A 60948-nucleotide genomic window follows, 5' to 3' on the forward strand; every position below is an offset into this window, starting at 1 on the left:
TCATAAAAGCAGTTTTATATGAACGACAAAGGCTTTGACAATAAACAACCAGCAGAATAATACAAGTGTTTAAAGGAAGTATTTGAGCCTGAAGAACCTCTACATTGTTCTACTTGGTTTGTTAGATTAAACTTCTGCTCAGGTCTCTGATTGGACAGCTTCCTTCATCGTTTCATGATAGAGAGCAGAGGTCTAAACTGAGAACACCTCAGTAGGACTGTGAACTGTATGTAGTGTCTTTGATAAGAGAACGACAGCTTTAATTTAACTCACGTGATGATTTAAAACAAGAACTGCAGCCTGAAGAAAATGTGAACCCCGTCTGTGACTCCAGTTTCTGTAGGTTGTAATGCAGCTGGACAGCCAGCAGAGGGAGCTACTGACCCAGTAAGCATTGTGAAACTCTGACATGGAGGGGTTTAGTGTGGTGTAGCTTAAATTACAGATAATGTACTTTAATGTGCAGAATGAGTTCTGAAGATGAAGAAAAAATAAACTGAAACTAGTCTGAAAGAAGCCGGAACTAAACTTTGTGCGTCTTGTTTGAGTCTTTCACCAAGGGATCAATAAGGTCTCATCGTTAATAACACAGTACATCATCGTTTATGTGTTGATTATAGTTTGTATCAGTAATCTGAAACTGAAAAGTAGCTAGTAACTAAAGTTGTCAGACAAATGTAAAGTATAAACAATACTACTTTGTTACTTTCCACCACTGAATATCAAAATAGCTGATTAACATTATTTGGATCCATTAATCAATTAGTTATTGTTATTGTTTAGTATTAACTTTGCATTTCTTCCAACCTGATTCATAACGATCGCTCGTTCTGAAGGAAAGTCTAGAATCGTCTGATAGACACCCGATAGTCATAATAACAATATATAGTAATATACTGTACTGTCATCGATTGACTAACGCTACAACAAAGTAATTTGCAGTTTATATAACCGACATTAAAAATCTTACTAAAAATGATATTGGCTTCCAATAGACAGCATAAGATAACGTGAAAACACTAGTTTTTCTTCGACTGTAATATAAAGTGTAGCTCACAATGTTAGTCAGAGTTGTTTCCGTTCATTTATTCTTTATCGGACTGAAAAGCAGCACAAACATCACCGTTTGAGAATTCTGTTTATTTTCCAATATACATTTCATTTGAAAAATATAAATTCTAAAATAAACCATTTCACCTGTTTCTAAAAAGTCACAAAAAAGTTAATCAAAACAAAGGTATGAGTATTTATTCCGTACCCTAAAATGAACATCATTAACACGTGTTTTCATTTCATGTTGTGGATGTTTGTCCCGACATGCTCACACAGTACGACACACTTTAAACTAACAACTCCCACTAAAAACACGTCCCAGACATTAAGTCACACTTGTTCCCACTCGCTGCTGCTGACTAAAAACACTGATGGAGTATAAACGACGTCGCTACATCGGCTGGTGAGCTGGAAGAAGAAAAACCGAACAACAACAAAATTCAAACACAGAGAGCCGAGATGGTACAAAGTAACTCGTTGCACTTTGGTTTGAGCCGACGCGCCTTTTATGTACATGGTTTCCAGAGGAGGAAGGCGGCTCATCCGTCACGCAGTTTAATTTGACTTCTATAGTGGTGACGAAGACAGAGAGGACTGCCACTACAGACTCAGACATTCAAGTGAGACGGTGCTCCGGTGGGCCCTGTAGAGATAGAGTGGGGGTGCTGTGATGACGAACAGTGCTTCAGAAGGTCATACTGGCCAATTACAGTTCTGAGAGGGTTCATTCTTTCTGGATGTGACTGTGGATGCAGTGAAGTGTTTTTACACTAATTGCCTCATTTCGGCAGCTTGAGTCCTAAAAAAAAACCAACTGTGGATGTTTTATTTTAAGGACGAGTTTGGGTTTTTACAAGTCTATTAAAATAGTATAAAGATTTGGGGGCAAAAATTACAATCGCATGCAAAAAAAATGCTCCGTTAGTTAATGCTAAAGAGTCTTCAGACCAATCCAGTGGGTATCCTTTAGAGTTATGATGGGTTTTTTTTCCATGTCAGAGGGACACGTCTATGGGTTTATACACGACACCAGCAATGATCGTAAAAACCCGACCAGACTGCGATACCCGCTTGTTTTGAAGAAGGCCTCTTTAGGGAGTTACTATGAATCCCACTGCTTTTCTTGGCAAGACCTAAACTCAAGTTAGCAATGTTTACTGAGGTAACAAATCAAGTAAGAAGTAGGGTCCTTTTCTCATAGACTTCTATACAGCCAGAGGAGTCGCCCCCTGATGGACAGTAGAGAGAATGCAGGTTTTAGGACACTTCTGCATTGGCTTCAGTTTGCAGAATCGGAGGTTGCCGTCTGGGTACCGGTAACCTAAATGAATGCCTCTTTCACACATACATACTCAAACGCACCAATAGGCTACTTGAGGCGTCCAGGGGAAACTTTGGGAAGTTGAGAAAGGTTTAACTTCATCAAAAACAAAAAAAAATCATCTTATTTATATATTTGAAGGTTCCAATTGAATAAGAAAAAAAGACGCGTGGAAACACGTAGTGTAGCTTGTGAGATAACTACTTCAGCATGCACCGATATACTGGCAACATGAGGAAATAACAGTCCAGTTGGATAAAAGGTTTAATCAACACAAACAAGCAGCAAAAGTCCGGCTCCTAAGGGACTCTTTGCATCTACATGTGTGAATAAACTCTCAACTATCGATGCATTTTCTTCCCGGTAACTTTCAGTTTAGTTGCTCTACAAAGAGACGGCCTGTACAGGAAGAACAACAGCGACCAATAAGTCAGACAGTGCTGCGTGTGAGTACTGTACCGAGATAGACTTTAATTATATTAAAAACGAAAAGAAACATGTGATCCCATCATCAGATAACTCCAAAGCTGAGACAAAAAGAAATAAACCTGCTGCACGGAGCTTCTCCTAACTCTGTCGTCACATCGTCACCACCATCGTTCCCGTCTGGATCGATCTCTTATAAGCCACTTAGGTTAAGTAGTTTGTGCAGCACAAGCGATTATATGATATGCATTCCTAGTTAGAGTAAGTTTGGCTGAGGAAAATCAGATGATCAAGTCTCACTAAACTGTTTTCTACCAGCAAAGGACATAAGAAAAAGTTACCAACATACACACACAAGATAAAATGATTTGATTTAAAAGAGTAACAAAAGCTTTGAAGTGAACACACGTGAAAGAAAGTCAGAAAATTAGAAAGAGACGGTGACGCAATCAAAAACTGCATCAAAAAGTGATAATAAAAATATTTTACCTCATCTGCACATACAAATGTGCGTTGTTAATCAACTGTTAATCAACTTAGAAATAATCTATTTGCACACGTTTCCTTCACAAGCTATGAGACAGTGAATCTCTTGAATCATTCAACAGGACAGAGAGAACATATCAAAACCCTCGCGCTGCGTCACAAATCAACATGTTGCATTTGTTCATAATAAGCCTTTAATCTAAAACAAGAGGTAGAGCTATAAAAAAAAACAAAAAAAAAAAAAACATGATTTTCCTGCTACAGGAAAATGTTATTAGAGTAAATGACTTGATATAAAAATTCCCACAGATATTTGTTTCTATATGTATATATAAAAAAGGAGCAGGGAGGCGTTTCATGCGTGGTCAGAGAGCTGCAGCGTTTACCGTGGAGATGTGGGAGGAGTTGCATAGAAGAAGAGTGAGGAGTCACATTTATCAGTTTACTGCGGAGCTGTGAGGGAAAATACCAAGAGAAGACTGTGAGCAAAGAAATGCTTTTAAAATGGCTTCACTATTAGAAAAATAACGTTTTCTTGTGTCGTGTTAGACTCTTTCCTTTGTTTTGTTTTTCGGTGCGTTTCCCTTCTTTTCTCTGTGACGTATTCAGAACAAAGTCTTTTGGATTTCGGAGTTAAAAAGAATATTTTTTCAATAATGTAAAGTAAGAGTTGTCTTGTGTCGCCTGCCGGTGGTTCGGTGCTCTACAGAGACGTTTCGGATCCTCTGCTCTTCCAGTAGAATGAATTGTCGTCGTCGTCGGGGTCCATGTCTATTCTAATCTGAGGCACAGGCTTCAGCGGACTCATCTCGGGGCTGAAACACAGAGCGGTATGTTGTTAGCACACATGCTGGGATGTCGTGTTGAAACTAAAGGAATTGTTGGACTATAAATATATTGATTTTAAATCTTTTCTAACTCTAGTGGACGGCCTTCCACGCCACACCAATAACATCAGAACATCGGTGAACAACATTGTTGGGATCAGTTTCAGAGACATTTGATGAACAATAAAAACACCGACAGCCAATCAAAATCCATCCGGATTCACAAGCTGTGTGACCAGCTGATCCGTGCTGCGAGGCTCCAACGTGAACAACACGAAAAACATAAAGGTGGTCAGAAACAGCAGATGCAACATTTATAAACCACTTAATTTAGTTTTTTATTATAAGAATATGAATAATAAGGAAACAGTTGAGAAGTAGCCGCTGATGTGCATCTTTCAGCACCACGGAGGCGAGGAGAGCAACGAGAGATGCTTTTGATTTCAATAAGTAAACTTCATTGCTGATAGAAAATAGATATATATACACGCACGCACACAGTATATACACACACACACACACACACACACACACACACACGCACACGCACACAGTATATACACACACACACACACACACACACACGTCTGTAAATTGTAAACAAGTTTCTGTTGTTTTATCAGCACTTCCTGTCATGTGATGACATTGTGCCAGTTTTTTCGTCTGCATGGAGCCAATTAAGGCTTTAATACTAGGCATACAATATTAGGCAAATGTTTGACTCAAAGAAAATGAATCTGTACTCGAGAAAGTTCAGCTCACGTAGACTGCAGTGCTGTCAGTAGTTCTGTTTTTAGTCACCAGCCATGTGAAGAAAAGCCAACCGTCAGTGTGAACTCTACCAATTAGAGTTGCATGTTTGCATCGCAGACGTTCTGCGATGCAAACATGCTTTTTTTTTCCACACATTGTCCCGAAACACTAATCCTCTTTGGTCAGCAGTGGGACAACAATCGTAGAGCAGATGATGTAACACGGGACCAGGACACTGGATCCTGGTCATCATTAAATGTTGTCGGCATGATGGAGGAACATAATCTCTTCTTGAGCATCACAATCATCGCTCTAATAATAAAAAACAACAAGGCTCGTTCTGCCTCTTTAAGACCGATTGTCTCCACTGAAGCTCATGACAGTGAAGCACAATGTGTATTTATCTTATTGGATATCAATTAACAACACAAAATAATGACAAATATTTCCAGAAACCCTCACAAATACTACATACATTCAGCATAAAAAATATGCTCAGATCATAACGTCATAACAAACTCAGCTGTCGGTGAGCTGACTTTGTAGATTGTGCTGTTAGTTACTGCTAGACCGCCCAGGCCAGGTTAAAAGAGAGTGAATATTACATATAATAACAATATAAAATCTTATATCAGATGGACACAAACACGACTCGACAAAATTAATGTTTATCCATAACTTCTGGATGTGTCAAATAAAGCAACTGTTGGCTTAACACATTCTCCGTATCGACTCTTGATGCGTCAGTGTTCACAACTCGCCTCAGCTGCCCCCAAGTGGACAAAGAAACAGTTACAGCCGGTCTAAAGGCACCGAGAGGAGACGTCTGAGCTGGAAAAAGGCAGTTCAGGTAAGTTAATCAGCCCAGCTGACCTTTAAAGTTCAGACTAGCATTATACGTTTGATAGTTGGCTCGCCATCTGACCTTTTGCAACCTTTGATGCCACAGTCATCAAAGAATGAATTCAAAAAGAAACCCAGTTATATTTAGGTTTATTTCCCCCCCCCCCTCTGTACCATTTAATTCGGCCCGTTACGTGAGCTTCACACACTCTCTCGTCTCACCTGGACAAACAGTTGTCTTGGTAGTAGCGAAGCTGCTCAGCACGATGTGTGTCGGTCAAGGAATGAAGGGGACTTCTCTCCTGGGGAGGAAAGGAAAGAAAAAACAGCCGTTATAGTGTGCATGTAGCCACGCTAATGTGTGTTCCATGTATCAGACCAGCGACCTCTAGATTCTACAGGTGTTCAGTCCAACTAAACACGACCGCAGCCGATTTCACTCCAAACAGAAAGAAAGAGGAATCAGACGGTGAAGTCAGCCGCTAAAAGGGTTTTGATGGAAGACAACCTGATCATCTACATATTGATTATATGTTTACTTTTTGGAATTTGTTCAAACAATAACTGTTACTTAAACTACATAGTTAGATATTAAAGGGACAGTTCAACCCAATACCAATAAAAAAATACATATTTTTCCTCTTACTTGTGGTGTAAGTTATCACTTCAGATTGTTTTGGTATCACCACGCAGAAAGTAGCGCGCATCTACACTCGATACTGCTAGCTCATCTAGCATCACTGAGCTAACATTACAGCTCAGCTGAGGATGCCACTAATGTTTACATCTCACACTGTCATGAGTACGAGCCTCTCTAGATTGATAAATAGAGCTACAATTAAGAGGAATAATATCTTTGATTGTGGGGTGAACTTTACCTTTAAGACAATGTTAGATGTCGGCGTGCTACTGTCAGTCAAACGGGCTCTTTTACATGAAGCTAAAATAAATGTATCTTTGATTTAAACAAGCGTCGTCTACAACAAAGTATGAAATTCAACAAAAAGCCTTTCATGAAATCAGCAGTGATACTTAGGTTGAAATCATGAACTGAAGTAGAAAGAGTTCGGTCCAGCAAGCAAGAGTCTCAAAGGGAAAAGACTAATAAAATCATAGCATCACAAACGGAAGAAAAAGTTCAAGAGGAGAAGAAAATGTGTTATTTTTTATGCATGTTTTGAAATAGAAGACAGGGCTGGAGTAAAGGTTAAAGACAAAGACAAAGAAGGAATGTTAACATCATGCAGTTAGTGAAAGAGCAACATCAACTCTTAGTCACAGAAGAAGACGTCAGAGACACTGAAGGAGGAAGCAGAGCAGGAGTCGGTCGGGATCAAGAGGAAGACGCATTTTCCCTCCAGAGCTGCAGCTAGTTTCGGGTCTACTCACCGTCGGAGGCCTTATCACCTAAGAAAGGCTCCTGCTCCATTATGTCCATGGGGATTTTAATGCTGGGAACTTTTTCATTGTAAGGATAGTCAGACTGTTGGAGAAAGGAAACGCACATCCTGAGACGGGACCTCTGGGCGTGTCGGTGAGTTATCATCAACACACGCATTCATACGACTAAGCCTGTGACGACCTGCATTCCCTATTGATTCGCTTTTTCAGGAAAAACTATTGATTACTAAACAGCTGGTGGTGATGCAACTTGATTTACACTTTCCTGGTTTGCAAAAGTCAAAGAGGCAATGCAACAAAGTACGGGTGTCACAATTTTGATTCTAAATTGAAAGTTTCAAGTTTCAATTCAAGTTGTTGTTGTAAAGTGGCTCTTTTTGTGTTAAACAGTTTCTTTATAGTTATTACATTTTAAATACATTTCAAATTTGACCACATGGCCTTAGTGTGGTGCATTCCCCCCAAACTATGGCGGTTATATCGCACTCAATACCATGTAGTCTAATTTAAAAGAAGAATTTAAAAATGTAAATGACAGCGGCATAAAACCAATGACCTGATGTTTTGATCTTTACGACTTGCTTGTCCAACAATGGCAAAGCCATCAGTGCTGAAAGAAAGATGTTTAAATGGAATTGTGAGTCAAATCGAATCATGGAAATGGAGACTCGTGATACTCGTAGTAACGTGGCTCTGAGAGATTTCTGGTGCAGTTGGAAAATCAGAAATGCGATAAACCTTTCTGCCCGTCTGTAAGAATCAAAAGGGCAAGAAGAGCTTTAATCTAATTTTACTCACTGATGTCAAGTCTATGGCATTTTACAAATATATCACTCGCTGGGTCTAAGAACGATTGTTCACTGATCCGTCTGGCTTCAAGATAAAAGTCTTCTTTGGATCTGAAATGAAGCGCTTAAAAAATAAACCCGATCTAATCTGACCAGAGGATAAATATATCTGGTCCGAAGATGCAGTGAACCAAACAGTAAACAGAGAACCCATTTCACAATATCATTTTTACCCGGCCCAACTTGGGTCCGTGGTCGGGTGTTACGCCTGAAAGACTGCTGAAAGACTGTTAAATCTTTGAGCAAAAACAACAACAAAAATCTGCTGGATGTGCATCTTTTACACCGAGAAGACATAAATAATCACTGAACATTGGTAAGTGACTCTTGCACTCTATATCTTTAATATCTCTAAGATTTTTTTCCGAGGCTATAGAAGTCAGTAATTATAGCATCTGCTGTATTATTAAATCTTCACTCATTTACAACAAGTGACACTGAGGGAAAGACCTCCTATCGACCTGGACATTGATTAGCCTGTGGGTGAACACTCAAGTGGTACATGAAGGAGGAGAAAACAGGGAGTTGGGAGCAGGGCTGGAGATCGTTGGTGACAGACTTGGGAATGGGCCGTCATGTAAAACACAAGAAAAAAACAAAAGGTCTGATGTGTTGAAACCGAAAACTCAAAAGCCTTACGTCTTCCGCGTCGCTGTCTATGCTGCCTCGTTTTTTCTTTGTCTTCTTATCGTCCTCTTTCTTCTTCTTGTCCTTCTCTGGGATGACGTCGTCCAGGAAGCCGAGTTCATGCTGCGAGAACATCCAGTCCATCGCTTTTCTGACGGCCACCAGAGCGAGGATCTGAAAGCAGAAGAAGAGGAGGCTCAGAGTGGACTGGGAGGTCATCTCTTACAATTAACAACCAGTGTGGTTTATGCTGTTGTGGTGAGCCTCAGAGCGCCATCTAGTTGGCCAAGGAGGTACTGTCACATGGTGCCATTGCCTCTTTAAAATCGTTTCCAATGAGGAGGCACCGCTCATTATCGCCTCCATTTCTACTATTATCAAAACATTCAACAGCGAGAATAGTTTTATGCTCATAGAAACTGAATACTGGTAACTTTTCACGAGAATCAAGATAATTAAATATATATATATTATTGGTCATTTGCAGCCTACAAATACACGTCTTTAAAATACTAATATTGGCCGAATATCACTACAAATGCCTCTCACCATGACGGGGAACACAATGGCGGCCACAGTGGACTTGAGGATCCAGAGCAGGGCCAAGCAGAGGATCTGGATGAAGGTGAAGAGGTGGACCTTCCGGAGGGGAACGTGTCGCAGGTAAACCAGGTCGGGCTGATGCTTCGCTGGCATCAGAAGCAGCTTGAGACGATCCATGAACTGCAGAAAAGATGAGGTACAAGTACGCGTGACAGGATGCTCTGCACGCATGAACGAATACATCAGAGGAACAGCTGGTCACCGGCTTGGTTCTTGGATACTCAAGAGGTTCCTTTAGATAAAGAAGCTTCAAATACTACCAACATGACGGGTAAGTTATATATATATATATATATATAAAAGAAAATCGGTGTATCATTTACCTGCACTCCATTGAGAGAGGCGACTCCCATGTATAGGAAGACTCCATACAGCACAGGCATCGGGATGAACTGGGTCAAACAGAGGAAAGGAGATTATTTTAGTTCAATGTGGACAAAAGACACCAATCGGCCATTCCAGCCCCGAGTTCAAGCAGAAGCTGCTTCAGGAATAATCATTTATAGCTGAGCCGTCATCGTAAATTAACCTTTACAACACAAACTGGAAGGAGTTAGACTACAATGATGTGATGAAGTGGGATGTAAGGGCTTGATGAGGTTACTATTTTGATCAGCTAAAATCGTTGGTATTATAACATGAATGTTGTTTAAATGTCGATAGAACATTTTGTCATCCAGGTTTTTTCAATTTCTGCAGTTTTACAATAAACATTTTACTTTGAATTCTCACCTAAAAGCCAAACAATCACTCGTAACTTTTCCAAATAACATTTTTACATTTAGGAATCAAACCGTCTGTCTCACTAGAAGTTAATCTATTACTCAGATCATGTTGACCTCTGACCTCAACACACATGGACTGAAGAGTAGCGGCCAACTGGAGAGTTTAGTGTTGACGTTTGAAGAGGAACAGGATTAAAAGTGTATTCATCTTTCTTTTCTCAGACAGTTAGTCAAGAAAAATCCAAATAATAAACCTAGTTGTGAGAATAATAAGAAGCCTATTACTTTATTTTGACACATTTATGTCCTCTTCATAACATAAACATAAGTGCTTTGTTGTGTATTACAACCACAGTAACCTGTTTAAACTGTTTTTGTCCGTCAGTGTTGAGATACTTTAGTTTTTGCATTTCAATTTGAGAAGTGCTTTTGTGGTTTGTATGTTAAAACAAGTGACTTTCTAGTGACTGTAATTGCCTGGTGGGATAAAAGATGAAAAGATTAAACTTGAGACACTAAGTGACCAACAACACGAGACAATCCGATTAATTACCTTTAAAATAGGCGACATAAAGACAGACAGTCCTGTGAGGATGAACACGACGACACCGGTGAGCCTCTGCTCTCTGAAAATACAAAGAGGGAGAACAACACAGTTAATAATACAAAGAGGGGAGAACAACACAGTTAAACACAAGAAGGAAACTAAAATGTCCGCTTGGTTTAAGTTCCCTTTTTGTTTTTGCCTCTTTTACTAGGAAGTCAATCATTTCCCAAATCTCATTCAGTTCAGCCAAAACAAAAAGAACGGCAACATTTTGTAGAGAGTTCAAAGTGTGAAGAAGTTACAAGAGTTTGTTAGTTCAGCTCACAGCTGACGCATCAGGAGGCTCTGGAGGATGACGGACACGAAAACAAACTCTAAAAAACAGGAAGAAAATCACAAAGTGTCTTTACCGTGGTTTAACGAAAACAAAAACATTATGTTTGCAACTTAACTGGAGTACACGGAGTCACTAATGGACAGCAGAGAGGATTCCTCTCTTAGAAAGTCAAGCTTAAAGATATAGTTTGTGTATTTTCCCGACTACTTCTTCTAAAATACAGTTCAAACAAGAGATTAAGGTAATATTTCATGTGTTTGGCACACAGTGTATGTTGTCATGAAGTCATGTGACCGTGGTCTGTATCCTAACATTAGCTTTTTACTTTTTTACGCTTCAGAAAACAAACATAAAAGTGTTCATTTGTGAAGATTATCTTGCTGAACAAGTATCATTAACGTTTGTTCACCACAGAGCTAATTTTCTGCAATTATCCAAAATCCAAAGGAAACACTGTGTTGTTGAGGGAACCAGTGCGATGACAACTTCCTGTCGGCCTACTAAAACATGTACGTCATCCTGCAGCACTCCGTATTGGAACAAAGTTAAACAGCTCCCTGCTCAAGTTTCATATTACTTTCTTACCTGTGTGAGACCTTTTATTAACAGGACAGTGGCTCTGTGTTTTGGAACTGTGACTCAGAAAGGTAGAGCGAGTCGTCCCTCAATCAGAAGATCGGCGGTTCGAGTCCATGTCGACGTGTCCTTGAGCAAGACACTTAACCCCAAATCGCTCCCTAAGACTGTGCCATCAGTGTGTGAATGGGTAAATCACATTTTTTTGAGTAAAAATTGTTCAGTTAAGTTTATTTGACTTTATTGTTTTATCCAAAACTGGGGGAGACCCGTGATAAGCCTTTCAGGCTTTTGTCCTCTCTTGCATATTCTGTTAATGATATTGTTTTTTCCATATTGTTTTTCTCCTGTGCTATTAGATAAACACCCAAATAAAAAAAATAGTCAAAGAACGCACTCTGGAACACATTAAAGAAGTCTCACCTCACACCCAGGAACTTCGGCTGCTCTCCAGGAGCCGAAGTTTCGGTTTCCATCTTCAGACTGTCGATGTGAGCGATGGAGATGACGGTGGCGGCTACGTACCACGGCAGACCCATGAAGGAGCAGATAATGAGCAGAACGGCCACCCAGAACAGATCCAGATGGTAACCTGCCCCTTTCTGGTACAGACAACAAACACAAGGTCAAAAGTCATGTATTACATTATCACATCGCTGAAATCAAAGAAATCGTCGCTCAAACTTCAGCAGTGACTCTCTGAACCGAGCTGTGTTCAGTCACTGCCATGAAACATCTCTCACCCCCACGAGAAGAATGACAACGATATTTAACTACAGTGTGAAGGTAGCCAGTGTCCTGTACAAACTGCAGTATGTTCTGGGAAACACATTAAAATCCCTACTTCACATAAATCACGTTGGACAAACTGAGAGAAAAAGACTCCGTCACTGCAAAGAAACTTGGTTTTGGTGCCGTTACTGAATTTCTTATTTACACACAAAATGCAAGTCTGAGCATTTTACATCACAGGAATTTATTATGCAAGATTTTCTGCAAAGTCATATGCTTCCACAAATGTTGCAGCCAATTGTTGCACAATAATACAAATCCTCCCATCTGTGGTCTAAGAACTCTCCTCTGCCTCCCACATAGTGAATCAACCTTGTGTATTAAAACAGTAACGACATTTAGCATTCCAAACATTTTGTCAATAAGGTTTCATCTTTACCTTCAGCATGTGCTCCTTCCTGTTAACGATCACAGCAGTAATCTGTTGGTCCATGAAGACCAGTATGGTGACCAGCAGGGCGGGGAGAGCCGACGCCAGGTAAACCCACCAGGGGTTTCCTCCGAACGGGGGCACAAACCAGCCCCGGTGAGGACTCGTTGGCTGTGGAGGAGGAAGATAAAATGGCATTTGTGCTCAACATGCAGGCAGAAGTTGTTGCGTTTCTTTACCGTTTCTGTCAGCTAATGAAATGTAAATAACTTTCCAAACCCATTATATTGAATTACATTAATTTGGCAGATGTTTTTGTCCAAAGCAACTTAAAATGTTTCCCTACACAGAGCACTCTTGGAGTCAAGTGTCTTGCTGAAGGTTATTCCGACATGCAGACGGGAGAACAACAGTCTACTGGAATCTTGTTATGTTTCATGAAGCAAAGCACCGAAACAAAATTGCGCTTGAATTGTGCATCGACATGAGCACTTAGGAGGCGGTGAGGGACTCACCTTGAATTCACTTGGCACGATGAGTTTCGGAGTGTCGACTCCAACGAGCATATCGACTCCACAGAAGATGAAGATGGCCAGGATGATGGCAAAGTCACTGACGAGTTTCCTCACCTGGGTGGAAGTTAACACAAACACTTGACAAAGTTGTTCCCTGTAACTTGCTGGACACGTAATTAGTTTCACCTGACAGAGGACCCGTGGGACTGAATAAGCTTAGTGTGGCCGACTCACCGTGGTGGGGAAGAACGGGCTGGTCTTGAACTTCTTCAGACACATGGAGCAGGTGTAAGTGCCGAAGAACAGGATGAAGGACATGAGGGTGATGTCTGGGACGAACTCGCAGGCCTTCCCCACCAGCTCTCCATTGTACTTTAAGCACTCCGTCGTTGAGAGGGACGACCACGTGGCGTTCATCGGCTGCACAGAGGAAACAAAGAGCGTCGCGGTTATAAAGAAATGCAAAGGAGCGCCCCACCGCAGCTGTGACATAAACCGAGGCCGAGAAGATCGGACGGATAACTGTCGCAGACTGCACACTGTTTTGGAGTAAACGGAGATAAAGGATAAGCCGACTTAGTGTCACAATAACCTCAAAGTGGAAACAACGTGCTTATCAGACGCTTTTATTTACGTTGTAACATCGTTCAACAAACACATTGTTCTTAAATGTTCTCTTTATCTTGCTATCTGTGGTTGGTACGGGACTTGTGACCGCATTCTTTGACAATCTTTACGAGATTGAAGTAAATCGGTGAAATACAAACAGTACTCTTCGGTACATAAGAGCTGTGGTTACGTACTGTACTTCAGTAAAGTACAAGGACCTCAAAACTGTACTTTTTGTTTCCATTTTACGCTACAATAATGGTGAGTTTGCAGATTCATATTATTAAAAGTAAATGTAACTCAACTAATAAATGATGATGTATCATTAGGGATATACTGAAGCTACCCAGCAGTATATAAATGAGTTGAAACAAGCTCCATCTTTATCAGCTGCAACATTTAAGTGATGAATAGTTACGCATTACTAATTATAATCCGGTAATATAATGTATTTGATTCTAAAATGGGCCAATCTGTTGATGAGGACTTGTATTATGTTACAATTTTCCACCACTGATGACATGTCACATAAACATCAATTAGAATAATTTTGCGTCGAGGACAAACACCAATAGAAAAGTGTGAAAGAATATTGAAATAATGTAAATCCATCTTGTTTTGTTCTTTCTCAGAGGACGGCGACAAAAACATGAAAGACTTACCAGACCAGTGTTGTTCAAGAACCAGACCGAAGTACCTTCGTCAGAGATGTCTGTACTGTTCTCTGCAAAAACAAAAACTTATTTGTAACATTGCACTTTTCATCCTCAATCAAATAAAATGAGCCTAAAACCATAATAGCTTGATGCGGCTATAACGCTCTGTATACACGTGAAGAACAACCCTGTTGAATGGATCTAAGTTGTATTGGACATGTTCAGCTCAGCTGCATTCAGGCTCAGTCGTGCTGCTTTTAGTTAACTGATGACGTGGTAAACGTAGCATGCGTGTTACTATCCCAACATAAGTGTTGTCATCATGGTGCCATGCTCACACTTAACATGTTAGCTGATCTCAGTCAATCAATGCATGTAGAAAATGTCACAACAGTCCAACTGTGAAGACATATCCCTGTCCCTCGTTTCCTGATGTTTCTCTCGTTCTTCTGCATAAAACGCCCCCAAAGAGAATTTACAGTAAAAGATATTTCCTTCTTGAGCTAAATGACCAACCGCCATGACATAATTGCATGCCCCAGCAACGCTGGAGTACACGCGTTGTTTGGGTGCAAAAGCTCTGACGGACATCGTCTGAGAGCGAGCTATATGCCCCGCATATTTCAAGAGCTTGCACTAGACGCTGCACTTCCTCGGACTCTCAGCAATACACCCGCCAAGTGTGAAGTCAATCGGATGAACCGTTATCAAGACAATCGAAAGACGGACGGAGACTCCTTCCATTTTTAGTTAGATGTGTCAGCTGCTCGTCCAAAGTAAGCATCTGCTGTTGGCCCCTCCAGGGTTTGCACTGTGCTCGACTGTATGTGGAGCAGCATATTTCTGTGAGTGTGTCACAGAGATATTTTTGAAAGCAGCAGGGGATTACCAGTAAATCAGGGCTGCCCCCCTCTTCATGTCCCATCCTCCACCAGAAAACAAAACAAAGATGAAGTGAAGCAGCACTTCACTTCAATTTTTTATGGTCACAACAGCAAGCTTGTTTTTTTTATTCTCTGTAACCATCACATGATAGAAATATCTTTCCATTCGTGCCAAAACAAGACAAAGCAGCCAATAAAGCTGTAATTACTCCGCACAACCAAACGATCCATGGAAACCTGCAAACTTAACCATCCTCCCTTTAACCCTTCTCATTAAATGAAACTCATTGTTTCCCTCTGGCTGATATCCTGTATCCTAAAACAGACAATTGTTTCATCAATATACGCGTCTTATCAGCATCCGTGAGTAAGAACACACTCTGGATGTCTAGATACCAACTTTCACCTTAATGCGTCAAAGATAAACATCCTCTCACCTAGAACAGTAGGGGCCATACAGAGGCAGTCATATTGCGTGACATACTCCGTTTTAAAGTCCGCGTTGATGGGATAGTGGTGAGCTAATTTGAGCATCTTCTTGAAGGCATCGTAGATGAAGATGAAGCTGATGAGACAGGAGAAGCCCTCCTCGGTGAACCGGGTGAAGTACTGAACCAGGAAGCTGGCGTCAGTGGCCACGAGCATCAGGCAGAAGAACGCCGACCACAGGCCGATCCACAGGCGGAACTCCAGGTAGTCAAACTCGTTATCTCTGTGAGGAGAGAAACACAACACACGTTAAAAGAGAGTCAGAAAACCCTATTTGAAGTTGAAGTTGTATTAGAGAATAAAAGAAAACTAGGAAAAAAAGAGAACAAAGTTGTTATATTTCAAGAAAAAAGTTAAAACGTTGTGAGAATTAGGCTGTATTGTTTTAAGAATAAAAGGACAATATTACAAGAATAACTTAATACCATCAGATCCCTTATCTGACACATGAAAGCTGACAGACTGTCTCCCCTGCTCACTGAGCTGGAGAATTGAAATAATGACTATTTTGATTTTAACTTTAAGACCTAAAAAAAAAAAAAAAGAACATGTTGACTTTATTCTAAACTTTTCGGTTTATTTTTCCTAGCAGTGGACCTGATACTTTGAATGAGTTAAGAAAATGGAGACGGGACCTGCTGAAGTTGAAGAGCAGCCGTTCAAACACCAGGACAGGACCGGTGCTGCTGAGGATGATGAGCGGCTGGCCGCCCAGCAGACAGAAGACCCCGCCTGTGATCGCTGTGCCCATAAAACTCTCCAACACCCCCTGCACGTACGGACGGGAACAAGTCAGGGGATGATTCAGAACATAAGTGGTAAACGCTTCACAAACTGCGAAAAGGTTCGAAGGTCAGTCCGACCTGCATGTTTTCTGTAGCGTCCCCCAGCAGACCACCGAAGGTGATGGCGTTCGTCACGGTTCCCAGGTAAATAAACAAAATGGTCGACAAGGCCTGAATGTGAAATGCATCGGTGAAGTCACTGACAAAGAAAGGCGCTTTTCTTTTGATGTCAAGTAGGAGACCCCCACAAAACCTGAAAACAGAGAAACAAAAAGGAATACTAAGCAGCACGGATAGATTACTAAACGGGCCTGCCGGGCACAGGCCCAGGGTGCCCGGCAGACACCTACTAACTGTCTCTCAAAGAGACATTTATTAACCAAGAAAAGACACACAAAGAGACACAGAGGACTACAAAGAGATGCAAAACAGCTGCAAAGAGACAAAAAGCAACTAAAACATGGTCTGTGCAACACTGAATCATGAGCACAGTGAGGCCAAATGTTCCAAGATATGAGGAACAAGACAATATTCTGTGTAATCAGACACAAGGTTTTTGGGCATTTTACATTTTTCTCTGGTATGCAAATTATTATAGCTATACATTCTCAAATAAAAACAACTATTTAAAAATGTTTTTTCTTTTCATAATTTCATACCTTCCAGTCTTCTTTAGCTCGTCCCCACTAGCATGTCCCCCTCCTCCATGCCCTCCATCATGAGGCATATCTCCGTTCATCTGAGAGTCTCCTCCTGCATACATGTTTTTCCTAAAATACACAAAAATACACAGTTTTGTTCAGTCTGGCAGAAACTTTACCTTTTTTCTTAGCATTTAAGCTGCTAAAAAAGGTAAAGTGTGCAGCGTTTATGGGGATCTGTTGGCAGAAATGCAATATAACGGCGTGGGTCCTCTTTTCTACGGTAGCCTAGAATGGACAAACCAATCTATGGCTCTAGATAGGGCTATTGGCGTGTTTGTGTTTCCACGTCGTCTGCAGTAGTTTTCCTACGCGCTTGACACTCAGGAGAAGTTTCAGTTGGTTGCAATCTGCAAACTCGCCGCTAGATGTCACCAAATACTACAAACTGCACCTTTAAGTGTCAGCATGTTGTCATGGCTTCTTTTCTTGAGTTGATCAGACGATGTTGACATGTGCGACGTTATTAAATAGCCTGATTGGTCAGTGCTCGCATACATTAAATAGCTAAAACGTTCCTGCTTTACCGAGTAAAACTGCAGCTTTGAATAAAACCCACAGCTGCTCGTTCATAATTGAACACTGTGCTGTGCATGTGGATGCACTCCAGTGATTTTGCAGTGATTTTGCACACGCAGCATTCAGAACAGACCGTACATGTTTAATGCAAGAACTTGTACTCGCCGAGTTTTCACCGCCACATTGTTTTAAAATGTACCCTTGCATTGATCATTTCTATCCGTTAGAAATGTCTGACTTCATTGCTGAATTCTGTTACAGACAATTTCATTTAAGCTGCTTCTAAGGCTCAACGCTGCACCACCTACCACTGGTAATAACATTACTTTTGTAATACATATCATGAGGTGCTGGAATTACTGTACACCAGAATGTGTGTCAGTTAAAGCATGCATGTCTTTATGCAGTGCTTCCTCTGTGTGGGTGTGTGTGTGTAGGTGTGTGTGTGTGGAAATGGTTTAATAAATGACCAGCAGACTAATACGCAGCCTGAGGACCTTGTAGAACAATTGTGATGTCAGATAAGATAACAAGGGAAATCTCTCGTGGGGTTACTTTTTATAATCCTCCAGTTAGAAGAAGACCATCTCCAGAAAGTGAAATCATTTTTTTTAATTTTTCTTCCCAGGCAGAGAATCCACATGAGGACACTGCTGAGGAGGGAACACAGCGAGGAGACACATTTTAGGTGCTGAATATGCCCCGATCATGTCGTTAAGACCAGATGATGAAGAGACGGCCCCGACCTCATTAAACACCAACTGTGACGATATCAACATAGTTCAAAAAAAGTGAAAAACATATGAAACGATCTTAATTGAGGTAATAATCATAAACCGCAAGGTCCCCGTGCATAAACAAAGGACAACAAATAGCAACATTATGTAAATCTGTTCTATTTTACATAATAATTCCTATATATAGTTTCTAATCTGGCTCTATTTTTACTTTACCATGATTGCGAGCTAGACGGCACATGTTTACAGACCTTTTGTCAGAGGACGGGAGGGATTTCGGGGGCTCTATCCGGATGGCCGGGTCCCACTCTCCCGGAGGAAGCACGATCACCTCATCGAGGAACTCGTCGATACCGGCCAGCAGGTCTTGTCTGTCCTTGGCCTTATACGCAATGTCATGAAAGACCTGAACACAGACAGAGAGGGACGAGGCATTCGGGTGTGAAAGAGACCCGTGAAAGCAGCGAACTGTTGCATCAGATCTGAGGATTAATGAATGGGGAAGGGGAGACGGAATCAAAACAATACAACACTATGCTGGTATGAATACAGCAATTAATATCTGATCGGTGCATTTCATCAATAACATGTGAACGCAATGCAGCATCAGTTCACATTCTGAGGATTCAGAGTAAACAGTTACCGTCTGAATATATTCCAACTTTGGATTTGGTTAAATGTTTTTCTACTGCTCACGTCTGACTTTTCATTTTAATCAACATTTGCATACTTTCGAGTTTGTGTTTCTGGTTAAATACAAAAAAATAAAATAAAGTCACTGTACACTTGTACACATGATGGCAAATACAAACAAAAAATGTTGATTCAATAAATCCTGAAAATTACTGTAATTTTTAAATGACAATGTCTTCCGCACAGGACAACTTGAAGAATATTCCTGATTTGACATTGAAAATTCCTTTTCAGTATCTTGTTATGAAATACAACTTGCGTGCACAAATCCAAGTAGGAAGAAAACGCTGGTCGAACGAGTAGCAGGCAGCTCAAACTTTAACGTACTTCTAAGAACCTGATTGTACGGCTTAAATAACTACCGTAGAGTTGAAACAGTGCCAGCAAAAATCTAACAATGGTTGACTATAGTATGCTGGATTCCTCTTATGTAGTCTACTCTCTGTAAACATTGAGGAATAAATATTGTGAGTGAAAACGACATGAAAGCTCTTTCGCTGTCTGCATTAAGATATGACAGCGATGACGTGTGTTGATGGCAGTCTAACCTCGTCCGACATCAGCGTGGCGATCGCTCGGCCGATCTCATGGTACGACTTGGCTTTGCCTTTGGGTCCGAGCAAGATGAATAAAAATCTGCAAAAGGAACAAAATGTATTTGCGTTAATAATGCTGTTTATCTTTTTACTTCTCTGTAACGGATAAACTTTGGAAATAAAGAAGAGTTTAAATCTACGTTTAAATCAGATGACAGGTGTTCAGGTGTCGGTTTAATGTGCGATTGGATTGAAGATCGACAGCATCTTTACGTCATCTATACACAATCTAAACAGTGCAAACTGTTTGCATGTTTTATTCACAACTTGCCAAGCTGTGGACACATTCCCTCCGAGCACAAAGACATATTGTTGATATGTTTTATCTGCAGGGAAGCTGTTGCATACAGTACACCAGCCGTCCATTCGAACAGCTCACTACATTATGTGCGTTTGCTACGAGTACGGCCATGAAGGTGACGCACTAGATACGCAACCACAGCACAGAAATTCCTCAAGGACATTGACTAGTTCATCAGAAAACTAAATGGCTTCATGGCTCTTTGGTTACAACAACAGCACAGAAACCAGTTCAGTGCGCTCCTGTAGTTTTATGACACTCTCAAACAGCCAGACAGCAAACAGTAGGACACAACTAGATAAACGCCTTTACAAACAGAAGCAATGAATGTCACATTTGTAAAGTTCATAATATTCAGTTTTTAAAGAGTCAGATGTTGAAGTTTCGGAACATTTAAGTCTTTAAATTACAATGGTGTTTTGGATTTCTATATAATTTAAGGTGAACAAAGCGACAACTAAATATTATGTAAATATCATGCAATACATTTTTTGTTGATTAGCGATTTTTTTGTATATTTTCAGATTATTATATTAAGTGTTGTTCCCAGATTTCTGTCGGTGTTATTAAACCTTAAAATATGTGTGTAAAGCAGCCCGAGTTGCTTGACAACTACAACTGTCTCCACGGATATTGTGGACCGACGCGTCCCTCTACATTAAACTTAAGCTCCTATTTATGAATTCCTGGAGGTCGGACATGAATCTCGGCTACCTTGTGGGAACAGGAACCTCAGTTAGGGCTCCCAGCATCACAGCTTGCTGCAGACGAACAAACGCCACGAACGGCGCGTCCAGGAAGTCCACCTCCCCCACCAGCACGTTGGAGGCCTCGGCGTCTCTCGGCAACTTCTTCATGAACTTGTTCCTCAGCTGAAAGTACAAAAGGGGAGAACAGGAGGAGACGTTGGATGTTATGTTCACACCAGCAAGCTCCCCAACACAATTAGGCAACCTACATCAAACCAGACAATCCCATTCAGCTTAAATACCAAACCGGGAGGCTCCCGTGGTATCTAGATACGGAACAAGTGGGAAAATGAGGTTTGTATTTCTTTCTGTCATGGCGACGGTGAGGTGTGTGAAGATGGAGGTCAGACACCTGCTGAGCTCCACAGGTTCAACATTATAGCTTTAAGAGGACATTAAAGTCCCGCAATTCTGTCGTTAAAGAGACATTTTCCAGTTGCAACAAAAGCAACATACCATGTTTTTACACGTCTTTACTTCTGATCTTCTAATCAACGTTTCAGGTGACCATCTTACGAAGAAGGTTAGTTATTTTGTCCTCTTCAGATTTCTGAGTGTTTCTGTTCTTGGTGTAAATGCTTTTTTTTTTTTTTTAAAAAGACACATTTTGCTGGAATTCATCACAAAATAAATCTTAAATGAAGCTTAAGAGATGTCCTGAAGATTTCTCTGAGTGCGGAAGAGTTTCTAAATGTTTTGTTGGATATTAATAGCGTATCGGAAGATCCTATTAATTAATGTTCCCAGCCCAGTGTTGTCAACTCTCTCAGCACGAGATCCAGAAGTCGCTAAATCTCGCAAGAAAGTCGACACCGACACTGACTGAGAAAAGTCAAGTACTGATAAACAAGTTGACGTCGTGTTTCAGGATTTGAGGTTCACATTTGTTTGTCACATTTTGCAATAAAAATCCCTTGAGATGCAAATTCATGTCCGTCCATACGTCACTTTTCTATGTTTTTAATGCAGGAGCGGTTATTGCACACCTTTAATCACATACAATCACAATTTATGAGCAGATTGAGATCATTAATAGATACAACTTCAAAGACAAAGAACCATAAACATCTAGATAAGATTGAAAACTACTGCGTTATGTATTAACTTCAGCAAAGAGCCGGCAGGAAGCTTCTCCTCAGACGCAGCCAGGGATGAATCACAGCAGCTCTGTGCCCTGGACGGTCACATAGAAGTACGTTTTACATCAGAGTCCGTATCAACAACTTCGACTTTCCTTCAACATTTCTTCATATACAACCATTCAAAAGCTGACGTTTCTGTTCAGTTCCAGTCACTCACCACTAGTACACTATCAAACACTTCTACAAGCTCATGAACAACGCATTTAATCTGCATTTTAAGATAGAAAAAAATATCACACATTTTACCTGCCAATCATGTTCTTTTCATTCTTATTTCTCTGACAATATTGAGGCCAATCAATTACCTGATAGACTAACCGGTCAAGAAGAATCATTAGTGATCATTATGACTCTACTTCATTAAGATAACCGCTTTCATATCCTCTGATTTCAGAAAAGCTCTTCTATGTATCTCAAGGATCAGTAGCAATAAAACAATAAAGCGAGGTGGTAAAGAAAGATGGACCGCAGGTGCTAAATAAAGAACTTTTTGTTGATATGATAGCAATTAATTAATCAGCTGTCCGGAGAACGTTCGGATGAGTTTCTAGATAACAAACCAGAGACAGAGTATCAGCTGATGTTAAATGTGGCTGTTTAATGTCTGCTGTGCCAGGATTCAAATTGGATTAGATCCCAAACAACACGGACATTTCCTCCAATTAATGAGGCTGCCAGTAAACAACACAAACTGTATAGTTTCAGAAATATGAGTCTGAGAGCAGTTTTGTCATTCTGAAATAAATTACGTGTCTAAAATAAGATGATGCACGAATTAAGCTGTTAACAAAGAGATCGATTTTGACCATATTTTTAATCCTCTTTGGTGCCAACCCACAATAAACAAAGAAAATAAAAAACAGCAAGTATAACTAGAGCTAAAGGAACATGATGACCGTCTATCACTTGTCGTCATCACGCCCGCCAAACCCAGATCATGCTCTGGAACGATCGCTGCCAATGACCTCTGAGGACTGAAATCCCATAAAGCTGTGACCTTCCTCTGGCGAGATCCAAACAGATCCCATAAGAGGCTGTTGAGCCGTGTTGGCAAGAGGTTTGTCTGTAAATGATTGAGAAGTTAAACCTGCGTAACCGCACACCCTGACCCGGGTCCAATCACCGCTTAATCCACCAACTCCATAAACTACGTCTACTGGCATGAAGCACAAACTCCATTATCTAAGACTTGAAATCTACTCGTAACAGCTTGCAAAATACTGAATAACATTTCATTATTTTTGTTGAAATTGCGGGTTTGCGCCGTGCTGCCTCCTTCTTAAAGGGTCATTTCACCCAAATTCCAAAAAACACACTTTCTTACTTAGCTCTGGTGGTATGTCGTCATGCCGTTTGTTTTTTAAGTAGATAATACAATGTTGGCCTTCCGGAAAGTCTAAACAATGCCGCAATGAGATTACAGGCTTGTGGCCAGTGTGGAAATGATCACTGCATGTCGGCCCACAGGGGAAACTGAGTTTGGTGTGGAAGAGCTTCAGTTAAGAAGATGTGCTTCCTGTCCAGTATCCCTTTCCTTCTGTCCCACAGGAGGACATGCCGGGTCTGTCTGACCTAATTCTCTACCAATTGTCAAAAGTATTAAATCCTCTCAGACCGGAAAATGAGACGTGAACTCTGCAGAAGTGCCTCAACGTCACATTCTGAAACACTACGAATTAGACAGAGAGAAAGTCTCTCCAATATCTCCTCTAGGTGTGACAGATAGTCTCAGTGTATTGTAAGGTTGTCGTGGAAGTGGGCTGGAAGAGTACAGATGTGTGTGTTCGGGTGTGTAACATTCCATTGTAACTTAATCATTGATTTCTCTTTCTGTTATTCCTTGTATCAAAGAGTCTTGGCCTAAAAGCATCATCCTCGCTGTAACAAAATCTCCACAGTGACCATGAAAGGAAATGTTTATGCAGATTTTCGACAGACTCAATAAACTGCTAAGTAGAGCTGAAACATTACATAAGCAACAAGATATTGTTGAACAGACTTGGCTGCAGCAGGCTGGGTGATGACGGCCGTGGTTGGAGGAATGTACGTTAGACAGTCTCTGCTCTGACACAGCAGCCACCGTCCGCACCTCTGGAGTGGACTTTTTTCGTTAATAGTTGTTAATGAGTCAAAAAACTACTTGATTGGTAACTTAATTAAGTTATAACTTATCCGTCATTATCTCAATAATTAGCCGATTTGTTTGATGACTCTTACAATAATTCTTGTAGAGATTCTTCAGACCAATGGAACTTATTAAAACCATTCATAAAATACATAAAAATTTCCACTATTATTAAATCATCAGGTTGACTCACCTGCTCTTTTTCCGGTTTGTCAGAAATGTCGTTCATGCTGCTGGAGGTCAGGTTCCGGTGAGTTGTGGTGGGACTATCTGAGAAAAACACATCAACCCCCGTATGGTTAGACCAGCTTCACGTAAGACGTCATCTAAAAAGGACAGCAGAGAACCAGGAAAAGAGACAGTGGCTCAGACAGTTTGCTCCCCAAGCAGCGCCGAAAACAACAACAAGACAACAGCGGTCAAAATCATGACGAGATTTCAGATTCCAGTAACTTTCATCCACTTAATAGCTGGAGCACAAAACTCAAGCTAACTTGTTATTGAAGCTGAAAACATCTTCCACTGAGATGTGCACTGTAACTGGTCTACATACAATCTGCTGTAAATCTTAACATCGGCCAGTCGAACGCCGTTCGATTCAAGTCAGTCATTCAAAGTCTGAAATTCGTAATTAGAACGTAAAGCACCCACAAAGCCCAGCCTCCCCTAACCGTGAGCATGTTATCTTGTATAGAACCCTACAAACTCTTAGTACAACATTGCATTTTAGATGTTCAACCATTTCCCATATTTAGTATTTAATGCCAAAAACTCTACGACATGATGTTGACTTTTTAACTTCAAATCTCAAGTTACAGAGCAGCCAGTGTTTGGTCCACTGTATTCTACAACAATGAAATTATTATTCAACCAACAGCTTTCTCTACACTTGTTGGGTAGAGAAAGTGCTCACAGTGCTCACTTAATAAATAATAATAATAATAATAATCATTTTGTGCATCCAGCCTTACTGTGTAGAAATAATCAATAGCTTAATGTCCATCTTTCACATCCAAGTCTTCCACTAAGTGCAGGTGAAGAGCAGACTCTGATTGACGCTCTGCTGACTTCAGCTCATCAGAGATCTGACGGCAGAACGTGACCTTACTCAAGTCCTGGAGCCGTCGTGGGTAAGAGACGGCATCGAGAGCGGCGCAAATCTCAACCAGAGCAAATTCTGATGCCACTGTAGCCTTTCAAACATCTGCCCCCTGAGGATTGTGGGTAATAACATGCTTGTCAGTATGATGCAGCCAGTAGAAATGATAAAATTGTAGAACTTGTGTAGAGTAGATACAGAAATAAAGGTAAAAAACCAACTAAATTAAAAGGTAAATACAATAAGGGATCAAGTATATAATCTTAGACAAATGTAAAGTTTTAGAGAAAAAAAAACGACTCAATGTCACTACTATATAAAGCACTAACAACGAGTACTACTACTGTACTTGGGACGGGAGACAGTTTCACTACAGTTTCGTGACTACGTTCAAACTGCAGACGAAAGCTTTCCAGTTTTGACGGATTTCACTCACATGTGACGCAGATCTGATGTTTTAGAACAACAAAGAGCTGCAGCTGCACAGTTATATTTCCCAGTTCCCATCTGAGTCACATGGATTGGCTGTGTGCTACATAGTGAGGCATTTGGCTGAGTGATTTATTTATATGAAAGACAGCGAGATAATTGGAGAAAAAAAAAAAAGCCAAATATACGAGCCACAAAACTCAAATATACTCTTTGGCTGTTGTTTCTGTAACAACAATAACGAGCCGTGATTGAACCAGAACTGATCGGAGGTCTGCAGTGTGAACGTAGACTGGGTCCAGTGAACTTACTAAGCCAGTCCATGCTGGTACTCCTTTGAGACTGCAAGTCCTCCATTGAAATGTGACCCGACAGGCAAGTCACAGAGTTCTCGAGCGGACTACGAGCTTTTAGTGGCGGCAGCAGCAGGTTATCAAACCCAATCCAGGGCAGCAGAAGAGAAGGAAAAAAAAAGAGATGGAAGGGAGAGATGATAGACAAGCCCACTGAGCCAAAGCAAGACATTTGTTAGGAGAATAAAATCAAGTGGTTAAAAGATGTGTAAAACAGGATCCATCTGTGTTTTTTACAAGCTGTGCGGAGGAGTATGGTAAGAAGAAAAGCGACATTAAATCAGGGGGCCATGGGTCATTGGACAGGATTACTGCAACAGGAGTCAAATTGTATTTTAATAAACTGGAGGGTGTACTTTATCCTTGTTTAGTAGACATCAATTAATCATTATCAGCACACCTAGCTAATCCTGAACAGAGGGAGCTTTTCTTTCGATAGAGTCATAAACACTTTCCATAAGCAGCAGGTAATAAATAACTTCCCTTTCCAAAGACCCACGGCTGGTAACAGATGAATTACGTCATCAACACAGAGAACATCCAGTGACTCAATGTGTTGCAATCAAAGGACTCATAGACGAGTTGTTAGCATGAGTTAAACATCAGTGTGAATGAGGGCTGTCACTTTAAATCTCACCGCTTCAGATTGAATATTTTTGTTTGTTTCTGATTAATAAGTTTTGATGAGGTTTTTATTTGCAGCTTTGTGCTGCCTTCTGAGGAACAGAATAGTTCATGTCAATTTCACTGATAAAAGATAATTAATTAAGCCATGTTTTTATAATTTCACAATTTTTGCATGAATTTGAATTCAGCTCTCTTCAGCTGCACTTTTCGGTCTGACCCTCGGTGAAGCACAGTGACAGCCCGTCCTGTTGTTTCATTCTACTGTAAGTTAAACACGAGCTGTCAGAAATATCAACAAAATCACAAGTTAACAGAGTGAAAATTGAAATTCATCATCAACTTCAGAGATTCTGACTGCTGTAAATTATAAAGCTCGATTAATCATATTCTACAGAAACACTGGATGGCTTTCATGACCTCACAGGGCCTCGGACTTTTCTCACCTAGTGTTATAAATTCATAGGCTGAACTCGACTCATCAGGGTCAAAACTTACACCCGAAGTCAATTTGAGATCAGTTCCACCTGCTCTCACAGGTGCATATCAATTAAGTTATACGCATCCGTGAATTCAGTTCGTACATTAGCCTACAGTGAGTACGTTAAACGTGTTGTTAGAGTGATAATGTTTGTGAGGAATTAGCATAAGACATCTACAAACTACAGTTCCACTAGTTGAATGAGTGAGCCAGTAGTAGTACTATGGTCGCACTTTATTAAGGTTTTTGGCGTTAACGCCTTCAAAATAAAGTATAAGGTCCTATATTTACGGACAAGCTGGTAAGCGCCACATTAGTGGGTTCATGCAGAGGAGGGCAGCAGTGTGTCGCACACTGTGGCTTTCCTCACTGCCCTCAAAAGAAAATCTAAATTAAACGCAGTAATGCAGGTATGTACAGCTAAACCCATTATAGAGTAAATGGCTGATTTAGTTTTTTCTTTGTATCTTTTTGGAAAAAAAGAGAAGACTGCATCAAACTGGCATCAGTATTACCGTTCTCCTGGTTGGAAAACAGCCTACTTGCACTGGAGACCGTCTTGCCGATGTCAGCCAGAGAGCGCAGGTTGGACTTCTTGGTCTGGTGACGATGTCTCCGTAACAACGTGTACATCACTTTGTCCTTCAGCTCGGCTTTCAGCTGGCCGATCTCTATCTGGTTGTCAGTGATCATCTCTGGAGGTGCACAGAGAGAGAAGAGGGGAGGGAGAGAAGAGGGTGAGGGAAGGATTTCTGTCTTTTTCTGGAGGGAAGAAAGTTAAACGACACTGAACAGAAGACTTGACAAACTATATTATTAGAGCTGCGTATTGGCAACAATCTGGCGATACAATACGTATCATGATACAGGGGTTACGATTCAATATATTGTGATACTGTAAGCAAGGAGATATATTGCAATTTATGTCATAGCATGAAGTTCACGAGAGATCTTTAAAAAAATGGTGTTTTTGAGATCAATACGATGCACCTTTTCTTGGAACAAAAGTTGAAAACCCAAATTTATTCAACTTTCAGTGACATCCAGCAAACCCTCAATGTCAACTTAGAATTTCTACTTTATATGCAACATAGAAAATGTAATAATTTCTCAGAATTGTCAGAAGGTTTTATGTAAATCTACCAATTGTTTCAGCACCTGAAGGCTCCATCATCACCTACAGCTGACCCACTAGAAGTGTGAGGCGCTGTCTGTATCTGCAGAGGCTCTTTCGTCTGCCTGTATTTTCATATTTTGTTCGGGACGTTTCTGGGCATCAACCTCTATAAAAAAAAGGTAGCGACCAGGTGTGAGATTGTGAGCACACTTCTAAGAGGAAGCCATGAAAAAACGCTGCGATGAAACACCAAGCGGACAAAGCTCGCCCCAAAAGGAAAGTCAATCCAGGGTTGGCTTCACCCGATGGCGAGCACCCTAACCCTCGTCGAGCCGAGGAGGAGGGGCCAACTTTGAACGTCGTGTCTACAAACCGCAACTGATAAATCCTACTCATTGTGCCTTTAACGACATCGTTACATGAATTCAGAAATTGGAGACAAAAGAAGTTCTTAGGAGCAAAAACACTAAACAAATAAAATAATAAATAAACTTTTCATTCTGCGTGTAATTTTCCCCCGTCCTGCAGCCCAACAACCTCAACTTAGTAACAACTAACCGAGTCAACATAACTAGTCTCCTCATTCTTGTAAAGACAAGTGCCTCCCAGACACGAAGCTCCTGTATGAAAGTCTTCATGGCATCATAAAAACAGCTCAATCAAAAGGTCTTAAAAAAAGAAGAAGGTCAGAAGCCTGAATGCCGACATATAGCAGCCTCGGGGAGATTTCTCTTCTTGTGGAGGGGCAGCGCCGCTAATGGCCCATCAGTCAAGTCGGCCGGCCTCAAAGCAAGAGGCCCAGCTCCGCTCGGCCTGTACAGTGCATGCAGCACACTCAATTGCTTCACATTAATCACTCCGAGTGGTAACTCTTCCTCCTGCTCCCTCATGCAGACGAAAACGAGGAGGGCTGGCTGTCCTCAAATTAGGAAGTTTTTTGTGTGACCATTTACAAACTAGCATTTGAGCCCCCCAGTGTTATAAAGTACAGTAATGACCGGACTTGACTTAGAGCTGTGACCTTTTGCTTCTCTTAAAAAGAAGAAGAGGAAGGAAGGAACCCTCTGAGCCCCGTGTGTGGTGTGCATCAATCCATAAACCTGCACGCAACACTACAGAGCAGCTCTGCATGTAGTGCCCATCACAGAGCAGCTCTGCATATAGTGCCCATCACAGAGCAGCTCTGCATATAGTGCCCATCACAGAGCAGCTCTGCATATAGTGCACATCACAGAGCAGCTCTGCATATAGTGCCCATCACAGAGCAGCTCTGCATATAGTGCCCATCACAGAGCAGCTCTGCATATAGTGCCCATCACAGAGCAGCTCTGCATATAGTGCACATCACAGAGCAGCTCTGCATATAGTGCCCATCACAGAGCAGCTCTGCATATAGTGCCCATCACAGAGCAGCTCTGCATATAGTGCCCATCACAGAGCAGCTCTGCATATAGTGCCCATCACAGAGCAGCTCTGCATATAGTGCCCATCACAGAGCAGCTCTGCATATAGTGCCCATCACAGAGCAGCTCTGCATATAGTGGCCATCACAGAGCAGCTCTGCATATCGTGCACATCACAGAGCAGCTCTGCATATCGTGCACATCACAGAGCAGCTCTGCATATCGTGCACATCACAGAGCAGCTCTGCATATCGTGCACAACACAGAGCAGCTCTGCATATCGTGCACAACACAGAGCAGCTCTGCATATCGTGCACAACACAGAGCAGCTCTGCATATCGTGCACATCACAGAGCAGCTCTGCATATCGTGCACATCACAGAGCAGCTCTGCATATAGTGCACATCACAGAGCAGCTCTGCATATAGTGCCCATCACAGAGCAGCTCTGCATATCGTGCACATCACAGAGCAGCTCTGCATATCGTGCACATCACAGAGCAGCTCTGCATATAGTGCACATCACAGAGCAGCTCTGCATATCGTGCACATCACAGAGCAGCTCTGCATATCGTGCACATCACAGAGCAGCTCTGCATATCGTGCACATCACAGAGCAGCTCTGCATATAGTGCACATCACAGAGCAGCTCTGCATATCGTGCACATCACAGAGCAGCTCTGCATATAGTGGCCATCACAGAGCAGCTCTGCATATCGTGCATATCACAGAGCAGCTCTGCATATAGTGCACATCACAGAGCAGCTCTGCATATCGTGCATATCACAGAGCAGCTCTGCATATAGTGCACATCACAGAGCAGCTCTGCATATCGTGCACATCACAGAGCAGCTCTGCATATAGTGGCCATCACAGAGCAGCTCTGCATATCGTGCACATCACAGAGCAGCTCTGCATATCGTGCACATCACAGAGCAGCTCTGCATATAGTGGCCATCACAGAGCAGCTCTGCATATCGTGCACATCACAGAGCAGCTCTGCATATCGTGCACATCACAGAGCAGCTCTGCATATCGTGCACATCACAGAGCAGCTCTGCATATAGTGGCCATCACAGAGCAGCTCTGCATATCGTGCACATCACGGAGCAGCTCTGCATATAGTGCACATCACAGAGCAGCTTATTTTCTGATGAACGGATTCGTCAGTGGTTTTTAACTGTTTTACTAAAGATCTGCTCTTGGCAAATAAAGCAACATTAAAGTTGTTGTGGTTCTGTTGAGGCACCTCAAAGAACTTGGTTGAGAAAAGGGAAACTTCATAACCAAGTTAAGGCACTGTTGAACTATGGGTAATGTGATTTGAAATGCAGTGAACTTTTCACTGCATTAAAAAATATGCACCTCAACCTGAAAATAATCCAGGTTGCAAACAATTAACACTGGGCTCGAGTGCAATGCAATTTAATCCTGTTGCATAAAACCAACTTACCAACAACCTGAGATAGAGTGGAAGCTTCCATGTCCAGCATGATGGTGCCTTTCTCTATGCACGTCCGCAGTTCAAAAAGGCTATGCAAGGACAGCGTGGCCACGTGGGGTTTACTCCAGCGTTCACCTCCTTTCTCGACCTTCTCCTCAAACTTGATCCACCTGGAGGGATGAAGAGGGGAACACAACAAACACAGAGAAACACAGAGTACCATGAGGCTTTTTACTCATATCATACATATATTATTAGTTTATGTAAACAATGCACACCAGACTTGTTGACTCTGCTATTAATCATACCCGTCACTTTATCAGCACCACCCACTTTACCATGTCTTTTGTCTCCAATAGTTTCTATTGTTACTCATTTCTTATTTTAGTTTATGCACCTCCTATGATTTATTTATGTTACTTTCTCTAGCTAGTATAAATTTCAGTCCTTGTATCGCTGCAACAACAGAATTTTACCACCTGGGGATCAATAAATGGTCAAACTAAATTTCCCTCTTATTACTTTTTTAATACTCCCACTTCAAAGCTGCCTGTTTGTCATTTATTTCATGTTGCCAAAGTCTCATTAAGTGCCGGGCTGAACGAGTGAGAGAATTCAGTTCTTTGGTTTAAGTTTAACAAAACATTATCAGTTCTTAAATTCAGAGGCAGTGTTTTAATTTATATTTTCCTCATGTCTATTTTTAATCTCTCTCTCTCTCTCTCTCTCTCTCTCTCTCTCAGAGTCATGGCGATGGGAAACTGAACTGGGACTGAGAAGTTGTTTCTATACCAGCCTTTTATTTGGACACTTTTGGCTGCCAAAATAGCACTTGGCGGACCGCCAGCACTACCCAGCACTTGTGAGATCTTTTATTCGTTTTGGGTCCACTGAGTGCACTTGGTGAGACTTTGGACCAGGATCTTAATCTCTGCAGTTATCTGCAGAATAATAAGTTTGACATTAAAGATACAGGGCTGATTTATTTCACCCATTGTAAGCATTGAAAACTGGTTTTAAAAAGGTCTGGAACTGTAGTCCTCTTCTAACCTTTTTAACCCTGCTGAACCTCTTGTATTGTATAATTTTTATTTTATTATGTTACACTGCAGAGAACTCTGCCTTATGTAAAGAAAAATATTTTGTTGTGTTGACATTTTCACCACCACTTCTACCTTATTTTATTGAGAAACCGTCTTTATACTTGTTTTATATCTCCTTTTTTAAATTGTATTAGTTCTAACTGAGGAAATAGCAATGAATAAACACAGGTTTGTTCCCTTGTATATTGCTTATTGTATATTGAGAGAATGACAATAAATTATACCTTGTAGCGTTTGATGTTTTTTTTTTTTCAAATGGTTGACATGACATGAAATGATTTCCTTTGCATTTTGACTGACATTTTGCCCAATCTATAGTGTCACCTTTTGAATTTTGACATGACTCCGTTAAAGCTGCTCATTGTGCTCATTCTCCACTAATCCGATATCAATTGTCCCGGGTGCATCCGAGGGTGGACAAATGCATCATCAGAACTTGGCCTTAAAAAGCCTTCCTGAGTAAAAGTGAAGCTCGTTTTTAAGGATGCTGAAAGACTTTGACAGCAGAGTCCTTCAGAAGAGTTCCTCTGCAAATCACCCAACCAACAGTGAACCAAAATGTAACTTCTATCTGCAGCACAATTGGTCAGAGGTTATGATAACAGATCAACTCATTTGGAGGCTCACACAGCAGCCCAGGGATCCAGTTTCCCCCCGAGAGAGCTTCACTCATCCAACACTAATGACGTATAAACAATCAGCCCATCTCCATCCTACAAGTGGGCCACACGAGAGACCTGCGAGACCCTGTGAGCTCGCTTTTTACGCTGCTCCCAATTCAATGCACGGCAAATTATTTGACGTTAGAAGAACTGATTTTACTCAGTGAAGTTTACCATATTTGTATTAGTTATTTGACTCTGGGGTGGCTGTTTAGAACTAAAATCCAAACAATTAAAGTAAGCAAAGTTTTTGAGGTGAACTTGAAGAAACAGATTTTTTTTTTTTTTCAACAAGGATTTTTTGATGTATAGATGACTTTTCACAGCCAACTGTGTTACATGTTCTCAACGATCGAGTGAAAGTCAATGGAGAACATTTCTAAATTCATTGCAACTGCATCTACAGGAAGACCCAAATCTTGAGACTGAGGTCCTTACCTGGCCGTCTCCTTCCACTCCATCTCCTGTCCATCCACCGACAGAAGCTCGTCCAACTCCGTGAAGAGTTGAGGCGGCGCCGGGCCGTCATCCTCCTCGCCGAGGATGAAGCGGATCCTCTCGGCCGCCGACGAGACTGCGGAGAGAGGAAAAATACTGCGGTTCATAGGCTGGCAATGGTGCCCGTTGGGCAAGGGTTTGGGCACCGGTTTCCCCTCCTCAGCTGGACCCTTCCCGTTGGCCTCAGCAGGAGGTGGAGGTGGTGGGATTTTCACCATGACCTCCTCTCCTTTCTTTTCCGCATCCTCTTCCTCATTCTCCTCTTGGTTATTGTTGTTGTTGGACATCTTCAAGACCTCAGTGACCCCCCCCCCCCCCCCCCCCTTTACTCTCCAAAGGGTTTGCTCCTCAGATAGCAGTCGGCAAGCCCCACAAGCTCACCAGAGTCCCGAAGCAGCAGCTAGACCCTCATTAACGTCTCGGATGGAAGTGACAGCCGCTCCCAGCTGCCTGCTCCAGCACTTTGTGGACCAGGTAGGAGGGGGCCGAAGGGGTTTAGGGGTCCCCTCAGTGACAGTGTCCCCACAGCTAGCCCCTACTCCCTCTCCGCCCCCCTTCACTGTTCAAACAGGCCTTCGCCATTGGCCCTCCACAGCCTTGGCAAGCTGCCCTGGAACCCCTCATTAACAATTAGGAAATGGTCCACAAACTGGCCTATTCTTTAGCAGAGGCTTGGCTTTCCTTCCCTTTGTCTTCTCATTTGAATTCTTAAGAGAGCAACACAAACAGATTTTCAACAGGATTGATATATGGATTATACTTTTGGGTGCTAATCAAACATGTTGCAAACTGTCGCCACCATCGTAGCTTGTTCCAAGTGGAAACAAATATTTGAACCGTCAATGGGGAGCAAAACAATAACTAGCCCCCTTTCACGAAAAGCAGGCACATGCATGTAGAAAACTGTACGCAAAGATCGTCGTCAGCAAACAGCCACACAAGACGAGGGCAGGAGGCATCATCAGAGCTACAGCTCATTTACGGAAGCTCACATAAATGAAACGATGGCATATCAGACCGCTAATGTGTAAAATAAATCTCTTGTGCACATGCTGCATGATTGGGATAAATGTGAAATCACTTTTTCAAAAAGTACACTAAAAACAGAGTTTACTGCTTTTCCAACATTGTCCACGAACCCCGATTTCACTTTGAATTATAGCCAATAGACATTTTTACAGCAGATCTCTTATCTCATCTCATCAGGTGTAACGGGTGTATAGCAGTAATTGGTGGCTGTGGCACCAATTAAGGTAGAGCTACTAATCGGGAGATGAGGTTTGATCCCCGGCTCCTCCAGTCCCCCCAAAAGAATGAATATTTAGATTAGAGCCTGACGGGTAGGGGGGCCCTTGCATGGCAGCCTCTGCCATCAGTGTGTAAATGTGTGCGTGAATGGGAGACTATTGTAATGTGTTGTGTAGCGCCGAGTGGTCGGAAACTATATCGCTATACAAATGCAAGTCCATTTACCAAGTCCATCTCCATTTAAAAGGCCCTGGATTGGGTTGCACCAGTTATTCACAAATCCATTACCAAGTTTGAAATTGAATCCTTCGTAAGTTCTTAGTAACTACCAGCTGGTTTCAATCTAGTGATTTACTAGATCAGGTCGCCGTTTAAGGTCAGATATGTCAACTGTATTCTGAGTAATATCATCGCCAACTTAAACCACCAATGGGAATTATAAAAGGCTTAATTTGTGCACAAACTATACCCACTGTACAGTAAAGTTAACTTTAATCGTCTTAAATGTTGTGTTATTGGCTAAACCCTGCTAGAATATATTGATTTTCTCTGTGAGGAAAGTCAGCAATTCAATTCAATTTATTTTTGTATAGCCCAAAATCACAAATTTGCCTCAGAGGGCTTTACAATATGTACACATTTGACATCCTCTTGTCCCGGGACCCTCACATCGGAACAGGAAAAACTCCCCCAAAAAAACCCTTTAACGGGGAGAAAAGAGGGAGAAACCTGTGGGAGAGCAACAGAGGAGGGATCCCTCTCCCAGGATGGACAGAAGTGCAATAGATGTCATGTGTAGAACAGGATAAGTGAATTACAACACAGCAATGTGCCGTTTATCCTGCTGTTGTGAGGACCACTTTGAGTTCTAGGCCTTTTGCGGAAGAGAGGACTTCTGTGTGGTCCTCATCTTCAGCAGGTTAAGAGTTGGTTTTAGATTTGGGGTTAGAATTAACTTTGGGTTAAGGGTATGGGACTGTAGTTGTGTTGGTTGTGGTCAGGGTTTAGGAATGCATTATGTCAGTGAGGGTCCCCACAAGCACAGAGGCACAAGTGTGTGTGTGTGTGTGTGTGTGAGAGATCATAACAAAGCTGGCTGGTCTGATTACATAACAGCTTGCTAATACTGTGGCACCAGAGAGTTGACCGTAGATACCCGTCTTAAAACAGACCCCATCTTGTTTACCATGCTTTGTTGGTGAGATATTTTAGCTGTCTATCAATGTTCCCTAAATTGTTTTCTAGAGCACAAAGTTCTACATATATCTTGCCTTTAATTTTGCTCTCAAAGTGCACCAGAGTGATTTAACTTTAAAATGCACAAAATCTTCTTCCGGGGGAGCGTGCCCCTAAAGGGGGCGAAGTCCTTGGACTCTTTATCTTGCAACAGAAACCCAGGGGAAATAAATGGTTAGCAGGCTCTCTGACACAGTGACAACCCACCTGGTGAAAAGGGAACTTCTCTGATACATCCCGCTCTCATATGAAGAATTCATGCAAATATCTGCGCCACAGAGAAAGGACAATACTCCAGTGTTGAGTATTTGACTGGACTCTCCTTTGCAGGTGAAATTTAGAGATTTATTTGGACAAACACACCACACTTGACATCACATCAGCCACCACATTGAGTCATTCATTAATTCGGTCAGCAGTAAGTGGTCAAACAGTAAATGAGGTGAAAGCTTGCAGTTTACCCGTATTGTGTTTTCCGCTGCACCATAACGACGGCAGCAGGTACGGGCCAGACAAGCAGCTGTGAGATTACTAGGTGGGGGGAGAAACCGACTGTCTGCTGGCACACACACACATACACACACACACACACACACACACTTCCACAAGCTGCAACTAGCTTAAGTCGCAGCTTGTTTAATAACACCTCGGGTGGAATAATTTACATGTGCGTTTCACACATTTAGCTGACGCCCCATATCCACTGCGAGTTACGCTGATTACAGTAAACAGTGCAAACAAGCTTTAAATACCTATGCGGCCAAAACTGTATGCAAACAATAGTAAGCGGTGCAAGGACGGGGTCAAAGCCTCAGGGATGCAGGCGCACGGGCTGCTGGGTTCCTTAGATGTGCAGCCAGTTAAACAGATAAAAGTGTTAAACAGATACAGCAAAAGCAGTGCAGTACGGTGCTTTCATTCTGAAGAGCAACAAGAAATACAATCGGAATAAAACAATCCACAAATACTCATTTTGCTTTCATCCCTATGAAATCAATGCAAGGACATCCTGCTGGAGGAAAAACATTATCTTAGCAGAAATTAATTTTGGGACGAGATCAGGAAAAGCTACCCGACACCCTGTGTTTACAGCTGCAATCCGCTACTTTCTGTACCTCTCTGCACGCTCAAGCGTCAAGTCTTTATATCATCATTTTAATAATAACGGCTGTTACTTATTACGGCATTAGCAATCACAATATTTCATGATAAAGGAATGAGCAGGAAGGGAAGAAAGAAACACGTTTTCATGGAAATATGAGCAACTTCGAAAAAGTCTACCGACCGCTTATAATAAGAAATTTGAAATTCAAAATGAAACCTCTGAAGCTTCTTTATATTACACAGTAGGCATCTAAAACTGTCTAGAGTGTATCCAGGAGCGATAAAGAAGAAACTGATGCTGCCCATCCAGAGCACCCAGTACAAAACTCAAGCTGGTAACGCACACGGTGATGGTGCTATAGGAGAAAGGTGGGTGAGAAGGGTTAGGGGGTGAGGCTCGGTGCAGAGTGAAAGCAAACAGGAGCGAGGGCAAGCACGAAAAGGAGAGATAGAAATGAAAATCCCATCGTTCAAACACAATTTCAAAGCTCTGTGTGCTCTAGCCAAGAGCCATGGGCATACAAAGAGGACTTTGTCCCAGAAGCAGAGGCTCACGGGATAGGGGATGGAGGAAGAATGCCTGCTGCCCGGCAGAAAGCTTAGTGTGACTGCCACTAAAGGCCTGTTTAGTCCCACTCTTGACATGCATCCTACACAAATACCTTCCATCCCCTCTGACCTTTTTGGAAAAACTCAGCACATCATAAGGGACAACATGGGGTCTAATTGTTTGTGACTGTACATGCAACGATAACGCAACTCAGTGTCACTCATTCAAAAGCAAAAGAGGATCACCGAGAGTACAGGAAAGGTTTCCCATGCCACAAAGTCTGACGCTCAGTATGCAGGGCGGCTAGCACAGAGAGGCAGCGGTCAGGGATCGGGGCTGAATGCAGAGTAACACCCAGAGGGTGATTCATTGAAAGCCTGTTTATACTCAGACCATCCAGCTCTGGTATTTTGTTGCGATAGCTAAGGTGGGCAGGTTCCGATGAGAACCTAAAATGAAATGACCTTAGTGCTGTCTGCAGGTAAACTGAATGCAACAACATTTTCTCTTTGCTTTCACTGCAAACAGCCCAAAGCAACTCATCACAGAAAGAATCACACGTAAACTTGACCCGAGTTTGTCTACAAAAGGGCTTAATGCACCATTCAGCATCATCACCAGACGTTTGTGAATCATTTGATCCTCTGTAAGGGCAATAACCCCATCACAGTCCTGATTCATCTCCCAACTTCTTTTCACCTCTCATGTTCGGACTTTACACAAGATGGTGCATCTTTGCACCACAGCAGAGGCTCCACTTCTCATCTAATGTCCGGAAAGCAAGTCTGCAAATATCAGGCTGCTCTCATCCAACATACCTAATAAAGAAAATAATGCACCGTAATTCGTAGGTATCCCTCAAAAATATTTTGTATATTACGCACGTAATAATGAACAAGGAAGTCCCACAACCAGCCATCTCTCAGCCAGGAGGCCGCCGTTTGTTCCCCTTATGAAACAAGAGGTCAATGTTGATGCATTTGTCACGTGACTCGAGTAATGTAGTTACAGCACCTCCGTGGTTATTTTTACCCAAACGACAATCATTTCCTAAACCTAACCAAGTATTTCACAAACTTTTTCTAAACCTAACTAAGTAGTTTGTTGCATAATGAATTAATTTTAAGATGCAAGTTGTACATCTCCCATCAGCCATTATGTAATAATGTATAGCCTTAAATCCTTACTACGGGACACTTTATCAAATTCACAAATAATTGTGATTATCTTTTTCCTATAATCCTAAAATATCTTGCATGTACACAAGAGCTGGGGGGGTAAAGAAAGAGTGTGGATGTCTGTGGTTGGGGGACGTTGTTGATCTAAGAGTCAATCAATGAATATTAACTCATCATGACAATAAGCTCCGTCCAGAGAGTCAAAGTCAAACAAAACAATGGCTTTTCAAAGGTTTAAGCAGTTTACCCAATCAATGTCCACAGACCTTTTCTACCGATACAATTTATTCCTTCCTGTGACACTGAAGAATATCTCAAACAGCCGCTCCGTAGACATTCTAGTCCCACAACTCGAGACCTCTTCCCACAGTTTGTTTTTACAAAACCTCCCACAACTTTGTGATACGTGAAAAGATGTTAATAATCGTTTAAATCCTAAAGGGAAGACCAGTGAACCTTCGTGGGGAAGCAAATGTATATCCTGAACGGAGTCCTTGTCAGGCCATGTGTACTTTAATGTCTCACTGAGGATAGTCTGGATCCTTCCTCATTACTCACGTGGAATTGTAGTTTACTTTCAAAGTGATAGCTGTAAAGGTTCAGGGGTGCAACGCATATTACTGTTGCCATGTGAAACAGTCTAAACAATTGTTAAAGAACCAAGTTTCTAAGTAATCTCTGTAATCCACTTTGAGAGAACGTTTGATCCCACTTTATAGTGGGATTTTTGCTTCACAAAAATAAAAACATGCTCATGAAAATGAGCAGGGGTCAAACGGCCCTGCAGTGGACACACATGTAACCAGGAGGATGTGCTCCCAGCCCCTGCAGCGTCCATCTGACCAAACAAGAGGCTTTCAGTCCAGACAACAGACAAGGGCCTTCCCTCTGGGGGCGGCCATGCTTCCCAGAGCGAGGAGCACGGAGGAGGGCAGTGAATAACAGCAGGACATTAGGTAAACTGCATGCCTGTCAATGCATGACAGATTCTAGTCTAGAGCACTGAAACTTGTCAAAGATTTGTTTTTGCAAAAAGGTGCTCACTTAAAGCTACTACGAGAACTTTCATTTTGTGTTGATTATGGCAGTCCATGTGGACAAAAGCGATGGTGTTTCCGAGCACCAGAGTATCATTTTCCCCGACAGTCTGCTCCGCTGGGTCCTGGTTCTGGTTCTCCTGCGCCTCCCTTCCCTCCCGACAGCCCAGCAATCTCCTGGCTGAAGGAGGAGCCGCTGCCGACAGGTGTGAGAGCTCTCCACCTCCCGCCGGAGCTCCGACTGCAGGTCAAAGGCCGCAGCGAAGCCAGATCTGGTGTGCTGGCTGCTGCCGGAGGCCCCGCTGCAGTTTGAGCTGCACGATTTTGTTCACACGGAATCCGACCCGGTAGCACCGATGACGAGCGTCAAGAGTAACTGTGTATAAATAGCCGGTCTTCTTGCTGATGGTCTCGTTTACTTGTGTAGGTCATATAGAGGCATCAGTGTTGAATTGATACCGTTTAGATGCCAGTTTAAAGTTCCTTGTGGTAACTTTAACCTTTATAACAAATTCCAAAGTGATAAATTGCACCTGTTATTCGTAACAGTACGCTTGCATGTGAAAAAAAAAAAAAACTTTGACATCTTATGTGACGCAAATTCAGCAAACTATCACTTGGCGAGAGGAAGTGTAGGATTATTTCTGTCTCTTCCTCTGAGAGATGATAATAATGACTTTATTTTTAAATGATTGGCTCAACTATAAATCCAATCTGCCCCAGCACCGGCGGGCTCAGACCCAAACTTGCCTTCCATATAGCAGAGGACAGAAAATATATATGTTTTTTCTTACAGTCACAGATATTGTTTTATAATATGTGTGCATGCATCACAGTGTGTGTTTTCCTTATTTGTGTCTCTGCTAATTCAAGTGCACCTGAAGTCTTATTCAACGCGTGCAGCATGCTGACAATCTGCTATTCTATCGGTAGATTCCATAATCAGCAAAAGCCACAGTCTGTATTTAGAAACAAAACAGAAATAATAAGTAAATAACTTTAAAAAGGGACTAGTAGCAACAGTGTACTTAATGTATGTATGTATGTATGAAGAGAAGGGCAGTGGGAGCGAGAGGGACTGTAAATCGGGCCCATGCTAACGTTCTGAAGGCGCACTGACTGTCTGTTTACTGTCTCACTTCAATAATTCCATGACGACTTTTGACAAAACATCAACAGCATTTACGCTCTTTCACCCGCACGAGCCAGCAGAGCGCCGCAGTGTTGACTGTTAACAAAACGTCAATGCTCACATTCTCCTGCCAACATAGTCGCATTTTCCGTGAATGGAGAATTACCAATGACGCTGTAAACAAACCCAGGTGTGTAGGGTTTCACGTCTCCTCATCTGACTTCACAGAGTGTTTTTCTTTCCCCTTTGACACACACACACACACACACACACACACACACACACACACACACACACACACACACACACACACACACACACACACACACACACACACACACACACACACACACACACACACACACACACACACACACACACACACACACACACACACACACACACAGTTCTTCATGTCTTCCCAAACATCACTTGAGTCTCCGTTTTGCTCGTTTCTTCAACTATGGAGAATTAAATATGGATATTTGGCTGATTTGGAATATATTTTTCTTCAACTGACATTCTTTTGGTTTATCTAACTAAGGTTTAATAGCATTCACTGATAGAGGGAAACAATCAAGCTGTTATTTACTAGTTAATCTACTAGTTAGTCAAACATCCGTATACTAAATGCACTAAATAAAAGACCCCAACTAGGCTTACCACGGTACTTACCCACCGCCTCAACCTTTTTCTTTTTATTGAAATAAAACCCTTGCGTATCAGCGGCCACAATCATCAAATAAAAAAAAAGAGTAATTTGTAAAATACCAAGCGTGTTTTCAGTATTCTACAATTATATACTGAAAGTGTTCGTACAGCAGCACCCACAGTATCGCAGCGAAGCAGCAGGAGTCAGATTTCACTGATCTCATGAGTCGACACGACGGTGGAGGAGGATTTGGTGTCAAAGAGAAAAGCAAAAGCTCCTACTTGGCAAAATTTCTAATTTAAACCAGATGCAAATAAAAACTTGATACTGTTAATGAGGCAATCTGTAAACTTTGTCTCATGAAAGTGGCAGCATCTACATACACACCTTCAAGCTCATCACATGAAGTGAATGGGTGTGAATGGGTGAGTGATGACATGTAGTGTTAATTAAAGCGCTTTGAGTGGTCGGAAGACTAAAAGAGAGCTAAACAAGTACAGTCCATTTACCATTTTACTTCGCAATAACGCAGCCACCAGCCCGATAATCAAAACACAACTCCCAAACACTCGCTACGATCCGTCTCATCTGCAAATACAGGCAGCAGTTCAAAAATAAAAACTCATCTGGTTCAACCAAGTGTGAGCGAATGAACCGGCAAGGCTGAAGAGTAACTGCAGCGCTGTTTACACACAACAGGTTGGAGTATTTACCTTTACCTTCGTGGCCCCGCAGACACGAACCACTAGCTTTGGAGAGTACAACTGCATCCCTGACAGCTCAGTCTAAACGCTCAATAACCAGATTATCTGTTTTAGGGTTAGCGATAGGGTTAGATGTTCGAGAGGACAAATAAGGACTTCCCGGTTATAGTCTTTAATCTGTTACGAGAAGGAAACAACTACCGCCTGCAAGGAACCGTCTTCAGACATCACTCGGATCAGCCTCTCCAAAACAGAAAAATGTTTTTTTTTTTATGAACAAAGAGATTCATCAGTCACCTCTTGTCTGTAATATCTTTTCTGTATTGCAGTAGTGCTTTTACAGTAGCTCCCAGTCTGACAGGTTGAGACCCACCAAAGATAGAACAAAGCAGGATCAATCAGGGTTGGTGGTTGTCAAATAAAATGTCAAATATGAGTAGAAGAAGAAGAATCTTTGCTACACAAACGTCTGCTTTACCTAAAAACTATTAAGCTGAAACATCACTGTGGTTGCTCGAAGCTCATGTACAGTGTGCGTCACGGTAAGACTAAACCTGAATGCAGTCGGTTCATTAGAATAAGTGACTCAGATTACACTGCTCTTCTGCTTGATATGTGAAACACCATCATAACATCAATAATCACTCCTTCAGCCACTTCGGAAGCGTATTCCAGACCTGTGTGTCCCCCAACATGCTCAATACATCGGTCAGGGAACCGACTGAACCTAAAAAAATTAATAATCTATGAAGCAATCTTTGCTAAATATGCATCGTAGCAGCTACCAGATGGGCTGGCTGTAATCTATTCTCTGATTGGATTTATGTCCTGAAGACAATCCCCCCCACATCAAGTGATGTGTGCACATTGTAAAAATCCAGTTCTGGTGTATTTTGGTCCTCTTGTCACGTCATGTGCACGCAGGCATGTGTAAAAGGACGTCATTGTCTTGAAATGACAGCGGCCGGCATCGTTATTGGATTGAGACGAAAAGCGTGGACGTTTTAAGACGTAGTCACAGAGGACTACTGTTACACATGGACATCCTGTATGCAGGGAATTACCCTCCATCCTCTGTTTCAGCCACAAAATGACTGCATGTTATTATTATCAGAAGACCCCTGTCCTCACCAAAGTATAGCAATAAAATCTGTGGTTCCCAACCCTGTGGTTTGCTTGTGGCCCTTCATGTCTATGAGCTCACGTTTATGAACTGGAAGCAGTTCAACCAAAGCTGGATGTTTCCTCCTCATACCGTTTCACCCGGATACATTTTAGGGGCCTCAAGAGGTAAAAGTCTCTAAAATATCACCAAAAATACAAAGATTTGAAATAAATTCTCATATAGCAATATGCTTCTTCTTCAACCTTTTTCAATTGTTAATCATCTTGTGACCCCTTCAGATTGATTGCAAAGCCCCTTAGTTCCCGACCCCCAGACCCCAGACATATGCTCATAAATTCGACTGTAGTTTCATTATAAAAATGGCAAATTCACACTGTTTTAATATCAGCATGACATTATAAATCACCGGCCATCAACTGGTTCTATTGATGCAAATTGGACTACAGCCTCGTGCCAATTCAAACCATAACTCTAAAAATGGCGTAGAAACCAATGCTGACATCAGTTAGAGCTGGGCTTACACTTTAACTCAGTCACCCAACGCAACCTCCCCCTTCCTCCCTTCCTCAAGTTTCCCTCAAACTGGCTGGAGCTCTTTGTCCGAGCATCCGTACATCGCAGCAGCTGCGCCTGAGGGCACATCGCACTTTCCACCCTTTACGGGGCAAGAGGACGCTCCAGTCAACCAAGAATGTGGGCATCAACACATATAGACGCCGACGCATGCACACGCACAAAGACAGGCACACTTATGTTTGCAACCAAGGACAAAAGCGCAGGATGGCATGCACTTACTCGCCGCACGCAAGAGACTCGTATCAACACTAGTACAACTACATCCGAGAAGCCATTACTTCCAATGAAAATCCACTCTGCTCTGTCGAAACAGACTCGTCACTCAGCAGGACATGCGTGGCTATTTCTGGCCACAACGTGGACTCAGCAACTTATTTTGGGGTCACGGAGAGTTACAGGGTCTGCTTTTTTTCTGGAAAAGAGAGCAGACAGGAGCCCTAATCCGCCCTGACATGGAGCCCATCAGAACTTACTGAGAGGTTTGAGGATGCTGTTGCTGGCCTCATCGTTGTTTTCTGTGTCCGACTTGTCAGAGGTGTTCTCCGTCAACCTGTCCTTTCTGTCCTTGTGGCCGGCTTTCCGACGGTGGCGCCGCCGCCGCCGATAGCTCTTGGGCACGTGCACGCCGATGTAGACGGTGTGGTGGCCTGCAAAAAAAGGAAAAAGAACGGATGAACAATCGTGAAACATTCTGACAAATTCAGATCGCTACGATGCCAATTATGCACCTGAACAGCTGTCTTCCTGAAACAATCACACAATCAAAATCCTTATCAGGAAATTTGAAAATTACAACATTTTGAAAATCACATTGTGTCTTCTGCAGTGCTGCAAAATACGTCAAATACAACAAGACCCAAACCCAACCCTGAACACATCTCAATTCAGTTCAAACAGGGAACATTCTCACATTCTGAGCGGAGTTAGAGGTCGCAGTACACTGTCAAAACAAATATTTGGACAGAAAAAGAAGTAGGACGCAGCAGCGAAGACGCCATAACTGCTTGCATGACTTCCTCCTTGTTGGCACCATATCAACAGGACGTTCAGTTTTACATGTTCGGAGGTTTAGTGTCGATAATGCCAAGCACACCAGACTGTTTGCTAACAGCCAGTCATTCTGATGGACAGGGATTTCATGCAAACATGTAATACGTCATATTTTCAAAACTGCTGGTCATTTGGCTGCAGTAAGACATCTGATTCAGAGCATTTATCCTTCACTCACTTAACTTTGTAGTAGTGTAGGTGTGGAATTTAATCCACACAGGCCTGAGTGATACACTGTGTTGGTGTGTTTACACAAAGCAAAACAATAGCAAAGATCTGAAGCACATGATGATGGACAGAGAAGACATGGATTGTGCAGCTTGTGTGGTTTGTCAAATTTCTGTGGACGAAGACGTTTCTGACACTAAAACTGGTAACTGTCCTGGTTTTCACCAAAATCAAAATAGAATTTTTCAGCACATATATTGACGTTCATCACATTTAGTCATACTCATGATTACCTAACTCATATAACCATAACTATATAAAACATAAACGCACCACACATCTGAATTTGTTGGCATGTGTGCCAATAAATAAATCAATGTGTTGTCGTCTTTCTGACAGAACCCGTTAGTACAGTTAGCCGTCATCTTTTCTAAAGAGCTCCAGGAGGCTCCTTCATAAAGTACCCAGCAATGGAAAAGTTGCGTTCTGCACACACTGCTAGAGAACGGTGGAACTGGGGACACAAAAGATCATATTTAAGACGGCCACACAGCCATATACAATAGCTGCAGAGAGTCTGCCATGTGGCCTGCGCACACTGACAAATACCTATTGTTTAGCTTTTAAAAGGTATTAGTACAGACACAAATCAATAAGTATACTACACCAACGCAATCTTTGTGTTTACTAGTGTTATTATACCGTTTTTAAATAAACTCCTGTTTTGGTGGATTTTGGGAGACGAAACATACGTTTTGTGTCTGCTGAGGAGCTGTCCATGGTGTTGAAAGGTGCCCTCAGTAAGTGTGCTGTGAGCTGAAATAATTGTCCCTCATCTTAATGAAAACACCTATAGTGCCTGCATAAACGCATACATGTGCGCGTGCATGAACGCGCGGTTCACTTAAGAGTCCTGGTTTGGTTTGAAAATGTGGTCACCCTATAATAATATTCACTTTATGTATGCAACCGTTTTAAAAGAGGTGTTGATTCAACCTTTTCTTCATTTTGGAGGCTGTAGTTTGTGGTGCTGTTGAATTTGAATTAAAACCTAGACCACATTTCTCAAGTTTCTCCTTCCTAAGCAGAGGAAGGCTATAAAAAGCAACCTTTCAGGGGAAAACATCAAAAGTCTTCCTGAAACAAAAGGCTCAATGCGATCAGTGTCAAACGTCGGGCAGCGCTGAGCCAAGCACAGCACATGACCCAACCAGGAAGTGACTGAACCCCTCAACAAGCAAACAATGATCTCTCTTGAAGCACAACAGCGTTCATTATTCCCTCGTACCACAAGGCCTCGTTTTTGTTTCTTTTTTGGGGTTCATCTAAGTTCACTGACACCGACGTATACCGAGCATCAGGGGGAGGAGTCTCACCTAAAGACGTGAAGGGATACTGTAAATCAGAGGCTTTTCTGACTACGGTCGTTTGTTTCACAGAGTGAAATTAAAACAAACCACTGAACACATATTAGCCTTTGGAAAGCAGACATCAGCTTGTAACATTGTTGTTGTGACTGAACGTTCTCACAAAACTACAGAGAAACACATTGAAAACACGCAAGTAGCTTAAAATAAAGTGTTAAAATACATTTATGTTTCAAATAAGTTAAAGATATAATATAGATATACAAACTGCATCCTTATCTATGTTCGCTACTAAGAAGTGGCTGCAACCTCTGATCATGGAGATAATTTATGTACATCAGTATTTATTCAGTTTTCGGACCTCATCTTGGTGTGAGCTACAGAGTCCCTTTAAACTAGATTATCTCACGAGCATGCAAGTTTATAAAACTGGATTAAGGGTCATTTGAGCACTGAATGCACTTGTCCTGAAACTGACTGACAATTTTTTGGTCCATTGTCTCTTTTACGTTGTGTTTTTATATTGTGTTTTTATATTGTTTTTAACTTTTAAGTTTTTTAAGTAAATTTGGGTATTTGTGCGCCATCTTGGCCAGGACCCACACGGAAATGAGATTTGAAACCTTAATGGGATTATCCTGGCTAAATAAAAGGTTAAATATAAAATACATAAAAATAAAAACACGTATTCAGCGATTATTTTCCACTTTCTTCAGTCCACGCGTCTGTTTTGGTAACTCCCAGGCCCGCATCACCCGCACCAGCGCTGCTACCCACAGTAGACTTATGGTTCAACAAAGATGGTGCCGTTCCCATGTTTATGGGGATAACAGTAAAAACACTGGATCAATAGTCCACCGACAAAACACTGACGGCATCGTGTCGGCCAAGAAGAAAAAAGGGAAAAACAGGAAACAAAACTCCAACAAAAGTTGTTGAAACTTCAGTCAGAACACAAGAGCAGATAAAATTGAGGAATTGCTCGTTTTTCTCTGTAAACATTACAGTAATTAAACATTACAACGGTCACGGTAGAGAAAACATTCACACCATCACATGACACTAAAACTCACATAACCACATAAACAATGATCAAACTTTGTTAATGCTCGTCAAGGCAGAATATCCCACCACACCTTTCATTTTAGGGAGATACTAAACTTCTGTAAAGGCCCTTCACACCCACACAGGTGTTTTCACTTATTCTAATTGACTACACGGGTTGAAGTTGGCCTGAACTGTGCCGTTCCAGGAGCTATAGTTTCATTTCTTTCCATGTTCTGTGAGCAGCTCCTCCGTTCCTTCTAGGAATAGCGTTGTGGGAGAATAGTGTACATGAACAGCCCGTTATTAGTGAGCATATTGACTGTTTCCAGTGTAAACACGACAACTTGAAGGTATTAAACTGGGACACATCTCACACAGTAATAAGAATGGCAGCACTTTATTTTGTTGGGGTAACGTCCTGCTGGTCACGTAGTGGCGAGAGCGAGGTAAACCCACTTAAAGAGGGGGGGGGCCTATGAGATTGCAGGTTTGCAGCGGAGTCTATATCAGCTGCTAGTCAAGAAGCAGAAAGTAATAGAGATGTAGTAAACTGATTTAATCTTGTTCTGTTTCCCCAAGTGTTGGCAGAGACAGTTTACTAGAGAATCTTTGTCCACTTGGGAACCACGACGAGCTACGTGAAATATGTTTTTGGCACTTCCATGTTGGCTTCACTTAATTAAAAAGCCTACAAACCTCAAAGCTCTAGTTGTCAGATCTATTTAATAATGACACATAAGCAAATCAGATATCCTATCGTGCAGTTACTTTATGTTCAAGAAATATCTCAACATAAACGTCCAGTGTTATCCTGTTACCTTCTACTTGCACACCGGCTCATTAAGTTACATTAGAGTCGACCAAAGACTTGACGTACAGAAAGTGGGCATTACAACAAGACCCGGGAGCAGATGGCTGTACAGTGACAATGACAGAGAACAGAGACATGGAGAGACAGACAGAAATGAAGACCGCGGTGCTATTAGGGCTGATAGATGAGCAATAAAGCAGAGCGTGAAGACGTTTGCACAGGCTGAACGGCAACAAGAAAGGAGGTGGAAGAGGAATAAAAAATAGTCGAGTCAAGGAGCTGGAAAGGGAGATTTGCACACTGCCAGAGTCGCTTGTGTAACGACTTCCTCTCCTCTTTTTTGCGTGGAAGAAGAACGTCTTTTGGAGCGGCCTGTGAGCACACACTGAATGAAATAAAATCCTTGTGTCTTTACTGGGAGGTTTGTTTAGCTCACTAGATTTTTGAGGAGAGGCAAAGCCACCGCCAGTTTCCCAAGTAACCGCGCCGCTGGGACCTGCCCAGACCAGTAGGGAAGGATGGCAACACGCCACGCAGCACTGACAGCATGCTAATAGAAAACAGCTCTAAAAAGAATATATATACTGTTGGATTAGTGGGGGTAGAGATGTCGACAGCTCATTTGTCAGGATAAATTATTACTCGTCCTCAGCTACAGCAGGCAATATCTTGAATATTTGAATTACATCACCGGAATACAAACATTTAACCTAAGGTCACACAAGATGAGCAAGAGAACCGTCTATCTTGAGCTGTGACGCAGAGTTCAGATACCACGTTTAGCTTGAGTGAAAACAAAGACTTATCAGTGTCAGACAAGGCCACTGGGCCTAAAAGCTCCTCTTCCAGACTTGTATCTTGTACAATGTAAGAAATGTCAAGCTGCCTGATCTCTTTTTGTTCTTTTTCATATCAGTCTTTGAGGAGGGCTGTCGGCTCTGAGCGAGCAGCGGGGAGGAGGCTGAGCTCAGCGGAGACTCCAAAAAGGAGATTTGGCCGGCAGACGAGGACACGCAGCCACAGCTGAGACGCTGGTTACGCACAGGAAGTTGGGAGAGATTGAAGCAGGGGTCAGGCTGAGGCGACACCTGACAAAATGTTGACCTCCGGCATGACTCTGCTGTGCAAGTTCCAATGTTGATTCTGTATTTTATCTTGTTTACAACTAAGTTACTTAAAAGGATCATTCCGGTGGTTTTGCATGCTTTAGCCCATTTACTACAAATAGAGCTAACAAACCATGCCACTGTGTTGACAACCCTTCTTTAGAGCCATTGTCTTACATTCAATTTTATACAGTGCAAAAAGTAATTAGCAGGCTTTTCAAGCTGGTGTAAAATGTGCAACGTATCACATAAACGCTGCATTCATTTTGAACTGTTTTAAGTTACATTACCGCTGTGTGGGGGGCTGCACAATAAATTGTTTTCTAATCTTCATGTCAACTTGTGCGATAAACACATCGATATTGCACTCTGGGATTTTTTGAGTTATTAAAAAGAGCAGAATGCCAAACACGTTTATTGGCATTTCTCTCAATGTACTTACAAATAAAAAGACTTACTCAGTTTATTTATCGTTAATCGTGATATTTGACTCGCTAGTCGCATATTATCCTCGTATCACGTAGCGCTACAGAATATTAGTACAGTTTGATTTGAAAACTTTATGCACTGATAATGTAATTTAAAATAAATGCAGACTTCCTGTTCACTGAGATGGATTATATAACTCCTGTTTTAAGAGACTTGTTGTTTCATATTGTACAGAAATGAATGGAAACCATGTTTTGCATGTAATGATATAGAAGTTACATCTAAAAAAAATACATATAAAACTTTAAACCATGCATTGGAAATATTTGGCAAAAAATGTAAAATACATGATCTGTAGAAAAGGAGCTCAAATTTGCAGAAATGTAATTTAGAGAAAATGAAACTGGGTTTTTGTTCTCATTTTGTTCTGGCCAAAAAAAAAAAAGACCAACAAAGGGCTGCTTATGGAACCACTTTGAGTACTTCCACCAAAGAACCAAAACAAACCATGAAGATCTTGGATGTTAAAACTGGCTCCATCCCAGACGCTTTAATCTGCTGGACGAGAACCAAAGAAACCCGTGATGTCGGGTGCAGGCTAACGTCGTCACCGCGTAATGCTACCCGTGCTCCTTGGCAACAACAGGCATCATGGGCAGCGAGGAGAGTAATTAAAGAAATGCAGCGCAAAATACACAGGCTGCAAGAAAGAAAAACTAGATAAATGTTAAGAAGAGCTGGGTTCTCTCCACAACACTGGGATAGAACATTTTAAAATACTAAAGCAACCACAAAATAAAGACTTATTGCCTTATTTGATTGTGTTATTTATAAAGGGAGAACACTGCCCCACAAACTAGATTTATTTTCATTTGTCAAATAAAAATCTGCAGTTCTATGATGATAAATTCAAATGTTTGCAGTTATTTCTTATTTCATTAATTTTAATTTATAAACATGCCAATTTTATACAAAATGAACATTTACTATATTAGTTTTACTCCTTACAGATTATCAGCAGGCAGACATTGAAGGTTTTTCTCCCCCTCTCTCTGTTGTCCTGTAGGTTTTTCGGGGGATTAGTGAGGTAAACACAGGGCGACATGCCCCGTGTTCTACATCTCTCACATGCCAGCTCGCTAAACAGGTGAGTGTCACTCTGTACGTGCAGGAAGTGTCACGTTTGGCAAACTCTGAAAGGCTGAACGAGCTCCTTCCTGTTTCTCTCAGAACGCAAAATTCAATTCAGAGGAACTGAGTTCCTTTAAGAATAAAAACTTCTGATTTAAAAAAAAAAAAAAAAAAAGGCTTTTAGAGTTTTAGATTGCATAGTTTGACTCTCAAATGGCAACTCAGTGATGTCTGACGAACTTCAGGAACTTTTCTGACGTTTTACAAACTGAAGGAAATATTTCATAAAGAAGTAAAGCCTTGCAAAAGATATTGATAAAGACACCATGTTTCTATTGCTTTGCGGTCTACATCACATGGAAGATAAATAAGACTTTCTTTTACATCACATGCAGAGATATTTTAGTGTCACAGGAACAGGTAAACTTACCCTCTACCTCCTCCTCGTCACAGATGTGCTTGAGTAAGGACGCCCCCCGGTCCAGCACCGCCTCGTCCTCCATCCTGTAGTAGTAAAAGAGGAAGAAAGACTGCTCACACTTCTCCTCCATAGACAACGTGGAGCCATAGCACCTCGGCTCGTTCACCTGCAGTAAGTTTGTACTGGGGCTCAGTCTGGTGCTGCTGGTGGCGCTCATCTCCACCCATTAAAGACTCATTGACGGACACACACTATTGCGACAGCACCTTAAGATCTGCGTTTCAGCGAGTGAACCACCCTCAAGTGAGCGAATGTGTGTCGTCCTTGAGGAGGGCAAAGTGCGCAGTCTTTAGGTACGGTGGAACGGAGTTAATCTGGCGGAAGGGGGCGAGGGAGAGGGCAGGAAGTCGCTGCTAATTGAGTGACTGGTGCTGGTCACGCTTAAAAAAAAAAAGTACCAAAAACAAACGCAGACTTGGCTGAGACTTGAACCCATCGAGGTCTGGATCCGTCTCTGCCCACAGTTCACCCGTTAGAACCTGAATCAAGGTGATGTGTATTGTATTACTGGTAGGGGGTCTGTAAAAGCATCAGTCAGTGTTGTGTCTAATCAGTCCCACGCCCACTACAAAGCCTCTCCATCTGGTCGGTAATGCCTGCCAGCCCCCCCTCTCCACCGCCCCCTCCACCTAAGAAACAAGTGGGGCATCACATGTCTGTCTACTCATCCGCCCTTACAGGATTACGCCGGCTTTACTTAAATGACAACACTCGCAGAAGCCTACAACAGGCCGGCGTGTCGGAGCCTCCGCTGCTCTCCAAGACGACTCGGCGCCTCAAACGAACCGTGCTGTTTCCCAACAAACAGACAGCAAAGCGGATTGAAAAGTGGTTATTTCAGGCTGGTCGCCGTGGCTGACAGGAAGTTCTGTTTGTTTGTTTGTTTTTGCGGTGGGGGCAATACAGTATAAACTCTCAGGCAGCTACCAATCATTTTAGTCTTTCACACAAACAGCTAATTTACATGCATACATGGTAATCGTGCACACACACACACACACAAGTAATACTGGAGATACTTAAACCCCAGCTTTATCCTATTGGGATCACAGACAAATTGGTTTGTTTAGTTAAACAATCGCAACATTTCTTTTATTGTTTTGTTTCAGATTCGTTAAAGGGTTCATAATAATCCTTAAATATATATAATTTTTTATAAAATCAACGGTTATATTGAGTAAGAATTGGCCACAGAAAATAAGAGCTTGCTTGATAATAATATTATTAATGAGTTCTATTAATATTAAGAGAGAAGTAGGAGAAGATTGTTAAGTGTTGATTGGAGAGTTTTTTGCCCAATCGTTTATAATAATGATAATGTTTTGTTTTATGAAGCCATAATGTTGTTACTGTGTCTGGTAATCCCTTGAATTAAGAAGATATACATTTGGTGTCATAATATCTTTAATACTTTCAGTAATGTTCTCCAACTTAGTTAATTCTAGGTCAAAAAGAACTGGACGGCGTGCGCTCAGTATAACGGCAGGGGGACACCCTGGACACAGGGGTCAGAGGTCAGCTGCCCAACAGAACTCTTCCAGCTGGTCGAGCATCCTGCTCTCGAGGAGACAGTCTCTGCATCATGATCTTCATGTCACACACACTAATGGGTTCAGTTCATCGGTGTCTAGTTTCAAAAACTTATCAGGAAGAAAAGCACGTTTGCAACGATCCCACTACTTCTAGAATTGAGAAAAATTAAAAACTTGACAAGTACTTCTCGGCATTCAGAGTTTTGGGTTTTTTTTTTTTTTTTAAACACAGTTTTTTTGACCAGCCAACCTGTGACCTAATGTGTGGACAGACAACTCTCCAATCAACACCTGTGAAGTGAAAGAATAACACTGGAACTCTTCCTGTGTTTAGTTGAAAGAATTACAATTATTCTGGAAATACAGCTGCTCAAGTTTTTCTGTCATTTCCAGAACACACTGACACCAGTAAGTTCTTTTAGCTGAACTTATTACCCATTTTATAGTCTTTGATAAAAAGGATAAAAAAGGGTAAACTATATTAAAATGCCACCTTTAGATTCTGGAGAAAGTTTTGGTTCCAACTGAAACGTTCATTTTTAACCTAAAATTAAAATACAGCAGCCGATTGATCCCTCAAAAGCAACTCATCCAGCTTTAACTTTGACGTGTAACTCTGTCCGCTCTGGTTCAACGTGTGAAGCCTTTTAAAACAGCACCATGATTCAGCCGCTGTTTGAAGCTCTTTTTTTATCTCTGGACTTCACCAGCTGTCCTGCCGTCACTGGCCTTCCTACCTCCTCCATTGCCACCTATGGAACAATCAGGGACATAACAGGCCAAACTGCACTCTGCCTCAGCCGACCGCCCTCGCATGTCTGCACACAAGTTGAATTTCTACACTGAACTTCACATGTTGTCAGAGAAGAAAGAGAACATCTTTACGTGAACTAATTCAGCAAGCAGAAGAAAAAGGTTTATGCCTCGTGTGTGATGTGATTGTTGCATGGGAACTATTGGCGATGGGATGTGCATTCCAGGAGTTATTTTGTGAAATAAAAACAGATTGTACCCTTTTGTCATTTTTTTTGTCCGTTTTTTGACCCCAGTTTCTGGTTTGTGACGTTCTGATATTCTACCAATATGATGAAACTTCAACTTTAAATATTGTTTTATGAATCAACGAAGAGAGTATCAGTTCGCGATCCAACAAACTCTTCACAGAGTTTTGAATAGCATAATCAAATATAAGATCCCACAAGTGAATGTGTGATTGATTATTCTACCACGTGTTTTAATAATGCGTGCATGCAATTGCTTTAACACAAATGCATCAGGTTAAGTTTTAGGACTACAAACACGGACGATGCAACATCAACAGGCTGCTGATATGAGCTTATCAAACCGCCTCAATGCAGAGTACTTCGCCTTATATTCAACAACCTGTTAGTGTACTTCTTCTCTATAGTCAAAGTGTACTTTGTTACAAGTCACACTAAACAATATCACTTCTACAATCGACATCCCTTTTAGCAGCACAAAACATGTTCTTGTTGAACAGGAAAATAGAAAAAAGAACAGAGAGAGACCACGGGATGCAAACTACACTACCAGCACCTGCGCGTTCAAGAGTGTAAAAGTATTTCAAGATGGATCTAATCCTCTAAATCGGTATTTTAATGACATGTACATATTAATTATCAATCGCTAAACCGTCAAACAACCTTAAGACAAGCTGTTACTTTGCACTCTGGATTCTATTTAAGCTGCTATCTGTGTTTCACTTCACAGATAACATATCAGTCTTCCTGTCCTTGTAAGAGCCGACAGTAATCTGCATGTAGCCTACAGTCACTATCTGTTTGGAGAGGTGAGCGTGTTCTCCAGTCGGCAACTGTGTGTCCAAAGCATGGAAACGTCAAACCGCCTGAAGGCATCCCGACTGTGTTGTTATGGTATACAATATCTACTGTAGTCGTTGTGTGGGATGTGAATACATGTGTCCGGGTCATGTATCCGGTATCCTGTACTCCAATCAGGTTTGTAAAGTCGAAGCCCCTCATGCACCGATGGCAGAATGTCATCAGATATCAGATTTCCCTGAACTTCAAAGGCTCTCTCCGCACTATAAAAGGATGCGTATAGTTTTTGTTAGATGATAGCCACGCTGGGCTTTCGTCTGACAGCAGTTTTCACTGTGCATGAGGAAGAAATTCAGAGCTTTGTTTCTTGGTAATTGCCACACAAACCGAACCAAAAGTTCCCACTGAATACTTTTAAACGATTGAGGGTCACATGGGGAACTAAAAGCAGGGTTCAGCTGGGCCTGAACATCCTGGTATTGTGGTAACCAACATCATCACGACAAATGTCAAACAGACTTTATTTTGCCCAACACAATAAATGCAATTATGGCTCATTTTTTCCTGAATTTGAAAATCTGCAGTTTACACCCTTCTGGATCTATTTGCAGCACTTTACTTTTGGACATCAGCCGAAAAAGATTTACAGATATTTCAACATGAGCCTGTTGTGTATCTCAAAATCAGAAAAATGAGTCGAGACTACACAGGAACCAGATGACTGAATGAATTAAAACTCTTGCAGGTGAGTTTCTTTTGCATCAGTCGGGGAAAAACGTTTTGGTGATGACTTTCTGACAGCAAGCAGAGAAAAAAAACCGCAAAGTCACAATTTTGCAGTGTCACCTTGGCCACTGATTGCCCCCAATGTTAACAGATCTAACGACCAGTTTGGTAGCAGTCCTCTTTTAAAACACAGATGAACCAATAAAGACGGTTCAATCGTGAAGCTGTGATTGTGCAGCATAAGAGGAACGAAAGGTGGTGTGTTTAGGGCCCCTCTGGTCTTCACGCGATCTTATCTGAGGTATGTGTTCCTCCAGGGCTAAGATCCCTGCTTAAACGTTAACATGGTCAGACTTTAAATGACCTTAAGGAGCTTGTTAACGTCCAGCCCGGTGTCGTTTGAATATACAGAGGGGGGTTCCTCAGGCAAGTAGATGATTTCAATTTTATTCTAACTTGAAATACAGCACTCGGCTCCAGCCCACACTGTGTGAAAGCGGTATTTGAAAACATAAATGTCACCTTGTTGTAACCATTCAGCCTCATTACCTAACCACTTGTTCCTGAAGTGCACCTGATCTCTAAGCGATTATTACTCCTTATATTAGGCACCGGTAGTCGTCTGCAGGCTCGCCTACACACAGGTGTGCTTAATTAAATTCATTTCAAAGGTCAAGTAGCTCTGCGTAGTGAGAACCACTCCTGTAAAAAGCTCGTTGGAGTCACTTACTTCTTGCCGCTGCTCATCTCTTCAGGTTGCGTGTGATAAATCTCCTTAGTGAATGTGCTGAGCAGAGCGGATCACCCTGCTGATGCTTGACCTGGTAAAGGGAACAAATGGAGGTCATTTTTCTGCACTACAGTGTCTTTCACAACCAAAGAGCTTTGACTGAAAGGAACAACAATAACACCGGGGAAGAGTAATTAAGGATATTATCAGTTAGACTTATTATGGGTCTGCTGTAAGGTCCAAAATCAAATGATTTAAAAACACAATGCAGCTAAATGTTATCACAGGAGAAACAGAGGAGATCACTTTAACAAGGAGAAATACAACAAGTGTAACAATTGCAATAACAATGTTAATCCTGTGATCACTTTACTGAACAGCAGACTTCATAACCTGATGCAGTGGCTTTGGCAGCGAATAGTAAACGGCACCATCATAAATCACATTAACTGGCCCAACGAGCCGCTTAACCAAAACAAAACGCACTCGCGCTGCACATTTACGCACGAGCCACCCTTCAATCGATGACAAATAGCTCCAATACAACTTTAGAGCAGCACTCGAAAAGCTTCTTTTTTTTTTTAAGTGACATAAAGCGCGATAGAAAGTGGCTGAAGTCCTGAAGGAACCGGTGACACACGCTGCAGGGACGTGAACCGGAATAATATTCCGGTGATTTATGCTCAAGACGCCTCTTGACACACGCGCACACTCACACTCACACACGAGGGCCTGGTGGAAGAAATGCACTTCCGAGGTGGCGCAAGAGCGAAGTCCTCACCGCTGTAGGTCCTGTGTGCCTGGCTCCGGTTGTGTCACCGGCCGCTGTGTGCACGTGAAGGTGAAGAAGTCTCCTTCCACAGCTCTCGGGGAAGTTTGAATGAGGCGTCGCGCGGCGACTGCGCTCAGCATGCTGCCGCCTCTATCTGCTGGACCATCCTTCTGTCAACGCCACTCCTCCGGTGGGAGGTCAAACTGCTCCACCGCTGCACCATCATCACTTTATCAGCCCCCCCCCCACCACCAACCCACCGCCACCACCACCCATTGTTGAACCAAGTCATTGTTCAACGTGAAGTCACCAATCTGTGGACGTTATTCAAAACATAAACAATGAGTTAGTTTTTGTAGTTTTGTTAAGATAAAATCAATAAAAAAAAAATATCAGGCTGATAAAATAAGCAAATTCTTGTTTATGTATTTGTTATGTAAAAACTTCTGACTTTTGTATATTTTGTCCATAAAGATATCATAGTTCTTCGGGGATATTCATCCAGCATCTCTCTACAATGTTCTGCAGGATTGTTGCAGTGTATTTTTTAGAAACACTTGCTGGGATTGTTTATTTATTTATTTTATTTGTGAATTATGTAATCTACAGCGCCATCTGTTGGAGGTAACGTGGAAAGATCAGCTTGTCATTACAGTCATACCACACACAACAGTGGCCTGTTATGTTATATTAAATGTAACAGGTGAAACAGAAATCAGCTGAAGATAAGTGACTTAAAAGAATCCCTCAATTTGTAATAAAAGAAAATCTGTCATGATTTAAACATACAAAATAAAAGACAAATGGTTTTAATCTTGTGTGCACTGTCCACTTTGCTGCTGTGATCCTGTGAATGTCCCCACTGCGGGACTAATCACGGATTATCTTATCTTATCTTATGTATCATCTTCTCGCTTTCTTAAACCCACCATCAGATCACAGAGACTTCAAGGATGATCTATTTTGTAAAAGATACAACTCAAAGATCTATTGAGAGAAGATTTTTACAGCACACATTCAAGTGCTTATAAGCAAAGTTAAGTAGACGTTGGTCCATTCTCTTCCCTCTTCTTATTTCCTTTCAAGGATTAGGCCCAACTCAAGGTTTGCGGATTTATTCAGCCCAAATCTCCAATTATCCACAAGCTCTCTGACTTTCTATTAGAGGGATTTAGAAGAGTTTTATAAAGCATGTGAAGTTCGTTCTTAAAAAAAAGAAAAGAACAAGTGTAGACCGTTCATTGTCTGCACCCTCTTTGCTTTGTGTTTGTATTAAGTTTCCATCCATCACACATTTTGGGATGAAACACTCAAACTTCAGCTTTAGCTGCAAAGTCTTCCAGGAAATAAGAAAGCCATGTTTTTAGCTCCAGCACGCCCCTTTGAGATCATCACTCCACAACAGGTTCAAAGTGGTTTTGAAAAGACTCATTAACTCTTTCAGGTGAAGTTAACCTTTACTGAAAAACAGGAAAATAAACCTGTCACATACAAATAAAAAAGACCAGCTAATGGTTGTGACCAAACACAATGTAAATGCTTTTTTAATTGTTATTATTTTCTGCACTGATCACTTTTAATTAATTAAGAAAACTTTTAAAATACACCTGTTACTCTCCACAAGCACTGCTCGCTATGTAGTAAGTAGCTTGTGTTATTAATAAAATATCATTAGTCCCGTCTGTGTTGTAAATGATGGTGAGCATACTTCAGTTAATATACTGACCATTAAATGGCAAAAGTTATGTTAGCAGTGATGAGGCTTTCTCGACATCCAATGAATAACTGTCGTGGAACGTGAGCTGCTTGTGCCAGTTTTTACAGTAAAGTAACACGTTTAGAATCAAAGTTAGACTAATATTATTCACAATTTATTTCTCTAAAACCGAACTGAATTAACGGTTAACGCATGCGCACTTCAAGCATGTTAGCTAGGTAGGCTACACATCCAGCTACTTTAAAATGTACAAGTACAGCAGTAAGAAAATAATTTTTCAGGCAGTCATTTTTTCATGCAAAAACGTTTCATGTTTCTAGTATTTCCATAATGTGAAGATTGACTTTTATTTAGCCTATTTTAATTTATTTTAATTTATTTTTAATGATGATGTCACTTCAGGCTCTAGGTACAGTAACTGTGTCAGAGTTTGTCATTGTTTTTCAAATTTTATAAAAAGCAAATAATCTATCAATTAATGGAGAAAATAATCAGCATATTAATACCATAATGTGTGCAAAATAGTTTAAAAAATAATGTATTTGTAATGCATAACAGCTGGAACGCAGGTCACTGCATTGAGCTGCGATTTGACTTTTATTGTGATTTTGCACACTTTTTCATATCTAGTTCATATTCACACGTTTTCACCCAAATCATCCAGATGAGTTCAGAAAAGTACTTTTCAAAATCAGAAAGGCTGCGCTTGAAAAGAAGCATGCAGTGATGGCATTATTGTTCAGTTTTACAAAAGCAAGAAACTTTGCATTTGATATTATGTGACACGCAGACTCGACATGTTTTTTCACTCGACTGAGAATTCTTGGCAGCTCTTTGAACGCCTGCAGACTAACATTGGTTGCTGTGTAACATTTTATTCTAACACCGAAACTGAGCACATGTTTGTCACACTTAGACTGGATTATATTCAGTACACTAGAGAGTAACATTTAACTAAGATCAAGTTTAAACATTTCTTGCTTGGGATGTTTAATGTTTATGGTGTCATTAGACGCGTGCCGATACCTGATACTTTTTGGAAAACTAGGGTCTGTTGCCAAAACACAGCCTGCAGAGGGACTCCTGCCGCCATGTGGTTTTATTGTCTGTCTACACCTTCTAACCTGAATTTGATACTGTTTTGATATCTGTAAATCATCTAAAATAAATATCTTTGTAAATAAGTTAAAAAGTCCTGTGCATCAAACGTATGTGTTTTAAAACAAGTTGTATATGTCTGATGGGAAATTCACTAAAAAGATATTTTATTCGATTATTTCACACAGATACTGTGATGAAGTCTTTATTTTCTATTAATCAGGTTTATGTTTTCGTATTTACATTCAAAGACGTCACAGATACATCGTGAGTATTGGGATATTTGGATAAATTGTTCCCATTTTGATTATCTTTTGTGACATGTCGGGTTTCACTGCTGCAACTGTATTTTTTGTGAGACCTCAAGATAAACAACACTTTGTGCCAGCTCATGCTTTGATGTGAAATTGTTCCAGGAAACGTAATTCAATTTAGGTGTTAAATTTAAAATTCAGATTTATATTGCTTCCACGCGGCTCTCAAATATAGTGACGGCTAAGCCGGCGGCTAGGAGCTAACAGTGCTAACAGTGCAAAGAACGGAAACATTGCGGAACAGTGTAACCTGGGGGGGAACCGGAGGGTGGGTTAGCATGGCGTTATCAGCTGTCATTAGCAAACCAGTGGGGCTCTCGACATGGTTACGGCCAACAGCGCTAACAGTGCTGACAGAGTAAACAGTGTTTACCTGAGGGGGAACCGGAGGGTGGGCGCTACGCTTCTGGCGTTATATGGCCCACTGCGTTAGATAGACATTACTCCACTTTTCAGTACGAATAGTGGTTTGCTGCTATATTAATGATCTGAATATCAGATGTAGAGAACCTACAGTAAACTGCCCCCTGTAGATGAATAGATAATCAATAAACAACGACAGTTATTGGAGATAAACTCAAATATGTTTATGTAATAAAACCAACATTGCAAACATATGATTTCTTTCTCACAGATGATTATGAAATTGAATATTCACAATGTAAAGCTATGTGGTAATGTATCACCTTTCGTGGTCTTATAAGCCATTCGGGCTGAGCATCTTTACACACTTGACTAGAATTATACAATTTATCATAGAGGCCATTTTAACACTTTCTGTCAGACAAGACCTCTTTTCTGACGAAAGCTAAAACTACACTTTTACCTGAACATCATGCCATTGTCAAAAGTAAAATATTGCTGTCATGTGCTTAT

General features: G+C 41.5%; 1 protein-coding gene across 3 annotated transcripts; it reads right to left on the reverse strand.

Annotated features, from left to right (window-relative positions):
• Positions 1-5967: 5967 nt before the first annotated feature.
• slc4a4a (solute carrier family 4 member 4a) lies at positions 5968-56188 on the reverse strand. 3 transcript variants are annotated; one of them, XM_076104745.1, is made up of 26 exons: positions 56172-56188; positions 51331-51404; positions 44265-44438; positions 33189-33324; positions 30995-31155; positions 27538-27717; positions 24230-24306; positions 20735-20892; positions 19672-19759; positions 18682-18836; positions 17133-17243; positions 16552-16726; positions 16324-16457; positions 15644-15911; positions 15450-15453; positions 14322-14383; positions 13285-13470; positions 13051-13164; positions 12545-12706; positions 11797-11975; positions 10467-10539; positions 9512-9580; positions 9135-9308; positions 8598-8759; positions 7099-7192; positions 5968-6011 (listed from the first exon to the last, which is right to left on the reverse strand). In XM_076104745.1, the coding sequence occupies exons 1-26, from the start codon at positions 56186-56188 to the stop codon at positions 5968-5970; spliced, it is 3231 nt and encodes a 1076-aa protein (XP_075960860.1). The 3 variants fall into 3 exon arrangements, with proteins under 3 accessions (XP_075960860.1, XP_075960859.1, XP_075960858.1); XM_076104744.1 differs by lacking the exon at positions 15450-15453 and having other exon boundaries at positions 15637-15911; XM_076104743.1 differs by lacking the exons at positions 15450-15453; positions 56172-56188 and having other exon boundaries at positions 15637-15911; positions 51331-52366.
• Positions 56189-60948: the final 4760 nt, after the last annotated feature.

This window comes from Anarhichas minor, unplaced genomic scaffold (genome assembly GCF_050575085.1).
Source record: "Anarhichas minor isolate MPS153535 unplaced genomic scaffold, ASM5057508v1 ptg000030l, whole genome shotgun sequence".
Taxonomy (NCBI): domain Eukaryota; kingdom Metazoa; phylum Chordata; class Actinopteri; order Perciformes; family Anarhichadidae; genus Anarhichas; species Anarhichas minor.

What these genes read in the sequence shown, in the direction of transcription:
- slc4a4a (XM_076104743.1), bottom strand. Translation starts at nt 51,538, where the DNA reads ATGAGCGCCACCAGCAGCACCAGACTGAGCCCCAGTACAAACTTACTG. An exon ending in TATGGCCCCTACTGTTCTAG is followed by an intron (nt 14,384 to 15,636) that starts GTGAGAGGATGT and finishes TTGTTTTTGCAG; the next exon opens with AGAACAGTACAGACATCTCT. An exon ending in CCATTGTGTTCCCCGTCATG is followed by an intron (nt 8,760 to 9,134) that starts GTGAGAGGCATT and finishes TTCTGCTTTCAG; the next exon opens with ATCCTCGCTCTGGTGGCCGT.